The sequence below is a fragment of the Ochotona curzoniae genome, unplaced genomic scaffold, assembly GCF_017591425.1.
Source record: "Ochotona curzoniae isolate NIBS_2020 unplaced genomic scaffold, NIBS_Ocur_1.0 scaffold_2453, whole genome shotgun sequence".
Lineage (NCBI taxonomy): Eukaryota > Metazoa > Chordata > Mammalia > Lagomorpha > Ochotonidae > Ochotona > Ochotona curzoniae.
Genome location: NW_024467094.1, coordinates 24,182,002 through 24,246,699, shown reverse-complemented (window position 1 = coordinate 24,246,699; position 64,698 = coordinate 24,182,002). Strand labels below are relative to the sequence as shown.

General features: G+C 42.1%; 1 pseudogene; it reads right to left on the bottom strand.

Moving 5' to 3' along the window:
- Positions 1 to 5,893: 5,893 nt before the first annotated feature.
- LOC121170058 lies at positions 5,894 to 48,182 on the bottom strand (annotated as a pseudogene).
- Between the last annotated feature and the right edge of the window lie 16,516 nt (positions 48,183 to 64,698).

Sequence of the window (64,698 nt, the reverse complement as noted above, 5' to 3'; positions counted from 1 at the left end):
CTACTGCATAATACATGTTTTGAGAAATGAATGTCAAAGGAAAAGAAAAAAAAAACCTTATTTTCTCTTTAAAATGCAGCTCTACTTTGGGTAAACAACTTTTATTCTGACTAATCGTCAGTGCACAGGCACTGGTTTGCATAAACTTGGAACTGTAGTTGACTTAATTGTTTAAGAACTGGAATGCAACCATAGTACTATGTGAGGAGGACACAATAGCCCGGAATAAGACCCAAATAGGAGCTAAACAAACCACACAATGGTAAGATAACGTTAAAGATGAGGAGATAACATTTACAGGGACATTCACCATCCAGGGGAAGAGGCAATTCTCCATTGTGAAGGAACAGATCTTTCCTCCACAACCCAAGTCGTGTGACCCTGATTCCCCTCATGCCTTGGGAGTCAACTTTTACATTGAAATCCACACAAGGCATTGCTATGAAAACAACCTCAGCCAAGGATTTTGTGGAGTTCGCCCGCCTGTGTCCATGCTCTGTCTATACTTCCTGCGTGTTGATCTTGTCCTTGTTTTTGAATTTTGCTGTAACTGGGGGATTATGGCACATCACCAGGTGGAGAGACACTTGGAACGGAATTGCAACTGCATTGAAATGCGCCGGCCAGAGAGTGAAGGTTTCGATGCATTGGGTTAAACCACTGCTTGGAATACTCACATCCCACACTGGAGGGCTTATTCACCTGCTCGTTCACTGGCATCCAAAGTTCTTCCTACTTCTTATTCAGAGTTATTTATTTCTCTTTAAATTTTCCCCATCCTTCCGAACTGCACCCTCCCATGGCGGTGCATATCCATAATGAGGTCAGCACAAGGAATGTTGAGGTTTTGATGAACAGCGTCTCCTCTGATTGAAACGACTTGGCACTTGTGCAGAAAGGGCCACTGCCTGCTTTCATTCCAAGCAGCAGTTTTCTTCTTTTAAGTCATCACTGCCGACAGAGGCTGTCTCAGTGCACAACCGACGGAGTCCAGAATAACTTGCAAGGAAGTGATAACAGAGCTCAAATGATGAGACGTCTGTGCGTTTCTTCTCCTGTCCACACGCTGCAGTGGCTTCCCCCGTGATATGAGAGGGCTGTGTGGTAGGCTGTTCTTGAAGCACGAATGTTAGCTGAGATCCAGACAATGAGTCAGGTGCTGCAGGATTCCTTCAGTCCCATTCTTCTTTATTCAATAATGCTTCAGTTACCTCACTTTAATGATTTCGTTTCAGTAGAATCAAATTTGGATGTCTTAAAATACCATCATATCATACAATCTGCTCTAATTCTAGTTACAGACTTGCCCTGTAAGCTACATGAAATTTATAATGGTCGTGCATGCTAAATAGCAATGGGACCCTCATAACTAGCTGGCTTATTAACATTCTCAGCAATAATAAAAAAAAAACCACAAACGAGCTATCCCTAGTTGAGTATTCGTGTGTGCCAAGTCCTCTGTATAATGACTGCCACACACATCCCTTTAAGGTAAATGTCATTAGCATCCTCGTTGCACATTTGAGGAAACAGGTGCAAAAGTTGGGTGACACGTCCAGGGAGAGGAAGCCTCGACACAAGGCCTGTTGGGCTTCGTTTGACCTGTGGTTCTGGGCTTGGATTTTCTTTGCTTGAAGCATCTATTCAGGTTTTTTTTTTTCCACTCTAGGAAACTTGGAATTTGAGTTTTTAATGGAACTGATATGTATTTTGTAGCTCTTTGGAAATAACCAACAAACAGCAAACACAGGCTTGTGGTGACTATTAGATTTATCTGCTCCTAGGGACATTTTCTGTTGCTTCCAGAAAATAATGATTGATTATGTATTGCCCTGTGCCTGATTCAGGAATTAAGTTGTACATTGCAATTAAATGTTCCGTTGCTGTTACCCTCTGTTTAACCTGGGGAGTGTAGTGCATCCTCCTTATTATACAATAAAGCTTAACCTCCCTGGGATAAAGACTGGCATAAAAGCACCAAGCGAATACAGTTGCTCAGTGCACAGTTATCTTTCAGCTGTTTGAAGCTCTCTCAAGTCATTTCTTTCGTCAAACTATTAGTTAATTCAGAAAAGCGGAAAGTTTGGGAAAGTCAAGCAGTTGGAAGCATTTCTTGTTAGTTTTCCGTTTTTTTTTTTTTTTTAGCAAGAATTAATGTAACATCCAGACATTATTTTGCTGATGGTAATAGAAACCAGTTTGATTCCGTCTCAGCAAAAAGGGAGGACTTAATAGTGTGATGCAGGACATGAATGTGATGTCCTAGAAGCTACCAAGAGAGGCAGCTGGGACCCAAAAAGGCTCTGTGAAGATTCCAGAAAACGGGCTTCCTCTCTCCTCTCTTGCTCCTCTCTCTCTCCTTTCCTTTTTGTCTTTCTTCTTTCTGCAAATGTTCTTTACTTCACTCTATTTGCAAATCTTCCAACACAAAGACTATGTCCCTGTGCCCCAGTTTCCAACTTTCTGAATTGTTTCCATATAGATGAAATCCCATGGGGATTTTACTCTTTTTTTTTTTTTTTTTGTAGTCACTAAGTCCCCAAGGAGGAGATCTGGTGGACTCCCTGTGGTTCTGGTGCTGGTGTTCCATCGAGCAGAATCCCAGGTGCTACTGTCATGCAGCCAAGGTTTCCTGGGGTTCTGTCTCTGGGATGCAGGGGGCACAAAGTGGAGCATTGTTCTCAGAGCTGGGGCAGTTGCTGGTTTGGCAGACACCACCAGCTCTGTTCTCTTACCCTGTCAGCTGGGTCTGTGAATCACACAGCCCTTACAAAGTCAAGGACGATGTCGAATGCGAGGGCAGTGCATCTTCTATCTGGCCAGGTGTAATTTTAGATCAAATGTTTTGAGTATAAAATTAAGGCTATACATTTTAAAATCAGCTCGAATAAACCAAAATGTTAATTTGAGTCTGCTGAAACAAAAAAAAAATTATAATGAATTGCATGGCTAAGTGGAGGTATTTTAGGTTATGCTTGGTGTCACATCCTTAATTTGTTGGGATGATTTAGATGTACATAGGCTTTCAGTGTTGCTGGCGATGCTCAAGGGTTAGTTGAAATTAGACTACCGTATTTCCTACTGTAATTTATGGTCAGGTCCTTGGAGATGGCAAGGTTTTAAAATGCCTGTGTTTCACTGTCAATCAATCTGAGAGATGCGTGTGTAGAGAAAGGAAATTTTTGTTATGTTCTGAATGTAGCTTTTTTTTCCCTTAAAGATTTATTTACTTGTATTTGAAAGGCAGTCTTTGGGGGCCCGGCGTGGTGGCGCAGTGGTTAAAGGTCCTCGCCTTGCACGCCTGGGATCCCATATGGGCACCGGTTCTAATCCCGGCAGCCCCGCTTCCCTTCCAGCTCCCTGCCTGTGGCCTGGGAAAGCAGTCGAGGACGGCCCAAAGTTTTGGGAACCTGCACCCGCGTGGGAGACCCGGAAGAGGCTCCTGGCTTCGGATCAGCATAGTATCGGCCCGTTGCGCTCACTTGGGGAGTGAATCATCGGACGGAAGATCTTCCTCTCTGTCTCTCCTCCTCTCTGTATATCTGGCTTTGCAATAAATAAATAGATCTTTAAAAAAAAAAAAAAAAAAGAAAGGCAGTCTTTACCAAAAGAGAAGGACAAACAGGGAGAGAAGTCTTCCACCCACTTGCTCACTCCCCAAATGGCTGCAATGACCAGAGCTGAGCCAATCTGAAGTCAGGGGCCTCTAGGTGTCTCATGTGGGTGCAGGGGCCCAAGGACTTGACCCATCCTCTGGTGTTTTCCTAGGCTCAGGCAGGGAGCTATATCAAAGGTGGATCAGCAAGGATAGAGCAGGTGCCCATAAGGGATGCTGGTGCCACAGACTGAGGATTAGCCTACTGTGCCATTGTGCTGCAAAGAAATATGTGGCACCATCTAGCATGATTCTCTTGTTTCATAGTTATATAAATGGGGCAGGGCAGATGTGTAGCATCTTGGAACACTTGTATCGCGTATGGCAGTGTCTGGATTCAAAGCCCAGCTCTGCTTCCAATTCTAGCTTCTTGCTGGTGCACACCCAGGGAGACAGCCAGTGATGGAGTCCCTGGCACCCCCGGGGAAGGTGTGGACTGAGCTTTGCTCGCCTGAATTTGGCCCGGCCTGGTCCTTACTCTTGTGAACTTCTGGGCAGTGAACCAATGGATTAAAGATCTCTAAAGGGTCCCTGTCCCTTCCTCTGTCTTTCAAATAAATAGTAAGAAGAAACAGAGGGGAAAGGGGTGTGACACCGTTCTCCCTTTGTTATTCCCTATTATTGGTAGTAGGATTCACAAAATACAATAGTATTCTTAAGCAGTGATTTTTTTGTGTGTGTGTGGCAGTTTTGAAATGGGTTTTTTTTGAAATGTTTTTGAAATGGATTTTTCCCAGGATCTGGATTTCTTTTACTTAAGCAAGTCTTCTTTAGACGCTGAATATAAATGCTTTGGACAATTTTCTGGATAATTCCACTTATCTGAAACAATAACTCAGCTGCAAAGATGATTAAATAGTAAAAGCAAAAATCATGTTTGCTGTTGTTTTGGCCAAAAACTAGGTTTAAATTTTCTTAATTTGTAATTAAGGGAAAATAGTGGACATGATTTGCAATTTAAGCAGTCTTGCTCTTTTCTACAAATGGAGACATCTGTAAGGACCAATTTTTGGAACCATGCAAGCACACGATTCAAAATGTCTTTTATCTCCATTTCCTTCACTTCATAAAGATAGACTGCAAGAAGAACTGGGGTTTGGAGTAGACATTTACAACCAGTTCATGGGTTTTATGGGTACACAAGATTTTTTTTAACTCCTATTATTGTTCACAAAGAACAAAGGAAATATGACTAAAGACATTTTACTGATGCAAAGATGGCCATGTTAATTTCCAGTATGTATTCTCAACCCCAGATAATTTGGGAAATGAAGCATGATGATAAATAGGAAAAAGGAGGAAAAATGAGTAAGTACGATGTGCCTCCCTCTCGGCCAAATGGCCAAGGGTTACAGTTCTGAATTCCTGAATTGTAATTGTCTGTGTTTTAAATATACATTGCATGAATTCACTTTTTCATCGCCTAGAATAAGCTTATTTGATTCAGAGGGATCTTTATTTTGAAATTCGGACAGGTTTTCTCCAAAACCGAAAGAGTGTGCTTCTTGGGAATATTGTCTCTCGGTGATAATAAATCTTTTTCTTTTTTAAAGATTTGTTTATTTATTTATTTATATTGGAAAGTCAGATATACAGAGAGGAGGAGAGACAGAGAGGAAGATCTTCCGTCTGCTGATTCACTCTCCAGGTGGCCACAATGGCCAGAACTGAGCTGATCTGAAACCAGCAGCCAGAAGCTTCTTCCAGATCTTCCACACGTGGGTGCAGGGTGCCAAGGCTTTGGGCTGTCCTCGACTGCTTTCCCAGGCCACAAGCAGGGAGCTGGATGGGAAGTGGGACCGCTGAGACATGAACTGGCACCCATATAGTATCCCAGCACATGCAAGGTGAGGACTTTAGTCACTATGCTACTGCACCGGGCCCAATGATAATCCTTATACATTTTAATTAAAATTATTTTCAAAGACAAACAGTCATATTGTTAAAAAAAATCAAATGAAACTGCAGGGTGCTGTTCTCCAACAGTTAACAATACTCTCTGGAAGTAGACACCTTTTATTCTCAGCTGACTCTTCTACTTTTTGTGCCTGCATTTCTACATATGCCAAAGAAGCGCCTTTTTCCCCCAGATAAATACGTCTTATTGATGATTTGCTGTACACAGCCTTCCCTGAGCTATCGCTGTCATAATGTCTGCGTGGATGTAATGTTAACACCAACTTTTGGATTGCCTGAAAGTTGTGATGTGAGGAAATGGAGGTAGCAGAAGTGTGTGTGTCAGTAAGAGGAGGTGTCCGTGTACGGCGATCTAAGTGCTTTTTCTCCATCACTGCTTAATGAACTAAAATGACAAGTCAAAATTAAAGACAAAATGACTGAAGACAATCAAATGAGGCTGCCAAGACTCTGATCCTCGAGGACTTTGTTAATTGAAGATTATTATTTCTAGTCAAGGGAATAGAGTTGCCTGTCCACAGTATTAATTCTTGTCTTAATTTTTGATTTATTAGTTTTCCACATTTATCCCCACTTCATTCTAACTTTTTTCTGGAACTTCATGTTTACTCTTGATGGATTTAGATAAAGCTGTCTGTTCTATTTTGTTTGTGCTTGTAGACATCCTTCTTGGAAGTTTCTTTTTTGATTGCCATTCTTGACAGATGTTTGGCTTGATGACTGGTTAACATCTGGGACTTCTTTTCCTGGATTCTGTACATCTTTACCTCTGAAGGGTCCTCTTTCTTGTACTACCTCATTTTGTAGGGACATTTTCTTCTCTTTTTATAAAGATGTATTCATTTTTATTGGAAAGGCAGATATACAGACAGAAGGAGATATAGAAAGATCTTCCATCCGCTGGTTCACTCCCCAAGTAGCCACAATGGCCAGAGCTGAGCTGATATGAAAGTCAGGAGCTTCGTCCAAGTCCATCATGAGGCTGCAGGGTCCCAAGGCTCTGGACCACTGGACCATCCTCTACTGCTTTCCCAGGCCACAAGCAGAGAGCTGGATGGGAAGTAGAGCAGCTGGGATTAGAATCGGTGCCCATGTGGGATCCTGGCACAGGCAAGGTGAAGACTTTAGCCGCTAAGCCCTGTAGCGATATTTTCTGATGACCTAGGGAAAAGCAGTGCTAGACCAATTTTTGATAGTCTTCAGATCTGAAAAAAATTATTCTGCCCTATGACATGGTTAAGAGTGTGTGTGTGTGTGTGTGTGTGTGTGTGTGTGTGTGTGTGTGTGTGTGTAATTCTACATGGAAACTCGGTTTTTCTGAATAGTGAAGTGATTGAATCTCTGAATGTTCATTTCAAGGGTTTCTGTATATAGTCTTTCCTTGGATTTGATTCTCACCTTGAAATGCATTGGTGTAAGTCTTTAGAAATTCCTGTGCAACTTTCAGAGAGAGACTGCTATTTGGAAGTTCCTATCACCAGGGCCAGGAAAAGTGGTGGGCTGATTCTTAAAGACAAAGACATGGCTAACGTATACACAGACATGCTTTGTCGTCAGGGCCTGGAAGTCAACTCTGCCGTAAGATTTCTCTCAAGAATCAGCACTAAGCACTCAGTCCTAGCAACAAAGTTTTCCCAGCGTGTTTCGTTTACTTTTCCCTTTCCCTGCTGATCCATTATCTGGATTGCATGGAACAAAAACATTAAGAACATGCTGTACCTGCCTTTCCTTTGTCTCTTCTTGCCCTCTCTCTGCTCGTTCCCTCTTGCTTTCCTTCCCCTCCTAACTTGCATCCTAAACCATTATCTCGTAACAGTTGGATCTGTTTTATATTCCCGTGTTACTGGAAATGAATGATGGTTTGAGCAGAGCTGTGCTCCCACGCTGGCATTGTGTTCCCCCCTCCCACACACTTGCTGCGTCCGGTCATCTCATTAAGCTGCACGTTGTCTGAGTGTAATTCCTTTCCTTTCGGAGACTGCCCTTAACGTTCACTGGAACCCTTTGTTCATTGTAACCTCTTTCAACCCCTTCGAATCAGTGGGAGATATACAGGTTGACCTTGACCTGTTGAGTCATCATTTCATTTAGTTAGACATAAATATGCAGTTTACATTCATACACTCCCAAGTAGTCTTGCATAGGTAGTATATTCCTGTCGATATTAATATCAACTACACAGTAGTGAATAACACAAATAAGAACTTCTGTACTCACGGAAAAGGCAAGACACACACATGACATGTATTGTAATAAATGATGATAAATCCCATAAAGGAAGTAAATAGGGTAAATTAACAGAGAATAATATGGGGAGGAGGGAAAATGACTTATGATCATGACCCTGGAATCATCCCTGATGGGCTAGTCAGGGCGGCAGCAGGGGCGTGTGTGCTCACGGCAGAAGGAGCAGTGTATAAAGGCCCCGAGGCAGGAGAGAGCCTTACCGGAGAAGCCGAAAGGACAGCAGTGTGACATGAGCATCCAGTGTAACGTGAAAGAGTTGCAGTCTATCTTAAAAAAAATCAGGAAGACATTGAGAAGATCTATGAAAGGCATGGGGTTATCTAATTTTTACTTTAATTTCCTCTGGCTGCTCTGTTGAGGATGGATTGGAGGAGCAGGGGAGAATTCAGGTGGACAGCTCTGTCCTTTATGGTAACTTAGGTTACGTGTTTGTCATCCCCTTGAATATTATTCTTTGTATGGTTGAAATTAGCTCACTAGCATCAGGACCACATTCTATCAGTTAAAGAAAGGAAAAGGTGACATGGCTGACCAGGAGAAAGCTGATAAGGTGAACCAAAAGTTGCTTGTGTTACTTACCTGCAAGATAAGCTGTGTATAGTGTCTGACTGGGTGGATATATGCCACCTGGTGAGGGGCTGTCAACCAGAAGAAGGAAGATTGGTTAACAAGACAATACATATTTTTGTCCCTGGTGGTATATATGTATGTTCCTAATGCCAGTGCCATCAACACCTTGGCCACCTTGTTGTTGGATTTGCATTATAGGAGAGTGTGGTAACTACCAATGTTCAGCAGCATCTCCACTCCCTTTCCTGTAGATGCCAGAAGCATTATTCCCATTGCAGCCATCCAACTTGTCTTTGGTAATTGACAGATGTCCTCCGGGAGCAGGGACAGGCTGAAAGCACAGCCTGTGGAGAACTAGCGGCTTACTAGAGAGAGGCAGCTCAAATAAAAAGATAAGAGTATGGCTTGTGGGGTACGAAGAGTGTCCCCATGTAGAGATTGCATGGAGAAGACGCTAAAGAAAGAGGCGAAGTGAGCAAAGGAGACAGGACAGAAACGCATCTCTTAGATTTGGCAACATGAAGGTCACTGGGGATCCAGATAAGAACAGTTCCTGAGTGGTGGTGGAAGTGAAACCCAGATTGTAGTGAGCAAAGAGCAGATGGAAAATCCATCAGTGTGTACAACAGTGTTAGACAACCCTTCAGTAAATACGGAAGGACAGGAAAAGGGAGCAGCCGCTGGAAGGTTTATGAGAAGTCAAGGGAGTTGTTTTTTTCTGGTTTTGTTTTTAACGGGAGAGATGGGAATATGGTTATTTGGGTTAAAGGAAGTAATCCCATCATAAGAGGGTGACTTAAGATCTGGGAAACAGAGAAAGACCAGATGATCTAAGTTCTTTGGGGGATAGATCGAGCATGCTTCCTGAAATTGGCTTTCGAGATAGGAAGTAATACCTGGATGTGACCCGCAGAAAGGAATGAAGCATGCAGCTAGTTCTGCAGCTTTGCTCATCGGGATGTGAATGTGCTCTCTTAGAACAAGAAATTTCAGTCGTGTTAGAACTGGGTACCTGGGCCAAGAGGAGTCCACACATCTGCTGTAGCATTGTTACAGGTAGGGTAGGGATGTCACAGAGATGAGGTTTGAGGGCAGGTGTAAACATAGCAGGAGTGTTGCACAGTATTGCATTTGAGATTTAATATCCAGTGTGAAATTCAGTCTTTCTGGTTGTGTGGCCACAATGGCAAAAGATAGACTTGGTGTAAAGCAGCCGACATTGTATACAGAGAATTTGTCCGAAAGCTTGCCTCGGATTCACTTTTACCTCCAAGTCTGAGAAAAAGGGACCCTCTTCTCTCTTTCCGTTCTTGGGAAATGACCTGGCAGGAGCTGAAGTCTGAACACATCCTTGGCAGACAAAGGTCAAAGATTCTGAACAGCAGCCAAGGCCGTATCCCAGGGCTGCAGCTTGAGTCATGTAGAGGAAGAGACTCAGATGGGCTTCCAGGTTTAAGATATTTATTAGGGATCATTGCTTGTGAAAGGAAGGGAAAGGAAACAGCTCTTTTCCTCTTGTGTCCGCTATTTAGTGAATCACATTTTCTCCATTTTCTTTTTGTTTCTTTATTAATACTTACATTCCACTTCTATTCTTTTAGAGTTGCTGTTGCAATTTGAACATGCATACATTAAAAAGTCAATAAAAATTAGTATACTTGATTTCTTCCTAAACATTTAGTTTCACTTTGATTTCTGTTCCTATGGTTTTGTTCCTTGATTTGAACTTGTATTTAACCCCTCCTGCTAAAATTGGTCAGCTTTATTCTTTTTTTCTTTTAATCATCAATACTTCAGCTATCTCAATGTGTTTGCCAACTACTCTGCTCTTTTGGCTTCTTCAATCTCCCTCTTTCTGTCTGCGTTTAAGATTCTTTCAACTGAGCTATATTCTTCAGAAGAAGTTGAAATGAGGTCTGTGAGTGAGAGATTCAGTTTTTATGAGTTCCTGGCTTCAGATTGGCCAAGTTCTGGCCATGTGGCTACTTGGAGAGTAAAACAATGCACAGAGGATCTTTGTCTCTCCTTCTCTCTATAAATCTACCTTTTCCAATAAAAATAAATAAATCTTTAAAAAAATAAAGGAAGAAAAAAAGAAAGCTCTGTATCTAACATGGGGTCACCCAGATTTGACGTTTGCCTCTAGCTTCAGGGTTGTCAGAGATGAATTAATGGAGCACCTGAGAAGTCATGCAGAACTGAATTTTTATTATCATAGTAGGGTGGCCATCATCTCTCAGGATGATGCATCAAAACAAAGAAACTGAGAATTTTTATACTTTTACAAAACATAGTGCAAGTGGTGGGAAAACAGGTGCACAGAACACAGACTAGCTTTACAAGGTCAGAGCAGCCCATAACAGTTCCAAGCAAAGGATAAGTAAGTCGCTTTCCTGTGGGAAGAAGAAAACAGGCAACATTTCAAGGGACAACAGGTCTCTGGGGTCAGGTCTTTGCATGACTCCAGGCCTGCATACAGCCTTGCATGCACACAGGATGTCCTTTGCTTTGCGTCTCTCTGGGAGTGTCTGTCAGGCGCCCACCTTAAGTGTGGACCCTGTGAAGCTGAGGATGACCTAGATGACTTTCCACATGTAATAGTCTTGGATTGAGTTTTTGGCTTTCCTGGGTTTGATCTCAACCCAACCCTAGTTGTTGTGGGCATTTGGGAGGAGTAAACCTGTAGAGTAAACCTATATTTATCTGTCTCTACTTTTCACAGAAATAAATCACTTAAAAAGAAAATCATTTTCTGTAGTAAACTCATAGAGATACCAGATATATTTGCTTCTACAATTCAATGGGTTTTCACTAATTCTTTTTTTTTAATTTATTTTTATTTGAAAGGCATTTTTTTTTTTAAACAGAGAGGAGAGACATAGAGAAGTCTTCCACTCCCCATATGGCTGCAACAGCCAGAACTGAGCCAATCTAATGCCAGGAGCTTCTTTCCAGGTCTTCCACATGGGTGCAGGATCCTAAGGCTTTAGGCAATCCTCCTCAGCCTTCCCAGGCCGGGAGCAGGGAGCTGGATCAGAAGAGGAAAAGATGAGACAAGAACTGATGCCCATATTTGATGTCATTATGGCACATGGAAAATTAGCCTGTGTGCCACAATACTGGCCCTAGTTTTTACTAATCCTTGGTCAGATTTTGTGACCATTTCTTAGCTTTATGTGCTTTACCATGTGTCAGTTCAAAGACTACCATTTCTGATGGCCTAAATTTCTATTTGTGGCAACTAACTCATGGTTAGCTTTCTTATTTTCGCATCCAGGCTAATGGAAGGAGCATTTCAAGTTTAGTTTCATGGTCTGCTGACACTGGATATCAAGTCTAGCACTTTTGTCTTGCAGTGAACTGGGGTATTGCCTCCTGTCCCCAAGTCATTTGCTCATTTCTGTACCTTCTGGGAATTCCTTTGATTTGACTGCCATTCTGTATCTTGGCTTTGATTTCTTGCTTTGTTTCTGGAATTCAGACATTTTCCTTTTATAAATTGTAAGTTTAGTTATGCATTATTTTTTTTCTTTTTCTTTCCCAGTGTTTCTGTGTGTTGAATGTTGAAGAGAAGCCTTTCCACATTAGATAGCCAGATTAGATGTAGTCACTTTTATCTTGTTATTCATATCTTAAAGATCAGGAAATTAAAGCAAGGAAAGGCTAAGCATATTTTCCAACATTTGCAGCCAGTGCAAAGACAGTGCAGAGAGACAGAAAATCTGGTTCTGTTAAGACTCCACAGCCTGTATTTCTTACTCCACTGCAGCTGTGCTTGGTGGAAGAGGAAGATGGATGGACTGTGCCTGGGCTCAGAGGTAAGAACGAGCAAGTAACACGTGGGAACCAGCCATCAGGGAAAAGTGGGAGAGCTTGTAACATGGAGTTCAGGAGGGAGATACTTGCGAATGACTGAAACTTGTCTTATTGAATACACAGGACTTATAACACATCTCTGAGGTTTTGAGCTTAAGAACTGACACAAAGAATAAGATTCATGTTCTCTAGTATTGAGAGAAATATGTGAAAATGCATTCAGACTGTGGCTATTGCAATGGGAGCTATGAGGAAGTTACATTTGATCCTAAGTAGAATAGGTAGGATAGTCTTATGTAAGTCTCTGGCATTTACTGAAATAATTGGACCACAAAATAGAAGATTTAAAAGGTGTGTGTGTGTGTGTGTGTGTGTGTGTGTGTGTGTGTGTGTGCATGCATGGGAGCATGTGCATATGCACTAAAGTAAGGGGACTGTGGTGGCACACTGACCTATACTGTCACAAGTGCTTGCATCCCGTGTTGGACTGGTGTGCCTGGGATGGAGCCCTGCCTATGTGTTCAATCCAGCTCCTTGGTAAAGCGCAGTCTGGCAGTCAACAAATGGTTCCTGGATCTTGGCTTCATCCTGTTCTTGGATGTTGTGGACATTTAGGGAGTGAACCTGTGAGTGGAAGATCAAGGTCTTGAGGATACAAGGGTGGACACATCTGGCCTGCCCGCCATCTAAGGCATGCGCAATCACTTGGCTTGGCTTGAAATTCAATAAATCTGTATGCCAGGCTAGTTTTTAAGTTGGTAATTTTGCATGGCCTGCTAATGGTCTCATAGGTATTCAAATAGCCACTGGCAGGAAAAGTACTAGATAATATAGAACTTGAGGCTCCTTATAAGAGAGAAGGCATACTAAGATTACTGATGTGGGATGATTATACATTCCAGTTAGCCAATAGCAGCTTTTAATTTAAGCCTTTTAAGCTAACATAATCATAAATAGCACAATTTCCACTCTGAAATTGTAACAATTCGGATGGTCTATTGGATGACCTCTCTGCTGAAGGTCAGAGTAGCACAGGAGGAGCTCCCAGTGTCATCATTTGGGTGAGGTCTCTGCTTTACAGGGACTGCAGCCAGAAGGCTTGCTCACCCTGCTGCTCTGTTCTGCTCCTTCATCATCTGCCAGAATAGATCACGTCTTGGGGATTTGAACCCTGCCCATTAAACTAAGTGATTGCCGATGTCCTTGGCTGCTCATAGATAATGGTGCCAGATGCTCCTTTTGGCATCTGAGGCAATGTATTCATCCATGGAGTTTGGGAAGTTTGGGGACTAGGCATTTTGGTCTCGGGAGATGTCACTGGAATCAGTCATGGGGCGTGGCATGTGAAAAGGTGACAAAGTGTACTCTGTGGACAGAAGGCTCCTTCGTATGGCAATTATGAAACTCCCCTTCTGCTAGTAATGAATGAACCAATGCTGGAGGAGTTGTTGGAAGTCGTTGGAGTTTCTAACCAAAACTTTTTACAAAGTGTGTAAAATAGCAGCTATGTTGGATTAGTTCTCACTGTGGCATACTTTGCTTATGGACGATGGGGAGGCTCTTTTCTTCTCATGCAATTCATTCAGAAGATACTTGTTGAGCCAATGTAAGGTGTTGGTTGTACAGGGCCCAGCACTATAGCCTAGTGGCTAAAGTCCTTGCCTTACATGCACCGGGATCTTGTATGTCATTAGGTCGTGTTCTGGCTGATCCACTTCCTTTCCATCTCCCTGCTTGTGGCCTGGAAAAGCAGTAGAGGATGGTCCAAAGCCTTGGGACCCTGCACCTGCATGGGAGACTTCAAAGAGGCTCCTGGCTCTTGGCTGTGGATGGGCTCAGCTCTGGCCTTTGTGGCTACTTGGGGAATGAATCAGCAGATGGAAGGATTTTCTCTCTATCTCCTTCTCTCTGTGTATCTGCCTTTCCAATAAAATAATAAATTAAAATCTTAAAAAAATAAAACGATGCTGGTGGTACCCAGCAGTACTGAGATTATGAAAACTACCAACCAGAATAAGGCAATACTACTCTTGTCTGTACAACTCCTTCTTAGCATCCACTTCAAGGCACCATTTAGATAAGTGTTTTTAAACTCTCCCCAAACACTATGTTTTGTTTCTGGAAGCGTTAATATATAATAAAAGTCTACAAAAACATTTTGGGGTGAATCACCCACTCTGTAGAGGCTGGGAGGGTAGCAAAGGATGGTTTGGGGATTAACTCAATCAAAAATAGTTTATCCGAGGGAAAAAGAGAGAGAGACAGGCAAAAGCAATAACATTTTAACATGCATTGTATCTTTTCTTTTTTTAAAAAAATGTTTTAAAGTGCTGTTATTATTTTACTACGTGGTTCCGTAGGCTCCGGTGTTTCCCCTTCCCCCTTCCCATATCCCTTCCCCTCGCTGGTTTTGCATGTATTATTATAGTAGTACAACCCTTTATAGACAGTCACACATCCATCAATCTGCTATTTAAATGCATCCATTGTATATTACTTAAATGTTGAATCTTAAGATACAAGTGGCATTATTTTCTTCAATATTTTACAATAAATCATTGAAATAAAATTGTGCCTTCCAAATATTTACACCTCCAATTTGTCAGTATACAAATAAATGAAAGCTATATAAACAACCCTATGGCTATCTTATCAGGAGGACCTGTTAAAATGAGTGGCCCAGGCTGGGTCTTTGGCACAGCAATTAAAGACACTCCTTGGGACTGCTTCATGCTGTACTGAGTGCTTGGGTTCAGGTTCCAGCTCCACTCCTCGTTCCATCTGCCTGCTAAGGCACACCTGTAGACAGCAGGGATAGATCAAGTACTTGGGTCCCTGCTACACATATAGGAGATTTAGATTCAAGCCCTAGCTCCTGGCTCTGGCCTGGACAAGGCCTGGCTGTGGTGAGAAATTGTAGGGTAAGCTGGCCCATGAAAGATGATCTCTCTCTCTCTCTCATTTTTTTTTCATAAAAATGAAATTTTTTAAATTCTGGAAAAAAATAATGGCTGTGGCTCTTTCGATCACTAGGGAATCATTTCTATTAATTCCAATGGATGGAATATCTTTTTCTTTCTGTCCTTTTTTTTTTTCCTCTGTAAATCTGTCTTTCAAATAAAAATGAATAAATTTAAAAAACACCAAATTTGCTTTAAAAAACAACCCTTAATGGGTGACATCTAGGGGAAGAAGGGGAATTTAATAAAAAGATAAGGAGGAAGAAAATGGGAGGGAAATAAAATGTATATGGTTGGGCTTACCGAGAGTCTCAGGGGTGACTACAGTGAGGAGCAGCCCCCATGGTGGTCCTTGTTGGTTTACAGTCCCCTTTGGGCCTCAAAAACCTGAGAACAATGGAGGAAAGCCCTCTTCCTTTCCTGTCCCCATTCAAAGGGAGCTGGCATTGGAGGGTGGCAGCTGGTCCTATCTCCATCGTCTCTGTTGATCCTGCCTTTTAGACTGTCAGTCCCCAGAGGCTGCACCAGGATATTTGGTGTTTCCTCCAAGTCACTGACCTGTGGAGGTTTGAGGTTCCGTTGACAGACAGCACACCTGAGCAGGCAGCCCTCCGTTGCCACTGCTGACCCAAAGCAACTTTGCACTTGGTTCACGTGACATTCACTAGGGTTGTGTAGCAGCCTATTTTCCTAGATGGATAAGTGGTTGACGTGGTAGCAGATGGGATTAGTAGATGAGGGAGGGGTTGGGGAGAGAAAGGAGGTGAGAGTGGGAAGGATTGGCAGGGAGAAGAAGCAAATGGGTTTCTTGGAAATGAAGCTTCTTCCCCTAGCACAGCCCGATGTGGGAAGCGCAGTTTCCTGGAAGTGGAGAGCCAAGGGGGTAACTGGGTCTTGGCTGTTCCCAGACGGTTGCCTCAGCCGAAGCTGTTGCCTAAGCGTTGGGTGGTGAATGAGGTAGAGGAACTGTTCTTCAAGGACTCCTCGCTGACTTTACAGCCAGGTCTCAGCAGTAGCAAGCTCTCCCACCTCTGCCTCCCTGCCCTGATGTCGAGTTGACGGAACTGAAGTGTCCTCCCCTCAGCTCACCCACTCCTTCTCCCCAAGCTGCTTGCTGTAATTCCTACAGCTGCTTCACTAAATCACCCAGCTTGGACAGAACTGTCCACACACCCGCCTCTCTTCTTCCTGCTGTAATTTTAAGGGGCAGAAGGTGAGTAGAATCTCCAGTTTCATCAAGTTCTCTGTAGGAGGGTTTCGTTAGTTCAAAGCATGACATAAAATCAAACAGATCATCCCTGCCTCTCCCTGCTCCCCCTAGCATCTGGCACATCACCTCCTAAGCAGGATGCCCAGTTGTCTTCTGCAGCTTGTATCAGAGCAGTGTGACTTCTTGCACCATCGGATAACTGTAGTTTTTGAAACCTGGCCGGAGCAGGCTGTTTCTTTGCCAGATGCCTGGGAGGAAAGGCCAGGACTCTCAGAACAAAGTGAAATCTTGACTTCAAGCTGAGAGATCCATGGAGGAAGGTCAATATCAATGGCAAGCTCGAGTTTCCTCCTGAGAATAGCAGGAGGGGCAACTGCCGGCCAGCCATGCAAAGGCAGAGATGAACGTCTGATGTTTCAGCTGAAGCCTTGGGAAGATCAAAAGAATATGAAGAAGCAGTTATATAACACTCCTTCATACTAGCTGGAAATGGCCAATCCCATCATTGCCTTCCCTCTCTTGATCCAAATATCCTCTGGTTTGCCTAGTGTTAGAACTGGTATAGTAGAACCTCCTCTCTTCTTTCGGTTGTCATGGGGACCAGAAGAGCATTGCTGATTGGGTTCAGATTGAGAGCAGATGCCCTAGGGCCAGGCCAGTGCTGTGTTGGCTGTGGAAAGAACTGGGCAGGATTGGGGGAGAGGAGAGACAAATGACTGATTTTCCAATGACTTAGCTTAGGCTTGCAAAGGTGTTCAGATGACTGGAAACCCGTATGAAGGAAGCTGTGTCTTAACACTGAAGAGAAACTATGTATGAGACTCTTTTCTGCTCGAATTTAATTTTGCCAGTTCAAGAGTTTTAATTTCCCACTGTGTCTCAGTGCCTGAGACACTACCCATGCACACAGCATGTGTCAGGTGTCCAACAAAATCCAGTTGAGTGAATGCATTTAATCATGGCACAAATTTTCCCTTTTTCTTAAGTATTTGTTTGAAAGAGTTCTTAACATTTTTATTGCTTCCCTAAAGAGAAGAGGTTAAACTTAGATTTGGCTTGGTGAATCTGAGTTTGATTTTAACCAAATTCCACAATCTATGAAGTTAGATGTCATTAGATGTTGTAGAGATATGGATCCTTTAGCCTCAGTTTATGCCTCTGGGAAGTGGTCCCAGACAGAGTTCTGTTGAATTTTGCCTTGTCTTTCCCCTGTTCTCGTTCAAAGGTGATTGTTAGTTTCAACATCTTGCTCTTCTTTAGGTTCTTCTTCCAAAATTAAGATTTGCTGTTTTGAATCTGTAACCCGCATGGCCTAGCCAAGAGGGATACAAGGCCAAACACTGGAGATCTGGGTTTGGTTTTACCTCTTAGTTTTATATAACTGAACAAACTGATTAGCTTCTCTGGGACTCATCGCTTCATCTTTAAAATAAGATGGAGAGTAGGTGTTTGATTGAGTGGTTAACACTGCTACTTAGCCGAGCTCTATCCCATATCAGAGTCTCCGGATTCAAGTCCAGCTCTATTCCTGATCCAGCTTTATGCTAATATGGTTCCTTGAGGGCAGCAGGCAACGGCTCAAACACTTGAGTCCCTGTCACCTGTGTGAGAGACTCAGCTGAGTCCTAGCCCTGGCCTGGCTCAGCTCTGGCTTTTGTGGAGAAAACATGCAGATAGAAGATCTATCTATCTTTCAAGAGAAAAAAAAACCCAAAATCAAAGTATGAATAAAAACACCTCACTAGATATTATGAGAAAACAAAAGTAGTATGTGTCAGATGCTAGGGAACTCATGAATCTATGAAAGCGAAGTAAAGTTTTAATGACCATCTTTCTCCCAAATCTAACTCTAAAACTCAGCACCTCTTAATGGATTCAAAGAGATTGTATGATTTGCCCATGTTAACACAGACATGACGTAGAAAGTATGGGATGTCAGCTAGGCAGCCGAACAGCCTCTGTATCAACTGTGTGTTATATCCTGTGAAATAAAGAATGGCGATATTTTGTAGGTATAATTCAGGGAGCTGTGACACAGCAAGTAATCATGGGTTAAATGGATGTGGGTGGGCAGGATAAATTCTCTAAGAAAATGATGGCTAAGCTGAACTACAATGGGCAAGGAAGAAGTGAACAAGACTTGTGGCTTGGGAACTGGGCAAGCCGGCTTGCAGGAGAAGCTGTAGGACATTCCAGTTGTGGTATGATGCTCTTGAAGAAGTGACAGAATGTAGTTCATGCTGTGACCAATCGTTTATTCCATGCTTACCGGGTTGGAGGTGATGGTGTCTGTGCGTGTCAGCATTTTGGGGGAGAAGGGAATGGATGTAGATTGATTTCTGCCCTGACTGGTCGGTTCACTTGGAGTCTAAGGCCATCATCATTATCATCTCTTTCTCAGCTTTCACTGTAATAAAATCTGTTGGTTTTCTTAGGACTTCTTGGATAAAGAAGAAACTATTTAAACTCCCTCCAAGCCATGTGTGTGTTGGCAGCGTCTGCTCTCCCGCTGTCCTGGTTACCCCTCTCTTCCCTCCGATCTGTGCTGCAGATTTCCCACGATGGAGATCTACGTTTCAGTCCTGTGAGCTCCCATCACCTCCTCCTGCTCCAATCACTGTCCTTTCTCTCTTGGCTTCACACATTAGGAATTACACTTGGAGTTATTCTGTCCTAAGTGCTGGAGTTACAATTAAAATTCAAGACATGTGTATCAGAGTTGTAGTCAGATCTGACAAACAAGAAATCCAAAGGGGAAGTACATAAGAACCAGCAGCTTATGATGACACCATGCGGATATTAAACTCAAGGGACATAATGGAAAGAACCTGGGTATAAATGATATTTTTGTCCAGTAAAGTTATTACCACAATCATTATGCTTTTTATTATGGTGTAAGAATTAATTGGCTTTGTATTTGATTTAGAAGTGTTATTGCAGTATTCTTTCTGTTAAGTGAACTTCCTCCATTTTCTCTCTGTCCCCCTCTCTCTCTGCTCTTCTTTCTCCCTCTCATATCCAAGTTTTGCATATTTCTTTGAAATCTGTTCTTGGCCTTAATCATTGACTCATTTGTTACAAGTCCTTAATTGTACTAGTGACTATATACAAAATGCAGGAACATACACACTTTTTATGACAACATTCTTATTGTGCCTTCATTCATTTTATTAATCAATGGGTCATAATTTTTCTTTTACTTTTAAATATCTAAGTTTGTGTAATAACAATATATTCTGGAAGTCTGCAAAAATGTATCTTATCTAAACAGCCAGAATAATATATTTTTGGCTATGTTTATATTAATGATTAATATTCTTTTTCTCAAAATGTCTATATAATTTCTGTTTATGTATTTATAGTACTTGCACATGCTTAACAAAATTATTACTTGAAAAAACTAAAAATTACACAACATAGTGTTTTCAACATTTCCCTCTTGGCTCTTACTTTCACTTGGTGTACTGCTAAATACATTTTCTTTTCCTTATAATAGAACTTTTGAAAATTCAAGTTTTTCCTTTGATTTCCACTTGGAATTTTTTGGATTTTTAGTTGTAAGCTAAATAAATTAATTATTAAATTTTCATTCCATTAAAGAAGCTTACTGGAAACTTAGGAGAAACTGGAAAGATAGCAATTTCTGGACAACTGAAATTTTCATTAAAATTTTTTTTTAAAAGATTTATTATTTTTATTGGAAAGTCAGATATACAGAGAGGAGAGACAGAGAAGAAGATCTTCTGTCCGATGATTCATTTCCTAAGTGGGCACAACAACTGGAACTAAGTCAATCCACAGCTGGGAGCCAGGAGCCTCTTCCAGGTCTCCCATGCAGGTACAGGGTCCTAAAGCTTTGGGCCATCCTTGACTGCTTTCCCAGGCCTCAGGCAGGGAGCTGGATGGGAAGCAGGGCTGCCAGGATTAGAACCAGCACCCATATGGTATCCCAGCACATGCAAGGCAAGGACTTAAGCTGCGAGGCCCTAAGTTTTTCAGTTGTACTTATTGTAAATATAGCTTTTCTATGCATTTGTTTGGATTCCGATTAGCATTTTTAATTGCATTCATATCAATATGAATATATTCTATCCCCAGTACACTGCTGTGTTGCCTTTTTACCTAGGCAACTCTGTATAACCAAGGGAGAAGACGAGGACGGGACATGAATGCTGCTGCAGTGTGTTTGGCGCCATGCGGATCATGTGAGCGGCGTGCTGCAGGAGTCTGGAGCCGAGAAAGGACAGCACTGATGCCTCGGAAGTAGGTAATTACATGATGGCTTCATAAAGGAAATGGCATTTCTAGACTTTGAGGAAAATTAGATCACAACCATTGAGGAAATGGTATTTAACCTGGATCAGCCTCTAATGTTGTGGCGTTTAGAGATGTTTCCTTTGTGAGTCTCCTACTTTGAGGATGGCAGTGTCTTTGCTTCAATGCCTTTTTCACCCAGACAACTTCTGAATGTGAGCAGATTTTCAATGACCTGAGGGACTGGACACAAGGTAGAGTATACCGTTGTTGTAAACCCTTTTTCTTTCTGTTTTTTTTTTTTTCTCTTAGTTTCTGATGGAATTTATCTAGCATTTTTCCAAGCGGTCTACTCAAAGTTTAAAAAATGCTGGAAGTGTGTGCAAAGTAGCTATTCAATTTTGCCTACTAGAAGTGCACATATTTTAACAACCAGTCTGGCTAGGGTAGGATAAATATCCTTGCATGGAAATTAGTAACTCTGAAAAGTGCAAGTCGCCAACAGAGAGCATTCTTACTCTCACTTTGCTGTTCATTCTTTGGAAAATGCATTGAAGCGTTTTAGTTTGATGAGCCACCACCTCAGTGCTTGGAAAGATAGGTGTTTTCTGTTTGGCTACTGCATGCACCTCTCACTGTTGATCAAGGAGCAACCGTCGGTTCGTCTTGGACTACCAGCATTCTGGCTTTGTGGAGTCGCACACCCTCCTGCAACTTTACCTTCAGCTTTGCTTCTGGCCATGTGGCGTTGCAATAATTTGATGGGCTGACAGGTGATTAGGGTCATGTCCTCCTGGAATGAACCAAATACAAGATGCTTGCTGCCGCCTTAGGAGGCACTTTTGGTAAGACAATAGTGCCACCCTACCCTTCTGAGTTTCTAGTTTTATCAGATCATAGAAGTTACTGACCACATTCTTCTGATGGCTTTTTGTTTTATCCTGAGCAAGTTAGATAGGATTACAGTTCTGGTCTGCTGATCGGTTTTGCCCCTGTCCTCTTGTTGCTTGTTACCCGTTATTCTACCTATTCAAATTGTGCTTGGAACACACCACCCTCATCATTCTGGGGAGAATCTGTTCTCTCTTGGAGCTCTCCCCACTCCAATAACTGTGATAGGAAATGTCTCTCTTTAATAAACCTCACTTTGCCCCCTGATTTGTCCACATGGAAATTCTTCTTTCATATGAGGCAGTCTTGGGCTCTGTTGTGCCAATTTCCCTGTAGCAGTTTCCTTTCTTTTGTCTGGCTGTCAAGAGTCAGCATGCGGGTTAGCTGCAGTTGGGTGCCATGTGGTTGACTTCTAGATTTGACTTGGCCATTTAATAGTATGATGAATGGATAAAGAAAATGTGGTATATATACAGGATGGAATACCACTTAGCTCTGAGAAAGATTGAAATCCTGACTTTTGTAACAACATAGATGCAGCTAGACATCGTTATGCTTAGTAAGGTGACCCAGTCCTCAGTAGGCAAATATGTTTTCTCTGCTTTGTGGAAATAATACACAAAGTACAAAAATGCAAGTGAGCAAAACTGACATCTTGAGATTTGGTTATTATTTGCAGGCTTACATTTACTGCTGAGAAACAGTGGTTTTTCTGCTTAATACATGTTGAATTCTTTATTTAATGGAGGAATAAGCTTGTGATTATAAAGTAAATTGAAAATATGTCATGATAAAAATGAAAAGGGCCCAACACAATAGCCCAGTGGCTAAATCTTTGCCTTGGATGTGCCAGAATCACATGTGGGCACTTGTACATGTCTCTGATGCTCCACTTCCCATCCAGCTTCCTGCTTGTGACCTGGAAAAGCAGTTGAGGATGGCCCAAAGCCTTGGGACCCTGTACCCACATGGTAAACCTGGAAGAAGCTCCTGGCTCCTGGCTTCAGATATGCTTAGCTTTGGTGATTGTGGCAATTTGGGGAGTGAACCGGCAGATGGAAGATCTTTCTGTCTCTGCTTCTCTCTGTAAATCTGCCTTTGCAATAAAAATAAATTAATCTTAAAAACAATTTAAAGAAAAATAAGGAAGGAGGAGGGTGAGTGAGGATGAGGGAGAGAAGGGGGAGAGAAGTGAGAAGTATCAATATGTTCTTAACTTTACTTATCAAATACATGAAATGTGTTCCCTTTATATCAATCCAAGCTAATCAAGTCAAGTGTGATCTTGTATAAGCTACTTGACCTTTCTAAAGGTCACTGACTTACCAATAAAGCAGGAATATAAACTATTCCTTCCTCAGAAATTGTGAGAGCTAGATAAAGTATCACATTTCTTGGTAGACTAATAAATCATGAATTTTCAGTAAAAACACATTTTTAAGAGAAAATGATATTTATTTAACTTGGAAGTCAGAGTTGCGGAGAGAGGGAGTGATAGAGACATCTTTCATCTGTTGGTTCACTCCCCAAATAGTTCCAATAGTGAGAGCTGGGCTCTGGAGCCAGGAGCCTGGGCTTCCTCCAAGTACTGCATGTGGGAGCGTTGGTCCATCCTCTGCTGTTGCTCTGCTGAAAAGCAGGGAGCTGGGAGAGGAAGTGGTAACAGAAATGGTACTCATATGATGTGCCAACTCTATAGGTGGAGAATGAACATGCTGTGCCACCATGCTGGCCCCAAAACATGCTTTTGTTTTTGGTTAACACTTTCATAATTTGTTTTCCTTCTGTATTCCATGATTCTTCTGTAGCATCACTAGGGGGCTGCTATATGATCTTTGAAGTCAGGCTGGTGTGGAACTGTGGCTTCAACTTAGCATTGGCTCTTGTGTCCTAGTGCTTGTTGTCATGAAGCTTTAGTTTTCTCATTGATAAAGTAGAGAAGATGAAATTAACGTGGGGAATCTTGTGAAATGGGTAACTCTGCTCATCCCTCCGGGAAGAGGGCGCTTTGTCCGTAGGAAATCATCAGTCACAGCACGCCACTTTTCCCCTGCACCTGATTTTCTTGAGGATTCTTCCCCTTGGGTCACTCCAAAATTCCATCTGAGATCCTTTTGCCACCCCTCCCTTATCAGCAAAGTCATATCTCTAACCCTCAGATTATTAGAATGATAAAACCAAAACTTGTTTCTTATCATTCCCCACATTTATGCAGGGAAAGATGAGGAAGATATCTGACCAGCCTTCTGCCTCCAAATTTATTAAGGTTTTTATTGAAGATGCACATATGATGTTGAATGAAACATTAATAGAAGTAAATTAAAAATTAGGTTATAAATACCTCTGTAGTTATCTTTAAACTGTGCATGGAAAATGCATGTTATGAAAAAAAACTACGCACTGATTTAATTTTTTGCATCAAATTAGGCTTATCTTTTTAATTCTCTGTTCCATGAACTCTGAAGCCCCTTGCATGTCCCTCAGGTCATTTCTCCTTTCTCCACCTCCTTTTCTTCCCCCCTGTTTGCTTTCAGTCCCTGCCTGCTTTAAGCTGGTATCAGAATGAGTTTTTGTCTTCCAAGTGTTTCTTGGCTTCCCTCCTTTCTCAAGCTTCAGAGCACTGCTTAAGCAGGAGGAGGCTGAGCAGTGGGTGGGGAAAGCAGTTGAGAACACACAAAAGCAGTCTTGGCCTTAGAATGCACTGCCAAAAATCTGAAAGTGAGTCATCCCTATGTACATAATTGCCCATTATGTGAAGCTATAATAAGTTTCTCCTTAGTGCTGGCAGCGGCTCGCTGGCACACCTCAGATTTGCCCAGAACTAAATAGAATAATGTGAACTCTGAGAAGCAGGTTTCTGGTTCTTGAAGTTATTATTTGGATGGATGGTAATGGCTTTGGAAATATTAGAGATGAGACAGGGGAGAGATGGAGGGGGCCATCCCAGGCTGTGTACACTCTTCTACATGCCATTGTTGGCATCCACCATGCTTCTAAATTTGGTTGACACTTGATGGATAAGGGATGGTGCTGGCTCTATTTCCCACCACTCGCTGGGTTGGTATTAGAGATAGACCCTGTTGGCACCTGCCCAGAGGGCACCTTCCTCCCTGAAGTTTGAAAGAGAAGACCAACAGCCCAAGAGCTCATTATGTCATAGGTGACTGTGCTATGAGTCATGGAGAAGAGTCAAGTAGGGAAAACCAGCAAGAACTGTATTACAGAGGGAGGAAGTGATGGAGAGGAGGCATAGAAGCTAAATGGAAATTCTCTCTAAAAAGAGCAGATGAGAGAGAGCAACTAGGCTAAGATAAAGGAGGAAACAGAATCGGAGTGGTACTGGAAAAGGTGAGAAAGACAGAAATCAACTACCAAAGAATAGTTACTTGACAACCTCCAAATGGTAATGAGGAGGAACTTCCTGGTCTCACATTTTCCACATAAACACTCCAGCACTGGCACAGTTAACGGGTCCCTGACAGCTACACAAGACAGCAGCCCCTGTCCAACTCCAGCAGCGATTGACGTCACGGACGGGCGTCTCAGAGTAATGTGCTCCGTTCCCCTCATTTATATGTTTGACCCTAACCTTTCCCAGATGTGCAACTGTTCTTCCTTCCAAAAAGGGAGTTTCAACACTGTCCATTGTGTGTTTTCTGGATCCAGGCCTGCAACGAGCTGTGACAAAAACAAAAAGCCACATTCCCAAGTCTTAGAAGTGGATCATGTGCTGGGGTGTCCCTCAGCTGCTTGGCGTCCCCTCTGGAGCTTCCATAAGGAGGGTTCTGTCCATGCAGGCCTCCGTTGTGGCTCAGCATCTGGCCAGCTGCCACTCTTTGGCTGCAGGGAGGTGGGGAGTAGACAAGGCAAATGAGGTCCTTTATGATGTGGCTCCAGTCTTCTCCTCCTCTTCCACGCTTGCTGGGGCTCCCTGCCTTGCCTGGCTCCAGTTGTTTGCATGTTCTTCCTACTTAAGCACTTCTGGGTGACTCACAGCCTTGTCACGTTGCCCATTGTTTTCAGGCTGCTGGGATGTCCTCACCCTGATTCCCTTTTTGATTTGTTCAACTCAGAGTCCCATGCAGGTCTAACAGTAGTGCCAGCTTCCCCACTCCCAGACAATCTTTTCGATTCACGTTTTTGCTTCATCATCACTCAGCTTCATCATCTACTTGGCTTGCTGTGGACTCCTACGCAGGCTTGTACTTAAGACAATGGTGCATTTACTTCTCTCTGTTTTATAGTTGGGGCCCTGTCTTGCCTATATTTGAACCTTCAGTACCTAGAATTTAGCCTGATACATGGACAATATATCAGTAAAAGTTTACTGAATGAAACAATGGATATGGCCAAAGAAACAATACAACAGAAATTATATATCTTCAAGATGACCTTGAAAGAGTTAATATTAACAAAACAGTAAGTTCTTGTTACCACTGACGAAAAACAGTGAAGGAAAATAAACATTAGATTTACACAATAGAGACTGTACTGCTGCTAATACAGAGCCTCAACCTGCCCCCGTTACTTTTTAAGTGTTTCCTTGATATCATCTCATTTTTCTTCTTGCCACATCCCATTTCCAAGTGGCAGAGGGAGTCAATAATCAGTGTAGATTACTTCAAGTCTCTAGATTACGTCAGTCTGTAGCTTGTGTGTTCCAAGACCTCTCAACCTACTGGAAGGCCACCGAACCCTGTACTGCAAAGCAAGTAGGCTTCCGACTGCAAAGCAGCTGGGGAAGGATACCTGCTCCATGAATCCCCTGTGCCGAGCCTGTGAAAGTCAAACTTCCCCTGCCATCTCCTCTCAGGTTATAAAACCTTTGTTCCCCATAGCTGAAGGGCTCCCATGCAAGGCCAGGTCCGTGGAGGGTCTTCAGCTGAGCTGTAGTCCCATGCCATTTCTCTGGGAGATAAGACCTTGCTACTTAAGTAAGTGGAGCTCTTGACATGTGTACCCTCCACATGAACTTTGCCCTTCTGAGTACTCAGAGAAAGCAGAGCTAAGGCCCCGTGGTGGTGGTGTCCTTGTTTGAAACAGTCAGAAGGTGACACCCCTTTGTCGTGATGGTCTGGAAGGAGGATTTCAGGACTCCCGGTTGCCTTTGGGCTGAGCAGCATGACTGGTGTTGGGATGGTGGGAAGAGAAGGGAGGGGAAGGAAAGAGGCCACTAACCTGTCCTTCCCCTGGAAGGGGAACCGGAGCAAAGATGTCCTCTGAGCCTGACAACTTTTGGCTTCCCTCCACTGGCAGTGGCTCTCTCCGTGGTAGGTAGATCTCCATTTTGGCAGTTAAGGATGAATAAGATAGACCCTTCGGAGTGGCCTAAGGTTCATAATTATGGCTGTATAAAATAATTTATGGTTTGTATGATTATAAACATTATACAAAGTACAATCTAAATTATGGGAGCTAAAATTATGTAGCTATGTTAAAAGCCCTCCTGAAACCTGTTACTTCTATTTTGCGAAGTAACCTTCTTAAGAACAGGTTTCCCTGGTATGGAAACAAGTGGCTTTCTAGCATTATGGGACTTTCCCAAGGATATGGTGAATTTATGAAGCTGGGAGTATGGTAGGAAATGAACATTTTGAATGAGAAACAAAAAGATGTGTTTTTCCAGATGGACAGAGGATGTTAGGGTTATAGAGTTTTAACTTCAAACTCTTTATTGCTTTTCTTTATTTGTGATAGTTATGTTGGGCACAGAATGTTATGGACTTTTGCATCATGGGGGAAGCATTGCATCCACTTATAATTTGGCTGACTGGTATTTCCAAGGAGATAAAAGCAACAGAATTATGGGGGGGGTGTGAAATAAAAGCAATCCCCAGCCAAATCAGATAGAGGGATCAGAAGAGAAGACAGCAAAGAACAAAATACAACCCTACCACAGGACAATGGAGAGAGGAAGCCTGGGCGAGGGGAGCAGTCTGATTGCTTCCCCAGTCAGGAAATTATCGCTCGATTAACTTTGGGTACAAGGAAGAATGAAGTCAACACACAGGGTTTAGATGAGAGATTGAACTCCCACTTGCAAACCACATTCCACACCAGTGAGAGCAGGTAGCAAGGGAGAATAACACCCCGTGCCTGTACTGCTCTGAAGGGTTCCAGCCTCTGCATCCATGCCTCTAGGAAACATTTGTGCTATGCCCAAAAAGCATGGCTGTAGCAGGTGTAAACATGAACGGATCCCTTCACCTTCCTTCAGAGTGGAGGGAAGCACCTGTGACAGTCTCTTCAGTGGGTGGAAGATGAAAAGGGAGGTCTCAGATACAGGAAGAAAAAAAAAAATGGAAGCAATTGTGTCACCCACTTTTCCCTGTGCCTCAACCCTTCCCACCCTAATCAGTGATCCACATGGGCATGCATTCTTCTCAATTACGTAAACATCATCAAAAAAGAGGAGGAGGAGGAAAAAGAAGAAAAAGAAGAAAAAGAGGAAGGGGAGGAGGAGGGGGAGGAAAAGGAAGATGAAAAAGAAGGATAAGAAGAATGGGCCTGGGGATCAGTGCGGTGGCACAACATGCTAGTCCTCCAACTGCAATACTGGTATACCATATGGGCACTGGTTCAAGTCCTGGTTGCTCCACTACTATTCTGCTTCCATACTCATGGCCTTGGAAGGCAGTGGAGGAAACCAAAAGTTCTTGGGTCCGTGTACCCACTTGGGAGACTTTAAAAACTCCTGGTACCTCGTTTTGGACAAACTTAGTTCTGACTTGCAGCCATGTGTTTCTGGAATTGCTGATATTCTGATGTCAGTGCTTCTGTTGCTGGCTCCTCTGCCTTTCAGATCTTCTTCTAGATTCTCATCCTTTCATTCTTTCCCTTTGCAAGATTTTCTAAGTCTGACATCATTTAAACTTCTAACCCATTCCTGAGCTAATTCATATGACTTATTTAATGTATGTTGTTCATTTCAACTAGACTTTTTCATATGTAGTGTTTCTTCCTGGTCATTTTGGCATCTTCTTCAAATTGCTAGTATTTTTTTTTACTAGTTTTATTAGTTAAAATTTAATTATTATATATCTACTTTGCCGAGTGTGTAAACCTTTGCATTATTTTTATTTGAAATGGTTATGCTCTTAATATGTCTTTTGTCTTTTCTGTTTGTAGTCATTTTTCTCTGGCAATGGTGACTACTTTGTCAGACAAGGGTAGACTAACTTAGTTTAGAAGCTAAATTCATAGAGGAGATGGCCTGGCCAGGGAAGCCAGTCACTTTTGGTCATTAGCTGTGGCTTCCTTTTTGACCAGCATCTCTGCATTCTCAAGAGGAAGCAGTCCTGGGGTGTGAGGGAGAGATGGAGAATGTCTGCTCAAGGTTTGCTACTTCCCAACTGTTTTTGCTGGTGCCTCACCAGCACAAATGTATGCTGCTTTGTGTGTAGTTCCTGGCATGCCTGGACCAGAGCTGAGAGCCCCAGGTAGGAAGGCAGACATGGTTTATCCAAGGCAGTGACAGGGGAGCAAGAACGGAGTGCCAACAGTTTCAGGCTTGTTGTGCTTTCGTAATGTCTGCCTTCCTGGGCAAGGTTAAGATAGCACTCACGAGCCAGTTCAAATCAGCCTAATTCCAGTTATTCTGGTAGGCTTTATAGTCTCACAGAGGGAGGAAATGACCTGCAGTGTTTTGGTTCTAATGTTGCTTCTAATATTTTTAAGAGTGTGATCCTGATCAGAGTACTTTATTTCGTCTTTGCTTTCTTATTTATAAAATTGAACTAATACCTAATACTGAGCCCAGAATAGAGAGACAATATATAAAACATAGGTAGCACCATCATTAGCATAGAGCAGATGTTCTGTCAACCAGCCTCCTGTGTAATTATATCTGCAGTTATAAGGACGGGAGTCGATCCTGCTTTTCTAGTCTCCAATGGCACGTCCTAGATAATGGGATTTAGTATTGCTGTGTCTATAATAAAAAGGTTTCCTTCATTGTGTTGAGAGTCCAATCACTGAGTTGAAGTCTCTTTTCCCGTTGGGGCTCTGTCTGTGTAGCTACTCAAGGATTGGGAGCTTAAGATTCAACAAATGGAAATGTGTGTGACAGATATTTTATTGAAAGAAAGTGACTCTTGAGTCATGATAAAGAATTGGGAGAAATGTGATGGGTGATCATGTGGATACTGGACATAGGCTATATTGCTTGTCTTCCCTCAGAGTCCAGTAGCCTGCAAGAAACCCACACTTCACACTTCAGAGTGGTCTTTCTTGTGCTTAGGCAACCAAAGCAACACCTGTGTCCACTATTGGAATGAAGAGTCTTAAAGAGCTGATCATAAGTTGTCAAGAAGAATATTTAAGAAAAAGCAGGTCCAGTCTTAGAAGATTGACCAATATAAGCAACGAACAGAATGGACAGAGCTCAGGGATTCTCAGAAATGTTTGGGGATGGGAGACCCAAGCCTTGGCTTCCTGCAGCAGTATCAGCAGCACAGGAGATGGAAGATTCTGATTGAATGTCAAAGAAAAATGTAACTCCCTGTGAGCTATAGAATCAAGATCTTCATGTTGTATTGTTGGTATAGATTTCTGTTACCGTACTGCTATGCTCCATACCCAAGAGTGACAGACAAAACATCTGTAACATTCTACTTTTGCCTGGCAACTTTTGGGGCTGAGCTCTTGACTTTGAGTCAAGGTCGAGTTCTTGATTCAGCCACTTGATTCAGCCAGACCCTGCCAACAGTACTTAGATACCACTTCACATGTCTATTATGGACCTGACAATATTACAGCCAGTTGTACCTCACCTCAGCAATGTGTGTCCTCAGCTTTCACTTCTCAGGGCAGGTATGTATTAAGAGGGGTAAAAAAAAAATGTAGATTCTTGTCTTTTTTAACTCATGTATTTATTCTTGAAGTGGATTCTTCTTTGTTCCCTCAGGGCTAATGAAACCTGTTCCCATTTGACTTTCATATCTAAAATGTTATGGCTCATTTCTCAGCATCCTCCAAGGAATGGCCAAATACTGGTAGGTCAGAGAATTCTCAGAGGATGCAAAATGGAATCTGGTGCTATTTTTAGAACACCAGAAAGTCTTCCACTATGCCTGATTATGATTCTAGAAGATCTGTGTGTTGTGATGATACTCTTTCAAGTTCAATCATGAGTTAGAGAAGCTTCTTGGAGAGAAGCAGCGGGTAGGGACATAGATTAACTCCTGAGTCACCTCCCTGAACTCCACTCTGCAGGCCCTGTACATTCTATCAGGACTGGACAAGAGCAAGTTTATCTGCTCTGGGTCAAGTCCTGTTTCCTTTCACACTAAATCGTGATTCTCAGACTTTGTTATGGACTCCATGATCTCTGTACATAGCAACGGGGGCACGATGAGAGCTGGTCTCTTCCCATTAAGCATGATGTCCACAAGCTGTTCCTGTCCGTTACGGCTAGTAAAATTACAGCTGTTGGTCAGTCCTCAGTAGAGACAACCTCCTTTCTCTTCTTGCTTCTGAAAAAGAATACAAATTTTATCTATTCCTACTAGATATTGTTCAAGCCAACTCAGAGAGAATAATGTGAAAAAAATTTTTCTCCCCAGAATGTATTTCTCCCCACGAGGGCCCAGAGTTTTGAAGTTTAAGGACACAAATTCTCAGACTCTCTGGGACTTTGCATGGGTTTCCACCGTTCCTGCCCTCTCTTGTGACTACCCCAGTGATTTGATTCTGAGATAAGAAATATTTTATTTCTCAGAGAAATGAAATCTACCATAAAGAAAGACAAGAACAAAAGCAAAAAATTTACAGGCGTCATTGAGTTTTCATGGAGGAAAAAGACATATGTTCACGTTTGTGCCCCTATGTGCATGTGGTGTTCTTATATATGTATTTAATGGAAGTCTCTTGATGTGGTGTGTGTGTGAGTGTGTGTGAGTGTGAGTGTGATATGTGTGCAGTGTGTTGACAGAGAACTTCAGTCCCCTTTCCCACTCTTTTCTTCTCTACAGCCTTTTTCTTACTCTAAGGTAACCTTTTATAATTTATTCTGTCTGACTTTGTGTTTATAAGTGTGCAGCAGAATACTGATCAGAATTTTGGCAAAGAGAGTTGTCAGCAGATGCAAAATGTTCCTCCTGGTTTGGGAGAGGTCCTTTTTCCTGGAACCCAGTTCTGGAGCTCGTGTGGTGGGAAGTCACTGCCACGTGTTGGCTTTGGGTGCGTTGTCTCTGCCCGAGCAGCCCATGCTTAATGAGAAGTTTGTGTGCTCTGAGTGAGGAGGAGGAGTGATTTGAGACAGCCTAGAAAGCTTACTCCTGCTTAGCATACATAGATATTAGGTGGGAAAGGACCATGACTTCTAATTTTTTTCTTTTAGTTAGAAAAAAGTTAATTCCAAGTTCCTGTGTTTGCTTCAAAGGTTCCTCCAATTAGTACCCTGTCTTGGAAAACATGTTTGATTTACTGGTGCAATCATATTAACTCAGTTTCCAACTCCTGTTTCTATCCAGAAGTATAACGTGAGATCTGGAGTCAGATTCAAATATTAAATTGCGTTTTTAACTATGTAAGTAATGCTGCACAACTTTATAAACTCTTTGTGAGCTCATCCATGACAGGGAGTACTGGTTATACTGACTTACAAGTGAAATAAAACCAAGCTTGTAAAGATCCCAGTGTAGTACTTCACAAATAGTAAATGCTTTCTTTCTTCAAAGACTTTCAAAAGTCAGAGCTACAGAGAGACAAAGAAAGAGAGATTCTGTTCGTTGGTTCACTGTACAGATGGCCACGGTGGCCAGCAATGGGTCAGGCTGAAGTCAGGAATCAGGAGCTTCATCCGGGTCTCCCACGTGGGTAACAGATGCCTATGTGCTTGGACCCCATCTTCTGCTGCTTTTCCCAGGCCATGAGCAGGGAGCCAGTACAAGACTTGCAGAGCTGAGCCGTTATGGCTTGTTGGGCTAGTCTTTAATGGAGATTGTTAAGATGGGATCTGTATCCACAGAAGAGGCAGTCTGACCTGGATGTCATGCCAACATATTCTGGTTAGATATCAGGTTCTGCAGACAGTAGGAACCTTCCATCCTAGGTCCATGGAAAGACAGCATGCTCTCCTCCCCATTGCCAGACTTCTTCTTAGCCTGGAATGGGGAGTACTAACTTGATATCATTCCAAGGTCACAGGCAAGGGGAACTACATTTTTTTTAAAAAGATTTCAAAAAATTTTTATTGGAAAGGTAGATTTATGGAGAGAAGGAGAGACAGAGCTGAGCCAATCTGAAACCAGGAGCCAGAATTTCTGGGTCTCCCATTTGGGTGCAGAGTACCAAGGACTCAATTCATCCTCCACTGCCTCAAGCAGAGAGCTGTGTTGGAAATGGAGCAGCCAGGACATGAACACATATAGACTGGAACACATCCTAAATGGGATGCCAGTGTTTTCAGGTGAAGGATTAAACAGTTGAGCATTGGACCCCAAGATGGGTGTGATGCTGTAAACACAGCTGAGAGCATTGGAGCCAAGGAGACCAGGAAAGAAGCAGGTTTGTAAGAGGGAGGAAGTTGATTGAGTATTTGAGACCAGTCCTTGAACTGGATTAGTGTGATGAGCCATTCACAGACTGGGGAATCATCCAGGTGGTCTGGACTGGGCTGCTTTACAGCACTGAAGCAGGATGGGCTAGATTCTTAAAACTTTGTGGTCAGCAGGGAGGGGTCCAGGGAGCACAGATCCCAATGACATGACCCTTGTGACTTTGTGTTCTCTTCTGTATTTATTCAGTGTGACTGTGCACAGACAACCCCTAAGTTATTAATAACTTAGGTTTGTCACTGTTGTTGTTGTACTTTTTTGAACAGCTGGGTGGAGGGGAAAACCAAGGCTCCCTGTTCCTGACACTGTCAGATCATACTTGTCTTGGATTTGGCTCTATTGCACTTGTAGTTTCTGAGTCAGTTTGGGCCCAAGCTGAGCATAAGTCCTGAGACTGGACCGTGTGTCCTGAGGGAGCTTGTTTTGATAGTCTCTAAACTGTCCTAGCTCTGCATTCTTTGGTTCAGTATCCGGCCAATTCGGTGAATGAGACAGCATTCTCTCTTCTTCCCAGATTTGGCTAATGCACTCAATGTATGACTCTTGCTGGGTAGCTAATATCCTGTGATCCTCTGGCACAGACTGCGGTGTGAGGATGCAACAAGGGACTTAAGCTGCATCAGAAGTGATTTACAAGGCTCATAAGTTTTAATTGCTTCTCAGATCCAAGTTGTGCAAGTCTTCCTGCTCTCCTCCCTTCTCTCTTTCCCTCACCCCCTGCTCCCATGCTCCGTTCCTCCTTCCTTCACTACCAACAATGTTTTTCTTGTCCATAGTCATTTTAGGGAATTTCCGAACTTGGAGGATTCTAGTGTTGGGAATGCCTGGGTTCAGCTTCTTCATATAAGAGAAGGCTTGAAAGAATAACCACATCAGCGTTGGTGCAGTGGCATAGCACACTAATCCTTCATCTACAGTGTTGGCTTTCCATATGGGTGCTGTTTCTAGTCCCAGCTTCTCCACTTTTCATCCAACCCCCTGCATATGACTCGGAAAAGCAGCAGTGGATGACTCAAGACCTTGGGACCTTGCACTCATATGGGAGACCTGGAGGAGGTTCCTGATTCTTGGCTTTGGGTCAGCTTAGCTCCAGCTGTTGCAGCCATCTTGGGAGAAAAACAGTGGATGGGAGACCCCCCACCCTCTGTCTCTCCTCTCTGTATAGCTGCCTTTCAAATACTTTATATATAAAAAAAACACCCTGTATCTCCTCTGAATGGATATGACACAATGTATACATGAATCATAATTTTCTGCATTATTCCGTAAATAGGGATAATTTATAATTTGTATGTGCCTCATAATTTCCTTAAATGACTTTCTAAGAGTAAGGAAAGATTTTGAAGCAAAGAAGCTTTTGAGTGCTGGACAGTGAAGTTCTCCATCGTATTCAGAGCCAAGAAGCTGCAGCTCTTCTGGTTTTCAGTGCAGAGCCTTTTCCCTCTGCATCATGGTCACAATTACTTCTAATGACCTGCATGCTGTAATTTTGTTCTCTCAATGTTGATTTGATTAATTTTTTTTCCATCAGTTAAACATAGGTGAAGGACAGTTTCTAAGAAAACAGAGGAACCAGGAATCTGGCCACTCAACAACATCTTTGTTTTGGTTGTTGTTCCTTGGGAGCAGCAGGGATAAAGATGAGGCTGAGTTCAAGAGAGGGGACAGGCACAGGACTTTCCCCTAGATGATCACCACCAGGTCTGCTGAGGAGGTTGCCCGTGGGAATGGAAGGACCTGCTGGGGGGATCTGGAGCAAATGTTGGCTTTCCGATCTGTGGACCAGAGAAGAGGGGCAGCATCAGCCTCCAGAGTACCTGCTTTCTCGGGTCCTTGGAGGTCAAGCAGGAGCTGGACCAAGGGCAGCTTCCTCCCTGACTAGGAAGGAGTAGAGCATAAAGACCTGCTTCAGTCGAGTGCTTGAAGGCACCCCAAGGTCAAGTGCTGTCACAGGCACCCGTCGATCTTCCAGTTTCTAAGCTGTCACTCCACTGGGGGAACAGTGTTGTCCCCACACTAACTGGGTGCTAACACTAATTAGGAGCTCCTATCAACTGCACTTGAGCTGGAAGGGTAAACAAAATGACAACACACCCAAATAGATCTGGTAGCTGGGGAAGGAGACGAGGTGGGACTAATGGAACCCATTCTGTGGATGAGACTTGCCTGGGGGGTAACGCTGGCAGCTACACAGACACTGAGGCAAGCACATCTGCACCGTGGAGCTGAATCACACGATTTTCCAATTAAATGATGTAGCAGATTAATTGGTGGAGAAAGTCAACAATGTGGAGACAAATGGCAGATTCTGTATGTATGTATGTATGTGTATATGTATGTGGCCAGGCAAAGCAGCAGCAGATGGATCAAGTGCTCAGGTCCCCACTACCCATGTTGGAGACCCGGAAGAAATTTCTGACTCTTGACTGCAGCCTAGTCCAACCCTGGTTTGGCCATCTGGTGAGTGATCCAGGGGATATCTCTTATGGTTTCCTCTGTAACTTTTTAAAATAATCAAATAAACAAACAAATAAATCTGTTTTTAAAAAAGAATTCCAAATACCAAAAAATACATTGATTCTAGTCTTCATGTTGTATGTTAAATCTCTAGACTTGTTTATCTGCTACTGTGTATTCTCTAAACTATATCCATTTGTTCCAAGTGTCCCAGGTAGACACTTAAATTTTTTGTTAACAGTAACTGCATATATTTGTGGCTACATTGTGACATTACTTTTTTTAGGATTGATTTTTATTTGAAAGGCAGATTTACAGAGAGAAGGGACACGGAGAGAGAGAAAGAGCTTCCACCTGCCGGTTCACTCCCCAAATGGTTACAAAGGCCAGAATTGGGCTGTTTCAAAGCCATGATGTAGGAGTTCTATTTGGGTCTCCCATGTGGATGCAGGGGCCCAAGGGTTTGAGCCATCTTCCATTGCTTCTTCGGGCACATTAGCAGGGAGCTGAATTAGAAGTGGAGCAGTTGGGACTCCAGTCAGCGCTCATAGGGGATGCCAGTCCTGCAGGTGGAGGCATAGCATATTATATACCATGGTACCGGCTCCTGTGACATTTCTGTAGTTATATAACAGCTATTGGTCAAATCAGCAATAAATATTTATAGTTCTTAAATATTGCTTTGTGACTTGGAGCAGACCTGAAGTTCCTTCCTTATGTCATATACTGTATACTGGGTTGTAGACTATAGTTCTCCTACTATGCTGTGTAACACTAGGATTTATTCTTCCTGCCAATCTAGATTTGGTTTATTCTTGCTTTTCTAAGACCTCGAGAAGCATAATTGGATGGTTTATTTGAAATCTTTCTTTTAAAATATATGCAATTATTGCTATAAAGATTCTTCTTGATTTTTTTTTCTGTATACCAAAGGTTTTGACATGTTGCATTTTCATTTAAATTTGTTTCAAGGATTTTTTTTACTTTCTTTTCCATTTCTTCGGGGATCCATCGATCATTCAGAATGTTGTTCCGTTTCTGTGTATTTGTAAATTTTTATTGTTCTTACCATTGATTTCTAGTTTTGTTCTATTGTAGTCTGAGAAAACACATGATATGATTTCAAGTTTGTGGCTGACTGTATGAGCTATATACCAGTGTTCTACAAACTGGTGAGAAGAGTGTGTATTCTGTAGCTATTGGATGAAATGTTGAGTAAATATCTCTTTGGAACCTTGGCTCTGTAGCATTTTGTTCAGCTCTGATGTATTTTTGCATTGGTTTGCTATCTGGTTCAGTTGTCTATTGATGGCAGGGAGGTGTTGAAGTTGTCTTCTGTTATTGTCCTGGTGTCTCTCTTTTCCTTTCAGTCTCATGTTTTCTTGTGTGTTTGGATCATTTTTGCGCTATGTGCATACATATTTCTAATTATATATCTTTTTACTGAATTGATATTCATCAGTATACAACATCCTTTGTGCCCTTTTAAAAAAGATTCATGTATTTTACTTTAAAGTCAGAGTTCAAGAGGGAGAGACAGGGAGAGAAAGAGAGTGAAAGGGAGAGAGAGATCTTCCACTTGCTGATTCACTCCCCAACTGGAAGCAATGGTCAGAGCTAGGCTCATCCAAATCAAAGAGCTAGGAGCTTCCTCTGGGTTTGCTGTGTGGGTACAGGAACCTAAGGACTTGGACTATCCTTCACTGGTTCCCAAGGCACGTTAACAGGGAGCTAGATCAGAAGTAGAGCAGACAGGACTCAAACCAACTTCCATGTGGGATGGCAATGTCACAGATGGAGGTTTAGCTTACTGTGCCACAGTGCCAGCCCAGTTAATATGAAGAGAACAAATATGCATTTCCATAGGTACAGTTCCAAGAAGACTGTCATACTTCATTCCTCTGCTCACCCAGACCTCTCCTTCCCTTCCTTCTCATCAACAATGTTTTCACAGACATAATTTTAATCTGTATTCATAGAATTTGCCATGAATCATTATATTCAATAGGTAAAAAGTAAAAAGACCTCAAGACTACATTTCCACTGCAGCATAAACGTGGACTGAAAGCAACATTCATATCCCAAAGTGACAATTTCATTCCTACATTCTTTTATGCGTTTTGTATTAGCTACCACATCTCAGAAGAAATGATATTTGTATTTTTCAGACTGGCTTTTTCACTCTGCATAATGGTTGCTAGTTGCATTCATTTTGTTGCAAAAGATAAGATTTCATTCTTTTTTTTACAGCTGGGTAGTATTCTGTAGACTATGTAAATGACATTTTCTTTAGTCATCAATTGATGGACATCTGGCTTGATCTTACATCTTACCTAGTTTGAACTCAGCTTCAGTAAACCTGGAAGTATAACTAACTTTCATATGCTGACTTCCTTCCATTTGGGTAAATTCCCAGGAATGGGATAGCTGGCTCCTATAGTAGATCTATTTTTTAGTTCTTTGAGGAATCTTCATACTCTCTTCCACAGTGGTTGTACTCTTTTACATTTCCACCAACAGGGGGTTAGGATATCAAGGCAATTAAAGCAAAGCAAAAAAAAAAAAATGGAATCACAATAATCACAATAAGGTAACAAGCTCTGCACTGCAAAAGAAACAGCAAAGTGAAAAGTCAACCAACAGATTGGTAGAAAATATTTGCAAATTATGCAACAGATAGATGATTATAAAAATAACTCAAGAAGCTCCACAATAAAATGAATAATCCAGTTAAGAAATGGACAAATGACATACACCAGCAATTTTCCAAGGATGCAATACAAATGGCCAACAGACACGTGAAAAAATGCTCAGCATCAGTAGTCATCAGGGAAATTCAAATGAAAACCACACTGAGGGGCTGGTGCTGTGGTGCCAGCATGCCATATAGGCACTGGCTCATGTTGCAGCTGCTCCACTTCTGATCCAGCTCCCTGCTAATCACCTAGGAAAGCAGTGGAGGATGGCCCAAGTGCCTAAGCCTTGCACCCATTGGAGGGACCCAGAAAAAGTTCCTGGTTCCTGGATGGATGGCCCCAGCTGTGGCTGTTGTCGCCACATGGGGAGTGAACCAGAAGATGAGGATCAGTCTCTCCTCTCTGTATCTGCTTTTCGAATTAAAACAGAATAAATCTTAAAGAAATGAGATTTCAGCCCACCCCCGTTAGAATGCCTATCATCTGAAAAATTAAAAAATAATAAATGTAGGCAGGGTTATGGGGAAAATGGAATTTGTTTTTGAATAAAGATTATAGTAGATGTTCCTAAGTCTTCTAATAGTTATATAATGTTAATTGATGTTTCCCACTATGCTAATGTTAACATTACCTTCATTTATTTGTCTCCATTTTGCTGTATTTTTGGAGTGTGTCTACTCTTCCATGGGTTTATCTATTTTTTTTTTTTTTGCGATGCTAACATTAAGTGGTTAAACTAATACAGCTTTGTAATTTTCAAAATCAAAGCAGACCAAGTTCACTCATTCTTCTTCTCTCAATTTCCATTACTGTTACATTTGTGTGAGGAAAGTCACTCCAGTGGCATAGTTAGATTCCATGTATTAACGTGAGCCTTTTTGCCCTTTCACCTCTTGACGTGACCATTGGAGGACATTATTTCTTCACGTTGATTTCTTCTTGGATTTCCAAAGCAACTTCAGGTGGCTCTGATACATGGCTACACGATGTGCTGCTCAGCTGTCTTTGCACTATTTATTTTGTAACCTTTGCACTGGTGTGCATTAGATGGAGTGTGATACAAATGGTGTCTTTGTCAGATGTTTGTGCTGTTGTGAAGGTTCTAGACGTTTGACAGATTCATTCTGTAGTCCACAATGGCTTCAAAACGTGGATGTTTTTAAACACTTCACAATTCATCTGTTTATTTTTTGTTTGTTTCTTGGCAGTCTCTCTTTTCCACGGAAAGTGCTCCCATCTTCCAAGTGTTGTAAGTTTCACACACTTTGGCAGTTGTTTGACATAATCATTTTCATTTTTCCTTTCTATGGCTGTTTTTTTCTATTGTTATTACTTCTTATTTTGTCCTTTATTAGATTAGATAATTACTTTTTGAAAGAACTAGGTAATACATGAATCAGTTCCACTGTTTTGTTTGTGTGCGTGATCATTAATTATTCTTTATGCTTACTTTTATCAATTACTACATTTCACTTTCCTTGGGCTTCCCCCCCCCCCATATTTTCTTTATGTTTCTTACTTTAAAAAATTTAAATTTATCTTTAAATGTTTGTTATGTAGGTGAGGAGAGTGCAGCATTTTTTTTTTTAATGCTCTTTGTGTCTGCACTTAATTAATGCACTTGCTAAAGCAGCTTCCTCTATATGATACAGATTTTTTTTCCATTTCTAATGTTTTTTGTTTAAGCTTTATCAGAGTTATATGTTCATCTCATCGATAAGCTGAATAGTTTTGCAAGTTTTTTAAAGATTTATTTTATCTTGATTTGAGAGGCAGATTTATAGAGAGAAGGAGAGACAGAAAGATCCTCTGTCAGCTGCTTTGTTCCCCAAGTAACTGCAATGGCTGGAGCTGAGCCAGTCCAAAGCCAGAAGTCAGGAGCTTCTTCTGGGTTTCCCATATGGGTTTGGGGTCCCAGGGCTTTGGGGCATCCCCTCCTGCTTTCCCAGGCTACAAGCAGGGAGCTGGATGGGAAGTGGAGCAGCCAGAAAATGTATTGGCATCCATATGCAGCATATACAAGGAGAGGATTTAACCACTAGGCCATAAGGCTGGGCCCAAATGTTTTGTAAAGTTTTATTTCTGGTGTAGGAACTTTTTATTCTTGGCATATGATTTAAATCAAATGTGCAAATAAATAACATGATTAACACTTACAGTATGTTTTATGTATAAATATATAGTATATGTATAAATATATAGTAATATATGTGTAGGTATATTGTAATACTTGCAATATGTTTATTCCTTCAACTAGCTAATGTCATTTGATTCTCCATGACCATGGAGTTGCCTCAGGGCATTCCAGGAGACTCTTTATCGATCCATGGATCCCAGTTTCTGCTTTGACAGAGACAATTCCTGTAATGACTCTTGTATAAGGTTTCATTTGAAGCGATCACAAGGAGACAAATATCAACAACTTGTGATCCTTAAAACTCATTAAACTTTGATACATCAATAGTGCTAATCTAGAAAAGCATGTGTAAAAGCTTCATACATTATTTTGGATCCAAGATTAATACATTGTTTTGTCTCCAAGAAATCATTGCTGGCAAAACACACTATTTAATGTGACATTAAGAAATGAAATAAAGTGATTTATTAACTTACAAAACATCATTTTTAAGAGGCATTTCAATCATCAGAGATGTTAATATGTAAGAAAATATGCATTATGTTTTATTATTTTAAAAAATTTTTATTTGTGAAAATGTGCACGTTAATGTTGATTAAATGTGGCACATATTTATTAGACATGAATTGGAATTAAAGACTAAAGTTTTGCATTTGCTGGACAAATTCATGCCTGTTTACAAGTCAAGTGACAGTGAGATGTAAGTGGAGGAAGGATTCCAGCAGATTACTGGCCAACTGGGCAGTGAGTCCAGTCTGCAAATTTACATTTCAAACTTTCCTCCTCACTGTTCTCTTTCGGGGTGGTACAGACGTCACTGTTTTTTTTACTTGACCTCGTTGACAAGACAGCAGATCCCTGAGCTGGCAGCTGCTCGTTTGGGAAGGGGAGGTGTCTTGGGTTCAGAGTTGGTTCAGACCTCTGGGTTCCCAGATGACCTCTTGCTGCTTCACTTCCCCACCCTGGCCCACGGAGGTCCTGGCTGGAGCCTCAGCAGTGTCCCGAGTCTGGAGAGCAATTATGTCTTCAGGCTCCTGCTCTCTCCACATGCATCCAGCACTTTTCAAACTTTTCCACATCACAGCTTCGATGACCCCAGAGTGGGATATGTAAAACTAGCCAGCCTAGCCAAGCAGCCCTAAATCAGAAACGGCTTCTCTTTGTGTCTCTGTATGCTAAACATTGCTATTCATTAAGTATTTCTTTTTGTGGGTTTTGAATTTGGATTTGCCGTTTTCTGCAAAAATCCTTAAGCACAAGGATCCTGGGTAGATGTGCCATATCTCTGTGCTGCGGGTTGTGTAAACCCACACACTGCTTCCTGAACAGAGATCACTTCAAGGAGCACAGAGGAAAAGCCTGGGAAGGATCTGGGTTCAAATCCCGGCTTTCTCACTTAAAAATTAGTAGATCAGTCCTGGCATGATGGCCTAGTGGCTAAATCCTTGTGCTTACGCGCTGGGATTCCATATGAGTGTTGGTTATGTGTCTTGGTTGCTCCACTTCCCATCCAGCTCCCTGACTGTGGCCTGGGAAGGCAGCGGAGAAGGGATCAGTGCCCTGGGATGCTGCACCCATGTGGTAGACCCGGAAGAAGCTCCTGGCTTTTGTTTTTAGATTGACTCAGCTCAGTTCATTGTAGCCACTTGGGACATGAACCAGTGAATGGAGAATATTTTTCTCTGTATCTCCTTCTCTCTGTAAATCTGATTTTCCAGGAAAAGTAAATAGATCTTTAAAACAAAATTAGCTGATCCTGGAAAGCTAATTAAATTCTGTAATGTTCAGTTTCATAAAAAAGGGGGATTGATTATAAGCACCAAGTTTGCATGGGAATTCTGAAGCTGAAGTGTGTTCTAGAATTCTCTCTCAGTCCAGGTGCTTGACAGTTATTCCCCTAACTCTGCTTCCTTCCAAAGCAATAACTCTCCTCCCTGCATCTCCACCCTCTGGCCTGGAGAATGAGGCCACTAGGCTCCTCCCTCTGCAAGCCTGCATTTCAAGTTACCCTAAAAGGAGGCAACTATCTGACTTGTTTGAGAAAAACCCCGAACAAGCAAACTGCCATTATTTGGAAACTTATTTCAGCTCATTGACTATATTTTTTCAACCTGTCCATTCACAAGAAATTTACACTAGAGATGTACCTTGCCAGGCACTGTGCTAGATATTAATACCAAAAGATATTGTAAATAAACAGTTGTAATACCATGTAATCAGAGCTAAGATTAAAAAAAAACCCACAAATGAGTCTAGATAACAGAACTGACATCTGCCAGGACTCAGGAAGACAATATGTGGGACAGAAGGGGTATTGAAATCCTTCCCATAGAGAACGCTTAGTTAAGACCTGGTTGTCCAAGGATTGGGGGGTTGATATGCTATTCAGGCAAAATCTTGGATATAAGGAGCAGAATTCAGGAAAGTGAAAGTTAGGTGAGACTCAACGGGAAAGCGGGATGGACAGTAAGTAAATTCTTCAGCTTTGCTGCTGTGAAAGTGAAGAGAGTACATCTAAAAGCAGAGGAAACAGAGGGGCGCTTGTAGTAGTCCACATAGGCTATGTTTAAAATCCAAGCTGATGGGGCCTGGCGGTGTGGCCAGCAGCTAAAGTCCTCACCTTGAATGCACCCGGGATCCCATATGAGCACTGGTTTAATCCCGGCAGCCCCATTTCCCATCCAACTCCCTGCTTGTGGCCTGGGAAAGCAGTCGAGGACGGTCCAAAGCCTTGGGGCCTTGCACCCATGTGGGATACCCAGAACAAGTTCCTGGCTCCTGGCTTCGGATTGGCATAGCATCGGCCGTTGCGGCTCACTTGGGGAGTGAATCATCGGGAGGAAGATCTTCCTCTCTGTCTCTCCTCCTCTCTGTATATCTGACTTTGCAATAAATAAAATAAATCTTAAAAAAAAAAATCCAAGCTGATGGCCAGGGCAGATGACAAAAGTTGGCTAAGTGGCATGAGGGAGGCAGTACCCTCAGCAACACAGCGGTACAAGTTCCCTCATAGAATTTGTCTCCCAGTTCTTAGCTTCTGCTTTCTGTATGGTGTTAGGGCAGTTGGCTTTAAATGATTCAGCATGATGGCTAAAAGAAGAGGCAATAGAAACATTGGCCGGACATTTCATATTTTGTATCTGGTGAGGAAAATACCGAGCAACATTTTTTAGAGCAAAACTATTATTGAATTGCTTGATAACATTGGTATTTCCAATCATTCTAATTGAGAATTGTTCACTAATTCATTTGCTTTGTGAAGTTGATATGTTATCTTTAGGCTGATGGGAGGACGGTGAGCAGTAGCCAGGAGTGTTACTGCGTTTCACACTGCTCCGCTGTGAGATGCCAATAGTGAGAACAGAATTCCTCTGGGATGTTGTGGGGACTGTGGGTAGCTGCAGGAACCTGCAGGAGGAGGTGAGAACAGCAGAATCCATGCTGCTCCGTGTTAACTCTCAACCTGACCTCCCCTAGACAAATCACTTGGCATGCAATTGGAGGGGTGGGGGTCTATTTAGTTCCCCTGGATGTTTCTTTAAGGATGTTAAGAGGAACCAGCCAATACTAATCTCAAACAGGATATCCTTTAGGGAAAACACTCTACACTAAATACAAACAAGAGATTTCATTCTGAAGAATCCCAGACACTGAAGAATCCCTTTAATTTAGTTCTTGGTGTGTGTGTGTGTGTGTGTGTTGGGGAGGGTGTTAGTTCCAGAGTCCCTTTTTTTGCTTTTGCAGGGCCACCCACTACAGAAAGGTATAAATCTTTCCATTGCCCTACACCATTTTTGGGGAATGTGTCTTTAGGATGCCTTCTCCTTGTACGCATGTGTTTGTCTACATGCATGACCCTTCTCTGTTTGTTTCCATTTCTTCCTTAGCTGATGGCTCTGTCCTTTCTTTATGTCAAAGATTTTGCTTCTGGAATAGTCCAGTCTTTTAGTACACATCTTAGAGTGAGAAGGACCAGTGAGCTCATCCCCCTTAAGTTCAGCCAGGACCACCCACAGGGAACCATGTGCATCAAGGGTAAATTTTCTCTGGGACAAGCTTCAGCATATTTTACTGTCCTCTGGCTTTAGTGCTTGGTCTTCACAATCGCTTGGCCATAGGAAGTGGAAACGCACTTCTGGACTCTTTTTTACTGAGGTTTAATCAGCGTCCCTGTAAAAAAGAGGGAGTGACATTTCAGTCCCCAAGCCTCTGCTGCATTCATGTTTGAAAATTCTTTTCCTGCCTACCAAGTGTTCTTCTGAATACCCCATTGTTGTAGTCAAGCTCACCACCCTTTTGAGGGATTTAATGGCTAAATCAGATCTTTTCTTCATGGCACGTCTCAAGGCGGACCCCAACCCTTATCTCAGCAACTGATCTTTCCCACTGAAAATCTGGTGCCAGTGTGTCCCAGAACCCTCCGAGCCCCCGAGAGAACACTTGAGTGTAAACAAATCAAAATACCAAGAGGATATTTACAGCCACTGACCACACTGCCGATTTCCTTGGCTGGCCCCGTAGACAATGTAGTCCTGCATCAGCCTTCAATTGTACTGTCACAAATTGATACGATACCAAGATTGAGAAAATATTATGCTAAGTCGTCAATAGGCAAACAAAACATTGTCTGCCATGTCTTTGGAGGGCTGGGGCTGGGTGTTTGTTTGTTTTCACAGGGATATCTATCTGTAGTCATCACAGATTCTGGGCTTCTCCTGCTGGATATATTTCCCAGGGACTCCTGGGAACCTAGCATTGGAATGCAGAGAGTTCCTCTTTTCTACAAACTGCTCTTTCTATCACCATCTTTAGGCTAGCTGATACTCTCCCCTAGAGTCAAGACTCAGGCAAGAGTTGCTTGTGGTATAAATTATCAGGGGACAGCCATTTGCATAGTTGGGCACCTAAGGTTTGTGTGTTGTGTATATCTTCCTTGCCTCCCCCCTAAACCTGTATCTGTCCCTGCCCTTTCTGATCAAATCTTCTCTCTGAAAGGCTTTTGTTATCATCATGTAGGCTTAAGGGTTTATATACTGCCTTGTATTCAAATCCTTGCTTATGCTGCTTTCTCCCTTTTTAAAAAAGATACAAATGAATTCTTACTCTGGCAGTAGATGATTCCTCTCTATTAAACTAGATCCTATTCCATTAAAAAAAATTTTATTGGCAATTTATGAAGAAGAGAGACAGAGAGAAACATCTTACATCCATTAGTTTACTCCCACAATGACCACAATGACCAGAGCTGAGCTGATCTTGAAGCCAGGAGCTTCTTCTAGGTTACCCACGTGGGTGCAGAGTCCCAAGGCTTTGGGCCATCCTCAACTACTTTCCCAGGTCACAAGCAGGGAGCTGAATGGAAAGTGGAGCGGCTGGGACATGAACTGGTACCCATATGGGATCCTGGTGCGTGCAAGGGAAGGATTAGCCACTGAGCTCTTGTGCCAGACAGTGAATCTTATTCCTGACATAGGTGTTTTCCTTCTCATATTTTTAAAATCTGATCATATTTAAAGTTTCACAAATTTGGGTTAAAGAGGCTCTGTTGATATTATTCGTGACCATTTGACAGTATCACAGATAATTTTCTAGACTACAATAGCTGCGTTTCCATCCTCTTTAATTTTTTACTTTTCTTAGAATTAAGAGTTTCTGTTAAATATATCTTGACAATAGGATGCTGGACTCTTTGCCAATGTTTGTACCTGCAATGTCAGGATGCACTCAAGTAGCAGAACGATGGATTTATGACTGCTTATGAAGGACTGTTGTGATGATAGAGGGGAAATCAATGGTCGGGGGAGTTTTGGGAGGTGAGCAAGGGAAATCCCAGAGCCTGTGGAATTGTATCATAAAATATAATCAAATTTAGCTAAAAAAAGAATTAAGAGTTCCTTTAACATTTTGAGCATGCTTACTTGCTTTTTTCACTTATCATTAGTTGGACTGTTGCTAGTGACTGAACTGGAAATCTCATTGCAACACAGTCGAAGCATCAGCAACTTACTTGCTCCGTTTTGCCCTTTCCATCCCTGCTGGATTCTCCATTCTCCAGCCAGGTTGATGGGTCTGCAGGCCTGACTGGCAGAAGACACAGGGGTTTCCCATCCTCTTCCTCTTGGGAATTCCTTGGTGCCTGATACTTCTATCCAGGATCTCAGAATTGGCTTTATTTTTGACTGATTTCCTGGCAGAGGAAAATCATTGGAACTTTGCATTTTTTAAAAATCATTTTCCCCTGACTCAAGTAATCATCTGTGAATGAAACTCTAGGTTCAAAATGCTTTCTGTTTCATTGGTTTTAAAGCATTTGTTCCTGGTCAACTAGCACCCAGCACTGCCGGTATGAACAACTTGCTTCTAAGACTTGTATGTGACCCTTTTCATACTGTTTGGAAACCTTTAGGATCATCTCTTAGTGCTTTAGGGTCTTCTCTGAAACTTTGGGATGGCATACCTAGGAATGAAGTATTTTGTAATGTGCTATGCTGAACACCCAGTGTTTTTATTTTCTTTTGGTTTCAATTTAGAAGTTGACTTCTGGGAATTTTTCTCATATTATTATTTTGAAAGCTTCCTTCCTTCTATTGTTATCTTTTTTTCCTTTCTCATCTCTTTTTCTAAAATTCTTATCCACCAAATGTTGACCCTTGTTCCCATTATCTACTGATAGAAACCATCTCAAATCTAAGTGGCTTAAAACAATAGCAATCATTTATTGTGCTCACAAATCTGAAATTCAGGGAGGGGTTGGTGGGCATGACTTCATCTTGGTTTTGTGTGGCATCACTGAAATGGCTTCTGTAGGAGTGGGGAACCGACAGCCCTCGTGGTTCAGTCCCAGCTGGGGAGTGATACAGTCTGTTGGTTGAGGTCCTTGGGTTTTCGCTATGGAACTCTGCATGAATCTGATTGCACTTCCATCGAGTATGATGATGAGGTTCTAGAGTTACATGTTAGGAGACTGGTTTCTCAGGACCTGGTTTTGAAAACCCAAGAATATAATGTCTACTGTGTTCCATGGGCCAAGCAAGTCAGTAAAGTCAGCGCTCTTTCCGAGGCTGGATTAGACTCTACCTCTCAAAGAGAGGGATAACCAAGAACTTGTAACTGTCTGCTTTCAGGGAACAAAGATAAATCACACCCAACATTTATTGGATATGCAAGTCACTAGACTAAACACTTACTGGTGGTTTATCTCATTTAATTCTGACAGCAGCCGACGAGATATGTAGTGTTACCTCCATCGGAGATAAGGCATTTGAAGCTCATACATTTTCCACACAGGTGGAAAATGGCACAGCAATACTAGGGATTTATTCTTATTCCATATTGCTTCCTACTTGTGTATTGCCTTTGTGATACGAATCCCATCAGCACTCTGGGGACCATCAAAGCTGGACTAAAGACTTTTGTCTTTGGCCTGAGTATTGAGAATATGTTTTTTTTTTTCCTTCAAGTTGAAAAATCTTTATTGCATGTATACATACATACACACACACACACACACACACACACACACACACACACACATCTCTCCACCAAAGATGTTCTGATCTTCTCTCATCTCCCAATCTTCCTCTTCTTCAACACCTCTGATATAAAATAAATTATTACATATTTATATCTGATTAAACTTTACCAAGATAACCAGACAATATCCCATTTGTGTTTTCTTCTGTATTTGTAAGTAGCAAGTTCATGTAATAACCATCTACAGACACTAGGTAGCTTTTGTACTCCATTCCTTATTTCCATTTCATCATTCCTGCCAATCCATTAAGGAAAAATTTGGGATTCTAGCATAAGCCCATCATGATGTTAGGGAAATGCTGTGGGTGACATAACACCATCAACCCAGAGCAGCTCCTCAGGCCCAGAGCCAAAGAGCTTTGACCCACCAACTTTTCGAATGTAAAACTAGGATATAGAGTCAATATGTTGGGCTATATCCTAACTTGAGTGAGTGAGGAAAATGTATGATTGGATTTAGTAGATAAAGATGACAAGGAAATATACCCCAATAATTCATAAGCAACATGGATTAAGTTTTTGTGACTAAGTAAATTTTATTGTCCAGGTGTTAACATAGCCATCTGCAGAGTTATTGTTCTAAATTTTAAAACAATCTTATGACAAAAGTAAAGGTGACCTTGTCTTTTTTGTTTTGTTTTATTTTGTTTTTACATGAAGTACTTCATAATCAGATAAGAGATGTATCTAAGGTCGCACGGGTAGAAAAGCAAAATGGGATTCCAACCCCTGCCTTCCGATTCTAATTAAATGTAGCTCTTCTTAAAGGAAAGACTATTAAAATGAGTAGTATCTACACTTTCTCATGTGGTTTGGGATCTGTCAGGTCTTAAAATGATCTACGAGGCAAAAAAGAATGTGATCAGCTTTCTATCCAATGTTGACATTAGTTATAGATCTGGGGCATATAACTTCACTGTGGAATTTTTGCTTCTCAGATGGCAGTATTGACATCTTCCGCCAGCAGATAGTAAACAGAAGATATCGCGCCATCACAACAGAACGAGTTTTAAACAGTGTCATATATTGTGATGGTCCTATTGGGTTGGAAGTTGCATCCAGTTTTAAATGAATCTCTGGAGGCAGGGTCTAGATCTTTCCTTGACAGGATGTGATTCAGGAATCTCTGGCCTCAACCCAGCTGCTCTGGGTTGACGGTGGTATGTCAGAGTCTTTTGGGGAAAGAAGAAAGATAAATGATTATAACATCATGAGGAGTTGTTCTAACTACTCTGGACACATTGTCTTTCTCATCCTTAAGATAAGATGCCTCCTTTCTTATCGCCAGTTGTATCTCCAGTTTGGACTCCATGTAAGGGTGATGCCATCCATTGATTTCATCTCTGCTTAAAGTAAAGCTGATGGCAAGTGAGGTCAGTGGGACTAAGGAATCTCCGATATCTTGGACTTCCTGGGATCCAGGCAAAGAATGAAAGACAAGGAAGGTTCCTGGTGTATGTCTGATTACAGGTGAAGGTATAATGGCTCCTAATCTGAACGTAAGAAAGGCTTTAACAACCCAGAGTGAGAACAAAGTGGTGTGATGCACATCAGACCTCTTACGTGTGCACAAGAATCTCTGGAACCATGTTAACAACATATTCTGATTCTCGAGATAGTCAGTGGAACTAATGATCCTGTTTTTCTAATGCGCCTCCAGGGATGGCATGTGGCTGGCCTTGGGACACCAATCTGAATAGTGAGTGTCCAGAAAACATCCAAAGCAGTAAGCCTCAGTAACCAGATGTGACCCAGCCACTTACTTTTCCAATACCTAGATTCCCTTATTTAACATGCAGAACCTTAACCCTGAGATATTTAAGGAATACATTGCTTTGAATATTTGTAAAGTTGTTTGGAAGACTTCAGAGTACCATGTAAACTTAAAGTGCTTATTATTTGTGTTTGATAAGAATTTTGTTCCAAATCCAGCAAACCTAGAGTAGATATAGATACAACAGAGCATGGATTCTAAGTTTAATGTAACGTTGATTCGATGGGGTTAATTTGGTTTTGTCTAAGTAAAAGAACTCTTTATTCTCTCTGTTTAAGAAGCCTGCAGAATTACAGAGATTTATGAGGTGTCCCCTCTTCCTAGTCCACAAACTCTGCCACTCTTGCAGAGATGTTATTTGGATTATCAATTGGATGTTGTTTGATTCATCAGAATCCTCTGCAATTGGCGTTGGCAAGCCTACATTCACCTCCACTAGACTCAAAGGGCCCAATTCATGGAGAGGAGAAAAAGGGCTGTGAAAAACATCCATTCTGAGGTTCTGAGCCAGAAAAGAAGCAAATGAAAATAATGATATTTTTCCTAAAAGGAGGTAATGATTTTAGAAAGAAATTTGTAGTCTAAATTACTTTAAAATGTCTTATACAAGACTATTAAGATAATAAAACATAATTTTCAAGTGTCAGATTCAATTAGCATTGTTCTGCTCTGAAATTTCAGATAATTTAATGTAATAGTACTGATATCAATGATAATGATTATAAAGCAATCTACAGCTCATTCAACTTGGGGAATTATGTTCTTACTGAACGTATCTATGAGCTGTCCTTAAATGGTGGTTCCCTGACTTTCTCAAACAGCTTCTGAAAGAGGGGGGCATGAATTCTTAGCTGAAACACCCTGATGAGACCTTACCATCCACAGATAAAACCTTTGACTACAAGGCTCTGGATTGATTCCTGTTCTGGAAGTTCCATGGTTGATTTCTCCAAGTTCTCAGCTTTTCAGAATAATGACTTTCAAAGGGGAGAAGGGAGAGTGGCTGTGCTCCAGGGAAACAAGCTGTAACAACGCAGCAATGCGGCTTCCCACGGTACAAAGAACAACCATGCACTTGTGCTAAAGCTAAAATGACACGGACTTTGTACTCCACTGAGGTCTGCAAGCTGCGCGATGCCTCTTGGCTGACTCAGTGAGCTTGCTGTTCAAAGTGTGGACCATGGAGTGGAAGCTCCAGTGCGTTCATTCCGAAAATGCTCTCACTCCTAATTCACTAGTTGGAACAAATGAAAGACAATTCCAAAATGAAGAGAGCTGCTTTCAAGAATACAAGGCCCAGAATTGTGCCTCGTGTTCTGGATTCTCTAGAGTGGGTGAGACCCTCTGCTTATTTTTGTGCTGCTGCTGCTGCTGTGCGTAGGTTGGTATGTGACTTTGGCCATTGCCTCCAGTTAGTCCAATAGGAACTTACTTTTGATATATCTTTTTTAGTTTGACTGCTGCAGTGGTTTTAATAAGCTTGTGTATATAGATTCCAAAAGATTTTCACACCAGAGTTAGCATCTTTTAATTCCCTCTTACACAAAAAAATCTCAAGTATGTTCCTGTTTGTACATATCACATATCTTTGTAGAATCCGACTCCCCTCCAGTGGGATGTAGGCTAAACCTAATGGCTTGCATGTGATGAATAGAATGTGGTAGAAATAATAATGATTTGGGGATCTAAAGCTAGGTCTTAGAAAGGATAGCTTCTGTCTGGCTTTATCCTTGGAGCACTTGGTGTGGGGCAGGCCAACTGCTTTGTCATGTGAATACTCATGCAGTCCCTGGAGGGATCAGTGCAGGGAGGAACTGAGGCCTTCCCCAGAACACCTCTACCTTTCCATGCTTCTTGTTGAGTGAGTCACTCCGGTAAGGGTTCCCCAGCAGAATCTAGCCTTTCCATGCCTGCTGTCCCTGCGGGTATCTTATTGGCAGGCTCCTGAGAGGCCCGGCGCTGGGCCCAGTTAGGTTCAAACCCCTGGGGTCACAAAAACTAAGCTTGGGAGTCGAGTTTACTCTTACTTCACCATGCAAAGTTTTACAGTGATTTGTTGAGTGGTTAGAGATGACTAATGCAGATTCCGGTATTTGGAAATAGGGTGTTACCAAAACAAAACTCTAAAATGTGAGAGTGTCTGTGAAAACCAGTCAGTGAATGGAGGCCGGAACGATCTTAAAGCAAGGATGAAGGAAAGACTCAAGAATTTCAAAGAGACAATTAATGAAATTTGTGGAACAGCCTGCCAGGGGGCTGATTGGTGAGGGAAGAATGGAAAAGGAAGAAAATGTCATTTGAAAAGACAGAAAGGCAATGCTTGTTCTCTAGGGGCAGAAAGTTTAGCAACCTCCTGGGCCATCTGTGTTCATGGAAAAAGTAGAAAACATTCCTAGAGAATGGGGTGATCAGCTGAGCGAACCCGTGGGCAGAATGCGCAAAGCATGACCAGTTTCTTTCTGCTGCTTAGAGCAAAATGCTAAAAGTGATGTTGTTGTTACATCTAACTTGAGAAATGGAAAACCAAAAGAGGCAGAACTTGTTGCCTCTGAAAACTGGGTGCCCTTGAGAAGATGATCAACCCTTCTATGTTATACTTTCTGATAAAGACCAAATCTTGAGTGCCATCATGAAGATATTGTCCAAATACCTGTATTAAATTGAGGATTTGGAAATTCGAGAACGTTGTTAAAGCACAGGCTTTCCACGTGTTTACCTCTCAACAATGTTTTAGCCAAAGCGCTGTCCCCAAAGAGATTTGTGAGTTTGGCTTTTTCTGATCATGTGAACTCCAAGACAATTTACTGAGTATCCACTACATGCTTTAGAGAATTATATTGTCAGATACCCTATCAGCTTGGACTTAAAGAGACTTAGATAATACAAAGTGAAACAAAAATCATTTGACCTCCATAAATTATACAAGGAAGAAACAGACTGAGAAAGCAAGTCAACTGCAAACTTGAACTATTTCTCAAGTTCAGAGCAAAACAGCAGCCCAAAAGGCAGAGGCAGTAGTCGATGGAGTATTACTCCTAGACCCAGACCTTTAGTTAAGGTCTGCTCACAAGTGCCCTCATGGATTTCAGAACCACTAGGCTTCGGGTATTCCTACCAGACTCCTCCCCTGTCCCCTGCCTTCCTCTCTCTTCTCTCTCTCTCTCTCTCTCTTTTTTAAAGGAAGGGTCTTTCATAGTCATGCTATATCAGACTCCTGTTGTGTGGGAAGAAGGCTTGGCTCCTTCAAGTTTCCAGATTTACAAATCATGAGGAATTCTGTTTGAGATACCACATCCAAGGTGTTTCATCTGTACTGAGACTTGATTGAGATGACAAAGTTTGAACCTGAGTATTGTAATGGGATGAATATTTTCAACATTTTAGGAGTATGTAAGAATATTTTGCATGTGGGAGTGAATGTAATTTATGATCTGAGTGGTGATTAAAGGAGAGGGGTTTCATATGTGTCCGCAAATTCTTTCACTTGCCTCCCTTTCAAAGGTGAATCCAAACTCTCCTCCCCTTGAATATTACATGGATGTGGAGGTTTAGTTATACTGAATGGAATGTAGCCTATGTAATGCTTTGATTTCCATGGGAACGTCATAAGAAGTATAGAGCATGCTTAGTTCTGGTTTGGATCACTTGCGCTGGTGTGTAGTAAAGACATTCATGCAGCCTGCTGTGGAGGGGTTCATATGGAGAACTGAGACCAAACCGAGAACAAAGAGCCAGATACTCACATCCTTCAGTCCCAGTGGTGCCTTCCAACCTCTGACAGTTAGTCACAACTACACGGGGATATAATTTACTACAGAATTGTTTTATCTAATCTGAAAATGAATACATGAATTCATTCATTTAAAAATGCACCTATGATTAGTTACCAATCACAAAACCATTTCTGCAATTCAGTTCACTGATTTTTAGTGATTTTCCTGAGTGATACAGCCATCACAATCAATCAGTTTAGGAACAGTTTCACCTCCTTATTAAAAAAATTTAATATTGTTTACATAAGTGTGAAAGATGCGTGCCCATGTGGGCCTCAGATTAGGGTAAGGAGGGTGGAGGTATGGAGGAAGGTAGGTGGAATAAATGGGGGATTGCTCCTCACTGTCGAACTGCAGCAGCACCTGGGGATGGAGGGTTGTTTGATGATTTTTAAAGGCTCTGATGTGGGGAAGCATGTTCCAAGGCTGTTACTTGAGTGGATTTGACAGTTCTGAGATGTTGGTTTCATTGCTGCAGGGTTGAGAACATGTTTTTAAGGTTTGTTGTTTGACAACATCCATCTTAGTGCCAGCAAATGCAGGCACTAAGATGCAAAGCTTGTCCAGGATAATTGTCTGTTCTGTCTGCTTTCCATCCTCTGATGAGGCACTGCTGCCGGTCTGGATGATGCAATGCGAAAGCATACACAGATGTACACTGAGGACATGGGCATCAGGAACTGAGGAGGCCCGACACAGTATGTACACTCCAATGCCAGACCACATTTCTTGTGATTTTCCCTGTGGCCAAGGTTTGAATCCAGTGGTGTAGTTGGGGAGTCCTGGGGTGACCTCAGACAGGACCAGCCAATGTAAGGGCAGGTTAGTTCTGTCACCTGTGCCAGCCAATGCACATACACATACTGGAATATACACGTGCACAGGCACATACATGCCACGAGCTATTCACCCCCAGCCCCATCTCTTACACAAACCTAAGGGTGTTGCAATCAGCCTAGCTCAGCCATCCTCAGGCCCAGTCTTCATGCATACCAGCAGGTGCTGCAGCCTAGTGAGGGTGACCTACAGTCAACCCCACCCCACCTGGCCCAGCCACAGCCCCAATTTTTGCGCGTCCCAGCTGGTGAGTCCTTATGTCTAACCTGGCTTTCGCACATACTCACTTGTGTTGTGGCTTGGCTCAATTCGTCCCAACTCCAGACTGAGTTCACATGTATGCCGATATGTGTTATCTTGTCCGGCTTGGTCTGGCCCCCCAGTCCAAGTTCTCGTGCTCACTATTAGAAGCAGTGGCCCAACAAGGGAGTCATATAAAGCTCGCCTACCAGTCCTGTTCCCAATTCTGACTTTTGTGTGAGGAAGCCAGTGAGTGTTGCAGCCTAATCTGGCATGGTTCACCCTACCTTGGCATTCACCAATATGGATGCTACCTGGCCTGTCCCCCGTCCCAGCTCACACTGGTGGGCGTGTAGCCTAGCTCTCCCTCTACCCCCCACAGCCTTCATCTGAACTGGTAGGTATTGTGGCCCAACAATACCTGTACTACGTGTTGGCTCTTGCACATGTCAGTAGGTTCTGTGGGCTATTCCAGCCTGGCTCTCCCTGCTATCCCTGCCTGCCAACACATATGCTGATGGGTACTGTAGACTGGCCTAACCTTGGCTGCCCCCAACCCTGGCTCTCATGCTTACCAGTGTGAGCTGCAACCTCACAGGGGAGTTTCCCAGGTTCCCCTATCAGACTCACTTCCTTAATAATATCTTTCACGCTTCTTTATAATTATTGCTGCTTCCCATCTCCAATCCTGAGCAACCACTGGTCTGCTTTCTGTAATGTTTCTTTTTCCTGAAGATTCCATATAAACAAAGTGATAATGTGTGGTCTCTGTGCTGTTTTTCTTTTTCTCTAGTGTAATGCCTAAGGTCCATATCCATATTTTTTCTTTTACTGAATGGTATTCCATTTTATTGGTATGTCACATTTATGTCATTAGTTGATGACGTTTTATATTTTCGCTTTTTGATTATGAATAAATCTTTCACAACTATTGATGTGCAGGTCTTGGTGTGTCCATTTTCAGTTCTTTTGGGTGTACTCTTAGGAGTGGAATTGAATTTGAAAACTCTATGTTTACCTCTTTATAGAATCACAGGACTGTTTTCCACTGTGGCTGTGCAGTTTCCATCCACACCAGCAATGTGTGATGATTCTTGTTTCTCTACATTCTTGCCAACATTTGTTATTGCCCATCTTATTTCTTACAGCTATTTTAGTCAGTGTGAAATGGTATCTCACTGGTTTCAATTTGTGTTTCCGTAATGACTAATGAAGTTGAATATCTTTTCATATGTTTCTTAGTCATTTGTGTTTCTTTTTAGAAATGCCTGTTCATTTGTCCACTTTATAAATGGGTAGTTTGTGACACAGTTAACTTCCAGATATCAATACAAGTCCTTTGTTTAGTAAATATCCTTCAAATATTTTCTCCATAGGATTCTTTAAAATTTTCTATTTATTCTTTACTTATTATTTTATGATACAGTTTCACAGACTCTGGGGTTTCCCCTTCCCACTTCTGAAATTCCCTCCCACTCCCACTGATTTCCAATACTTTATTACAGTAGTATAGTCCTTCACGAACAGTCATAAGTCCATCATTCTGCTATTTAAGTATATCCTGACATTATAGGTATGGACAATGGAAGAGAGTACAGCATCTTATTACCAATATATATTTAACAGGTTCATTAGGAGTCCATCTTTGGTTTGGAAGCAGAGATGCATACTGCATTATATCTTCACATCTCAGTATGATAGTCTTTATAACACAGTTACAGTACATCCCCTTAAATGAAAAGCCAAAAACCAAAATCAACAACAAAAAGAAAAAATGAAAAATTTTTACAACATGAAGTTAAGTAACATGCTACTGAATGACCAATGTGTCACTGAAGAAATGAAAAAAAAACCTTTTTGAAGAAATGAAAATAAAAATAACGATATTAAAACCCTTGAGCTTAATATAATTACTCATTGTTCTAGTTTTAGATATATAAAAATGTGTGATAATTACAAAAATGCTGTAGAGAACATTGCTTTGTTTCATGACCTTGTGAATTTTTTTAAGCTAAGAAAAAGGAAATTCACAAAAGATGGAGCATATTCTAAGAACCTTTTATATGTGTGAGCATATCCATTTTCTGTATTATTGTGTTAGTTTACAAGGGTTGATATTGTGCTTTTGCTATAGTAAATAAAGTTCTCTTTAAATAGAAGAATGGGCCATTTTTAAGAAGGTGAACAAAACAAACCTTTAGCCAGACTAGCAAAGAAAAAGCAAAAGAGAAAAAAAAAAACAAGTAAAATTGAAGATGAAAGGGCCTGGTGCAGCAGCCTAACGGCTAAGGTCCTCATGTTGAATGTGCTGGGACCCCATATGGGCACCAGTTCTAATCCCAGTGGCCCCACTTCCCATCCAGCTCCCTGCTTGTGGCCTGGGAAAGCAGCAGTCAAGGAAAACCCAAAGTGTGACATTGGAGGAGGTCTGCACCTGCAGGTCAGTAGGTCTGGGGGCCCCCTGGGTATATTTTGAGTGGAACTTTTAGGATGCCAAGTTGTGGGAACAGTGCAATGTGTTGAGCTGCACATGGGTTCTTTTCCAACTTAATAGATGTGGAGCTCAAGCTCACTGTTGTTCCTCCAGCCTGCCCTCACTGCCTTTTCCTCAGTCCACACCTGGTGTGACACTGGTGGGGGTCTGGGAGCCACCTGGACCTATTTTGGGTGGAACCTGTAGGATGCCAAGTTAGTATTGTTTTCCCTGTGGGATCAGCGCAACGCGTCGAGCTGGACATCGGATCACTGCGGGCCCAGCGTATGCACAGCTCATTATTGTCCCTCCAGCCTCACAGCCTTTTCCTCACTACACAATATGGTGCTTGATGGGACACTGATGGGTGTCTGAGCAGGGAAATCCACCCTGTTCCTATGCCCGTCTGCTTGGGCTCTGACACTCTGTGTCTGCTTGTGATCGACTCAAGCAAATCAACAAGACAGGCAGTTCTATGCCTAGTTTCACCTCTTGAGCTACTGGTGAACTCCCCTTCCCCCCTGGCCACTGGTGAGCTCCAACCCCCGATCGCTGGCCGTCGCCGCCTGTATCTGGTCATTGCAACACTGCTCTGCTGTCTGCTGCTTCCTCATGTCCATGGGTCTCCAGGTGTCCCTCTGCCACAGGCCTGTCCTCTCCTGCTTCCCAGGATCGTGGCCTCTGCTTCACCCTGGCTATGATTCTCCATCTGTTTAAATGTGTCTTTGCCCTATTTAACCATCTTGTTTCTCTCTCTGTATGATTCTTGTTTTAATTTTCTTAACAATGGCTTTTGAAGTGCCAAAGTTTTGAGTTTTGAGGAGTTTTAATTTTATCTTCTATTCTTCATGGATTTATTGCTGTTTCCTTGTATTCTTTCCTTAACCTTGATGTCTTCAAGATTCCCCCCTATATTTTAAATATTTTGTTATTTTAGTTCTTACATTTAACCTTATAAAGTATTTTGAGTTAACTTTTTTTTTTAAAAAAAGCTTATTTAATTTGATTTGTTTATTTGAAAAGCAGAACAAGGGAGGCATGGATGGATGGAGTTGAGGGAGGGAGGCAAGAAGTAAGGGAAGGAGGGAGGGAAGAAGGAAGCGAGGAAGGAAGGGAAGGACGGAGAGAGAGAGAAAGAGAGAGAGACAGAGAGGTCTTTTATGCATTAGTTTATGTCAAAAATGACTACAACAGCAAAGGTTGAGCCAGAGCAAAGCCTGTTACTCAGTCCAGGTCTCCTGCACAGCTGCTGGTGACTCAGGTGCTGCCAGTCAGGCACATTAGCAGGAAGCTGGATTGGAAGCCAAGTTGGGACTCAAACCCAGGCGCTCTAACATGGAATATGAACATCTCAAAGTGGTGGTTGAACACACTGCACCACCACACACATCCCTTGATGCTTCTATTTCAAGTTAGGTGAGTTTTGCTCAGTTTTCCAAGCAACATTTTTTTTTGAACAAACTGTACTTGTGTCACCCCATTCCCCGCCCCTCGTGCCCCACACACACTGAATTACCTTTCATTCTTGTCAAAAATAAGCTAGTTATTAATCTAAGCCAAGTTGCTACTTCATACTGTTCTTGATTATGTTGCTTTGTAGTCGGTTTAGCAATCAAAATGTTATGGGCCAATGTAATGGCCCAACTGGCTAATTCTTTGCTTGCAAGCACTGGCAACCTATAGGAATACTACTAGTCATGGCTACTCCATCTTCCCATCCTCTGCTTGATTATGGCTTGGAAAATTAGTGGAAGGTGGCCCAAAGCCTTGGGACCCTGAACTTACTTGCAAACCAGCAGAAGCTCCTTGCTCTGGATCAGCTTAGCTTCTGTCATTGTGGCCATTTGGGAAATGAACCAGTGGATAGAAAAGCTTTCTGTCTTTCCTTCTCTCTGTAAATCTGCCTCTCAGATAAAAGTAAATAAATCTTTTTTAAAAATCAGAATGTGAAATTTCTCTGATTTTTCCATTCCAAACTATTTTGTCAATTTTGTGTGTTCCATTGCCTTGTAATTTTCAGGGTTTTTCAGTCTGCTTACTTATGTTGATAGCTGTTTCCTGGGAGACCCTGAAACCAGAGTTGTTCAGCTAAGCCAATTGTCATTCCTGACCCCTAGAAATTGAATGAAATGACAAATGTTTGCTTTTATTTTAAGCCATACACTTTTGGGTAATTTGCCTCACAGCGATCAATGACTAATACAACCACTTGACTTTATTTAGCATGTCCCTACATGACATTCAGAGCCTCTAAAAATCATGCTGCTCTCAGATTTGAACACTTAACTGCTGTTAAAGAAGGAAAGAACTATGTGACAGATGGTGGAAAAAAGAAAGCTATAATTGGAAGGGAGGAATGAGAAAGAGAGAGAGGGAGAGAATCAGAGAGAAGGGGGCATGGGTAGAAATGAGGGCTTCCCTCCACTGGTTCATTTCCCATTTTCCAGATGCTCACAGCAACTGACAGTGGCCTGGGACTGGACCTGGGAGCTAGGAATTCAATCCAGGTCTCCCACATCCTGGGCAGGGACCCAGGCAGTTGAGTCATTAACTGCTGCCTCCCAAGGTTCTCATTAGTAGGAAGTTAGAGTTCGGAGCCAGAGTTGCGGCAGAATTCAGGCACTAGGACATATGCGTCTTAACTGGCAACTGAGCCAGTAAGCTAAGTATTCCTTTCCCTTTAAAATTTTTTGTAGCAATATTACAGGGAAAAAATTTCCTGAGCCCTGGTTTAGACCACTAGGAAAGGATCCAGATCCATGATAAAGGCTGTGAAGTCAGCATCATTTCTGTAACATTGGAAGCCATGGGAAGAGCCAGTGTGGTATTTGGATCTAGAGCTGGGTCCCACTAGAATAGACATAAGACATAGCAACAGAGATGTAGGTGGTTATTTGGGGTGGGAATAAGAGAAACTCAAAACTACCCATTCTCTTCCTAATTGGCTGAGAGCTGACAATCACCAGATATCCTGCAGACCTAAGTCCCCTGCTGCTTTCCCAGACCGTTAGCAGGGAGCTGGATGGAAGTGGGGCAATTGGGACTTGAACTGCTGCCTATGTGGGATGTTGGTGCCACAGATGGACGCTTAGCTTGTTATGCCCCAGTGCTAGCCCTAGACCCCATCTGTTAATATCTATACCATGTGGGTTAGGATTACAACACATAAATTTGGGGATGGGTCATAAACATATAACTGATATCAAGAGTCAAAGTGCTAGATTGAAGTCCTTTTTAAAAAAAGATTTTTTTTTAATTTAAAATGTAGAGTTACAGAAAGGCGAAACATAGAGAGGGAATCTTCTATCCACTGGTTTACTGTCCAAAAGACTGCAATGGCTGGAGTGGGCCATTTTGGAGGTGGGAGTTTGGGTCTTCCTCCAGGTCTCCCATGTGGATGCAAGGGCCCAAGAAGTTGGACCAAGCTCCACTGTTTTCCCAGGTCATAAGCAGGGAGCTGGATCTGAAGTGAAACAGCCAGGACACGAACTGAACCCATATGAGACACTGGTACCTCAAGCAGAAGCTTAGCCTGTTACACCAAGGCACTGACTCCAGTAAATAGCAGTTCATGGAGAACTGAGCAGAGTTCCTATTTGAGGCTGCCATGTTTCTTTAAGAGAACCTAGTTGTGTCCAGTTAGTAAGCATTTTTCCTAAGCAGATACCTTTCTCTAACTGGTAATAGGTGCGGGTGAACTTATTATGCTATTTACTTATCGAGTGACAAAGAGAGGGAGGGAGAAACAGAGGGATCTTGCACATGTTGTATTGCTCCTCAAGTGTTTGTGTTGGCAGCAGCTGGAGTAGGCTGCAAGCAGGATCCAGGAGTGTCACCTGTATCTCCCATGTGGGTAGCAGGGGTCGTGTATGTGGGCTGTCCTCTGCTGTTTGCTGAGGTACATTACCAGGGACCTGAATAGAAAGTGTAGCAGACAGAACTCCAGCCGCCTACCTGCTGCAGCCCAATACCAACCCGCATGTTGTTTCTGTTTAAAATGAAGGGCAACTTTGTGAGTCTCTCTAAAGCAGATTATTCCATTCTAAAGAAACAGAGCTCTCAGTGTCATCTTCCCACAAGCTCCTCCTGTTCTAATATAGGTCTGCCCTTTTTGTTGTTGCTGCTGCTGTTTCTAGTTTGAAGGGTTGTGGCCTCAGGATAAAAGTAAGCTCAGTCCTTAGGTTGACAGAGATGAATTTTTAGCCAGTCCAGTTCAAGTGCAAAGGGAAAGTAAGTTTGACCTTGTTCATGGAAACGCATGTTTATTCATTCATTTCCTTGAGAAAGTCATAGCCCCATGGAAAAGTTAGAGCCTCATTTAAGCTGAAAGGGGTTGAATACCTATTGGATTTCCTCCCATGGGCACATGAGGATGGGCTGGTCACCCTTGGTTTTGGCTGGGATTCTGGCAGTCAGTTCTGGGATTTGAGAAATGGAAAGATCTGGAAAAGGCTCTCATGACTCCTTTCCATTTTTGTCTTAGATTTCAGGCGATTTATTTGTTCCTGACTTGGGCGATGCATCTTAGAACTGTTTTTAGGGTCTTTTTTTTTCTGAGGGAAGTGTCCTTAAAAGCCACTTACCTGTAATTAAAAGATAGTTCAAAGTTGCCTCCTTTACATTTGGAATAAGATTTATAGCACTTGATACAGTGTATCAAGGAGAGAAGCCTTTCCTCCCTTCTCTCTTTCTGTTACATCAGGGAAACACAGGACTTTCCACCACCCTTCCAGCCCTTCCCAGGTTTAAGGTTCAGCCCTTTGCCCACTGAGACTTCAGACTCTGCCCTTGCAAGGTAAAGATCTCAGATTGGATCCCAGATCCACAGGCAGCCAGCTCAGCAGTGTGAAGCTGAGAGTAGACACAAAGGAGTTCCCTTGAAGTCATTTGTACCGGCCACCTTTCCCTTGCAGACTGCTATTGTTTGCAAACAGAATGGTTAAAGGTTATTTCTGGTCCCTTGAGAGAACCTATCAGGATTTCTATCAGTAATTAAAAGCACCATGCGTAAGGCAGCTGAATGGATCCAACAGTGCGATTTTTAGGCAGGAAACAGCAGAGTTATTCCCATTCACTCACAACCCACTACAGCACTCACTTGAACACTTTATCTTGGTCTAGCTGCCAGAAAACTTTTCGTTCTCTTCCCTTGCATGCAGGGAGCCGCCTTTCCTTGGATAACTGAACTAGGAAACATTTAACATTCTCCCAGGAAATAACTCTGTTCAAAGCTATTGTTTTTAAGTGCGAGAGTGATTGACTTGAAAGCCACTTGCGTAAATCAGTGGTGTTGATTACTAAACACAATGGTAATTACTAGGGAGGATATGAAAATACAATATAGTTGTTTGAGTGATATGTAACAATTGTAAGTAGAAACTGCAATAGACTTTAAATATCGTTTTCTGCAGTCAAAGCAACACATTGGCATGTATGTGGCTTGCAAGATTACGCCACTTGCCTGATTTCCATGTGAGGCAAAAATAATTGAGCAGTCATGTTTTTCTCCCACCTGCACCTGGTGGAGAAAAGCTCAGGATACTTCCCAATTAGTGCCTCAGATAGCCATTATCAACCAGACTTCCTGAAACAAAACAAAACAAAAAAAAAAGAGATTTTTCTATCTTAATTATTAAGCGTTTATTTATTTATTTATTTTTAACTAGAAAAAGTTATGAAAAGAGGCAGAAGAGTGGAGGTAGAGAAAATCTCCTATCTCCTGGTTGACTCCCCAAAGAGCTACAACAGCCAGAACTGGGCTGGTCCAAAGCTGAGAGCCACGATCCTCTTCTGGGTCTCCCTTAGGGATACAGGCCACTAGAAGGGAACTGAATGGGAAGCAGAGAAGCCAAAACACAAACTGACATCCATATGGGAAGCATGTGTTGTAATATACTAGAGCTATTAAAGAGTTAAAGAGTGATGTTTTTACTCACCTACATTCAGTGTTTGACATAATAAACACTCAGATGTTTTGCTCACCTACATTCAGTGCTTAACATAATAACCACTCTGGAAAAAATTATTGAGTACTTGACAATACTCATGCTAAAAATAACTTCCCAGCTGCTGCTGTGTCCCATGTGAAATGGGCTAGCAGGAGGTGGCCATACTGTCTCCTTTAATTTCAGGGTCTAAGGTTGATTAGAAAATGGACAGAGTCCTCTCCTGAGCAGCCTCTTCTGATTGTCCATGTGTTCCTAACATGTCATCATTGTGCTTAGTATAAGATGAAAAGGATTTAGAAACATTTGGAAAGCAGCAGGTCGGATGGCTCTCTGGATGGCATTAGGATTTGAGAACTCCAATTTATGTAACCTCATTTAGATAGTAGTTCTATAGATCTTGGTGACATATTTCAGATACTTGGCCTCAGATAATCAGAGGCAGACAAATATGTTAACTATGTGAAGAAATGATGGCCACAATAAAATTTCATTTTGTATGTATCTGTATCGAGGACTAGAAGCAAGTACCAAAAGACTTGAAAAAAAAAATCCACTGGTCACCCCAAGGTGGCTGTGAGTAAAATTTCAATGTGCTGCAGTGGAGAGGGAATTAACATGAAGACAAATCTGTTATTAAGTGCCGATTTCAAGTTTCCTTTCCCAGGTAAGGAAAGTATTAACAATAATCCACTATACAGGCTCTCGTGGCTCTCTATGGTGGTGAACTAACAGATAGAAGATCTCTCATCTCTCCTTCTCTGTAGTTCTGCTTTTCAAATAAATGCATATCAGTTATTTTTAAAAAGGGAAAAGTAAGAGCCCTACCCTTTTGGAGGTGATCGTTCTGCTGTGGCCAGCAGGATATTTGAAAGAACCTTAGGATGCAGCAGACTGTGTGTTTTATTGTCAAGACCATCTGCATCCTCCGAATGTCAGCGTAGTCACTGCCTCGTGAATTCATTCACACATGTAGCATATGTGAGTGGCAAGTATATGAGCAGCACTGGGAGGAGTATCTGAAATACAGTGGAATGCAAAAACAGGAAGTCAGTCATATTCTGGAAAGCTCTGCTTGATCCATTCACCTCCATGTGTGAACAGGAGATTGGCTATAATACTTAGTCCTTCATGTCATTTTCTTTTGCCTTCTGGTTCATCACTTCAGCCTGTTACTTTTCCCATGCCCTTCATAAAGGGCTCACTCAGAGCATGTGTCCAACATATGGCTTGATTAACTTGAGTAAATGAAGGAATGGATTCTTTTGGGGCCAATATTAGGAACCTCTTTTAGTATGCAATTTCTAATACACTTTCTTAATAGCTTAGACCATATATATGCAATATATATTCACTGTAAAGATTGTTTTTTTAATATATAGTCAAGGGATTTTAAAAATTTATTCCAAATAAGACAAATTCTGAGCCTACTGTTCATGGGAAGTCAGTCCCAACCAGAAGATTCAATTATGAAAATCTTAAAATATGGCCAAGGTAGATTTCCTTAATTGCTTCCTTTTGTGTGTGTAAGAATCTGGAGACATTGCAACAGCTGCTCATAATTGCAACCCAAATCCCAAATTAGCAAGGCTAAGTGGAGGAATCAGCCACCCATTACTGCTGGCCGCTTGAAGCATCTTTTTAAAAATGCCAACACGACATTGACACTACCGTTGAAGTTCTTTAAATAACCACCAGTTCTGACTGTCAGCTCCTAAGCCGAGCAGCCTCTACGCACGCACGCTGTGTCCCTGG